This window comes from Desmodus rotundus, chromosome 2 (assembly GCF_022682495.2).
Source record: "Desmodus rotundus isolate HL8 chromosome 2, HLdesRot8A.1, whole genome shotgun sequence".
In the NCBI taxonomy this organism is placed as follows: Eukaryota; Metazoa; Chordata; class Mammalia; order Chiroptera; family Phyllostomidae; genus Desmodus; species Desmodus rotundus.
The window spans coordinates 135,470,298-135,542,386 of record NC_071388.1 but is presented as its reverse complement, the minus strand read 5'-3'; positions in this window follow the sequence as shown (position 1 = coordinate 135,542,386).

The window sequence follows — 72,089 nt, the reverse complement described above, 5'->3', positions numbered from 1 at the left end:
AAAATGTATATGGAATGAAAAATGACCCCAAATAACCTCAGCAGTCTTGAGAAAGAAGAATAAAGTTGGAGAGATCACACACCTGATAAAAAACTATACTACAAGGATACTGTAATCAAAACAGCCTTGTATTGGCATAAGAACAGACACATAGGTCAATGAAACAGAATAGAAAGCCCAGAAATAAACACAGGTCTCTATGGTCAATTATTCTAAAAATGGGACACAAGCATATAATGGAGTAAAAATTGTCTCTCCAATACTTGGTGTTGGGAGAACTGGATTGGTACATGCAACAAAATGAAACTAGACCACCAACCTACACTATACACCAAAATAAACTCAAAATGGTTACAAAACTTAAATATGTTGTGATACTATAAAAGTCCTAGTGGAAAAATAGGCAGTAAAATTTCAGATACCCCATGTAGCAATATTTTTGTTGATATATCTCTTAGGGGAAGGGAAATAAAGGAAAAAAATAAGCAAATGCACTACATCAAATTAAAAAGCTTCTGCATGACTAAAGAAACCATCAGCAAAATGGAATGGGAACCAACCATATGAGAGAACATATTTTCCAACGATACATTGGACAAGGGTTTGATCTCCAAAATATATAAAGAACTCATATGACTCAACACCAGGGTTTTTTAATCCAATTTAAAAAATGGTCAAAAGACCTGAATAGACAGTTCTCCAAGGAGGACATACAAATGGTCCATACACGTATGAAAGTTGCTCAACATTAGTAGCCATTAGAGATATGCAAATTAAAACCACAATGGGATATCACGTCACTCATGTCAGAATGGCTGTCATTAATAAATCAACAAACAACAAATGGTGGTGAGGTTATGGAGGAGAGGGAACCCTAGTGCACTGTTGATGGGAATGCAGACTGGTGTAGGCACTATGGAAAACAGTATGGAATCTCCTCAAAAATTTTAAAATGGATCTGCCTTTTGACCCAGCGATTCCACTGCTGGAATTCTTATTCTCAGAAACACCGGTTCAAAAAAGTATATGCACACCTATGCTATGGCAGAGCTATTTACAATAGCCAAGTGCTAGAAACAGCCTAATGCCCATCAGTAGATGAGTGGATCAAAAACTGTGCCATATTTACACAATGAAATACTACAAAGCCAAAAGAAAGAAGAAATTCCTACTTTTTGTGACAGATTGGGTAGAACTGAAGAATATTATTCTAAGTGAAATAAGCCATTCAGTGAAAGACAAACATCATATGATCTCACTTTTAAGAGGAACCCAATGAATAAAATTAACTAATGAGCAGAATAGATCCAGAGACATGAAAATACAGAACATACTGATAGCAGCCAGAGGAGAGGCTGGAGGGGGATTATGGTGGAAAGAAGGGGAAAGGACTAGTCAAAGAACATATAGAATGACCCATGGACAGAAACAATGGTAAGGGAATTGACTGTGGGGGCTGGGGGCAGATGGGGTGGAGGAAGGCAAAGGGGTAAAAATTGGAACAACTGTAATAGAATAACAATAAAAAAAGAAGTAAAAAAGAATAAGTTCATTTGTTTATTGTTTATTTGTTTGTTTATTTAGCCTCCATGCACTTAAACATTCTTCCATGGTGCTCTGACTCTTTGATCCTTCCAACAAATATCTTTCAATATAGTACGAAGATAAGATGTGGCTATTACTTTGTATTTATGAATAATGAAGAAATAATACTTTAGGAGATTTTTGGTCCTTAGGTTCTTAGCCCAGATGACTGGGAGAATTATATTGTCATTAAGGGATAACAGAGAAAAATATGTGACTTGAGTAAAATGACCAGCGTCTTTTTTTTCCTCTCATTTTATGTAGTCCCTCTGCTTCCTCAAAAGCTGACAGTCTCTCCTATAGTCTGCAGGCAAAAGAATAGAGGAGTTACCTCTCTGGAAAATATACCAGCCCAAGAAAAAAAGACACAAAGATTCCAATATCAAGTGTTCCCTAACGAAATGGCCCAGCCAGATAAATGTACAGAGGGAACCAAAGAGATAGAAGATATTACATTTGTGCATTAAAATGAACATTTAGAGATAAAGGTGCTCTTTAATATTAAAAACACAATATCAGAATTTAAAAGTCAAAGAAGTATAGAAGATAAGGTTAAGAATATTTGTCAAAAATACAGAAAAAAGACAGAAAGTAGGAAAATAAAGTAAGAAAAATAGAGAGTCAGTCCAGGTGATTCTTATCCAAATAATCCGAGTTCCAGAGAAAAATAGAAGAGGAAAAAATCATCCAAGAAATGTGGCAGAAAATATTCATAAATGATTAAAAGTATATACTAAATGCCTATCATAATGGATATTACTAAATACACAGCAAGGCAATTACCATGAAATACCAGGAAATACCAGGACAGGCAAAACAAAGGGAAACTCTCACAAACTTCCAGAAAGAAAACCAATTAAAATGACTTTGAATCTATAGCAACACTAGAAGTTAAAAGAAAGCAGAACGATACTGTCAAAATTCTAAGTGAAAATGGTGCGTTTACAAAATGGAATATTACGTGGCCAAAAAAAGAAGAAATTTTTGACTTTTGAGATAGCATGCATGGATTGACCTGAAGATTATTATGATAAAGTAAAACAAGCCAGTCAGTGAAAGACCAATATCATATTATCTTACTTATGTGAGGAATCTAATTAACAAAAATTGTAGAACAAAATAGAAACAGAGGCATGGACACATGAACAGACTGATGGCTGTACTTATTAGAAAAAAAAAGACAAAAGCCAAGAAGAAAGGAATATGTGTGTGTGTGTATAAATATATAATGCATAAAAATGTATATATAATATATTATGTATTTATATTTTACATTTTATAATAATATATATTTATATTTTATATATACACTATAAACAAATATATATACACAAACACACAGGAGGTCTGCCCAGAAAGCATCCAGCCATGTACTATGAAAAATACACACACACATATGTATGTATGTATACAATATATGTACATACAATACACACATAAATATAACACACATATACCTATGGCTCAGATGTGCATCCATTTACATAATCATAATAATATGAACATTATATAATGATCTGACTCAAAATACTATAAAATTTGAGAATAAGAGGATAGAAAGAATCAAAATTTTGGTGTGGAAGGCAAAGAATTATGAGAAAGTATGTTAAATCCTATTTTCCAGAGCTAATTGAAGATGTAGTCAAAAGAGCTGAACACTTTGAGAAACAAAAATATATACATATTATATAGAGTACAGAGATAATAGAGTTGAAATTTATTGGTCCTAGAAGAATGAAGTAGGAAACTTGAACTATTTGATGCTTTAAACTATATACACTAATAGAAATAAAAACTACAGAGAATAAGTCATAGAAATGGAAAGTCTCAGTAAGAATGATGATGACTTGGGTTTTCAAGGAGAGAAAAGATGATATCTGAGAAATGGAAGAAAGTAGGCCATGTTAGCAGAGAGGCACCAATCCAATTACCAAAACATGATTCTAAGTACTTTGCTGATATCCAGGCTCCTAGGCTTTGTTTTTTCAATAATCCTAATTCTCCTCAGTATTAGCCTTTTCACTGACAAAAATTTATTGCCATCTCTCCTTCCAATACACTTAACAGCATAACTTGACCATCAGAAGTCATCTTAATGTACCACCATGTACTATAATGGGAACCAAGAAAAAGTTCCAATGCACCCATTTAAAATCTTTATTATTAAACTGCCTGAAATTGCATGTAATGTGTAACTAACTGCTTGGTTAAACTAATAGCACAAATAAATGAACTATAAGACCAGTTTATTACCATTTCAACCTATGTAACTCTCAAACCAAAATCTTGAGGGGACAAAATAGCTCCAATATCTCAGAAACTGTAAGTGGTATAATATGTGTATTTAATCTTTACACACGTCCCCTATTTCCCCCCCATTTTCCCACCTCCACCCAGTCCCCTCTCCCCATCCTCTGTTTTAATCTATTATAAACCATTCTAGGAAATTGAGAGAAACAGCATTATTTCAACAGAGCAATTAAAAAAATAAAGGTAATGTATTTGAATAGAAAAGAACGTCATGTTCTTATTTTTCAAAATACTTTAAAATTTCTTGAAACATCCTGAAGACAATCCTCTAAGACTGAGGGTGCCAGACAAATAGTACTCTGCTCACTGACAGGTAGCCACCCTTGCCTGAGGCTGTAGGTTAGCAAAGGAGCCAGATAGATAGGGAATCTTTGGTCTGATTTCCAGCCCAGAGTAATTCCTCAGATAGCCCTTTCTACAAATCTCCAGCTAAAATGCTTTTTTATTCTCTAAAATATGCTATAAACTCAAAAAACAGGAATATAAAATACATGCATGCAGAGAGCACCTTTTTATTTTATGAAGAACAATTATGATGTAGAATAATATAAATATTTAATAAAAATCAACATAAAATAGAAATTAATAAATGTGTCACATCTAATTATTTCATCCTGAGTAACATAAAAGAAGCACAAAGAAGACAAAAAAAAAGATAGATTAAGTGGGTCCAATATTTCATGTATTTCATCAGTATATGAGAGTTTAAATACATCCAAAACCAAACATTCTCCAGTTTTATAACTATCAAGTCTCAGAATGACTTATTTCATTTCTGGATAATAAATCTTTATATTTAGAGCTGTATTACTTTGAAGAAACTTAGAATTATGTGTAAAGATAGAAAACCACCAAAAAAAACATGTAAGTCACTGATTTAAGCATATTTGTGTCTTTCAGGGAAACTATAATTTATTATAACCTTCTTTAACTCAAAATGGTTTAATATTCTTGGCCCTAGCATATGCTTTTTTAAAAAATTAACAAAATTAAGGAATAAGAAAGAGATTGATATGATCAAGTATTTCTAATGTAATAGCATTGATCTTTTCAGCAATTAATAGCCTACATTTCAACTTATATTATCATACTGTAGTTTCCAGAAACAACTCAAATGCTAAATTCATAGAATGTAAAGGACATTAAGGAATTAAACTATCACGTAAAACACACAATGTTTCAAGAGTATATTTAAAGCATATTTGAGGGGCATGAGAAATAATTAATGCTGTTAATTCCCCATATTTGGAATTGCTGTCATATACATACATGCTATGCATCTTTGATTTAACTTTACTATTATCATTACATAATAAAAATTGTGAAACACAGAACAGTAATATCAAGGAAATAAAAGTCATAGAAAATACAGATTACATTTGATGTGATTTGAAAACTGGCTTTGAGTAAGTATCTGCTTAGAGAAATGCTAGGAGAAAGAATGTCCTTGGGAACAATCATAAACAGAAAACTCTGTAGACTGGATTTACAAAGAAATAAATATACACATAGTCTATAAAGGCAATGTCTTGGGCTTTGTGCTGTCAATTTTCCAGGAGGCCTGGGAACATGTCTAATTTCCATCTAAATTTGCACACATCTTTATTACAAGCTCATACCCTGTGAAGATTTACTCACTCGCATGTCCTTTGGCAGAAGGGAAGAAATGAGATCTTTCTCTCTCTCTCTCTCTCTCTCTCTCTCTCTCTCTCTCTCTCTCAACAGTCAAATTAGTGATGTCCTTGCAAGACCATCAGGAGTCTAACTCACATTCCTTGAGACCTCTCCTTGGCATTACTGACGTTTGAAAATGTAAAATACACAATCACTGCTTTAGCTGTGGAATTCACTTCCGAATAAATTCCACCTTGGGAGCTGAATTGTGCAAATCAATCACTGAATGAGGCTGCACTGCATTGTAATCCTCTCCATAACTCGTCCCACCTGTGCATGAAAATCCCATATTATCAAATAAGTTTGTTATAAGGGTTACTAAATTATACCCCTTCCAAAGGTTCACTTCCTGCATGTCCATTTCAAAGCTCATTGCTCTCAGATATTCCTACCTTCTCCCTTTCTACTGCCTCCTTCTTCTCAGTAATAAACATAATCCTAGAAAAACCCTCCCTAGGCTAATCCCCACTCACTGCCTTCTACCCTCACATTTACTGCCAAGCTTTTTGAAAAATAGTTTAGTGTTTCTTTCTCTACTTCTTTGACTCCTCTTACACTCTTGTAATCTGTTCCTGTCCCACAAAGTATGAAATACGCTTACTGAAATGTCACTAAAAAGCTGAGTTATCAAATCCAAATGTGTTTCCACTTTTATTAATGATGATGGTGTTGATGGTGATGATGATGATAACAATGTTACTGACAGCTGACTTCGTGGAGCCCGAGCTAGATGCCCGGCAACGCATCAAGTATTTTGGATGTGATAGCACATTCATCCTCACAACAACCTTTTCTCTTTCTTTTTTTTTTTCGCATTTTTTATTGTTCAAGTACAGTTGTCTTCATTTTCCCCCAACCAGCATCTTGAAGAAATTGCAGCTTCAGGAAATAAACTAACTTTCCCAGTTGCCCAATTAGTAAGCACCTGGCTACTTTGTGGCCTTTGGTATATTTTCCATTTTCATGAATAACGCACCATTTCTTCTCTGATGTACATTAATCTCTTGCCTGGTCATACCTGTTTTTTTTTTTTTTTCTTGCCTCTAGGAGATGCTGCTTTGTCTCCTTCTCTTAATGCCTTTCCTCCACGCATCCTCCTCATGTAGCCTCATTCTCTCCATGGTATTACTCTTTCACACCAGTTCCACCACCTGCCCTTAAGGGTGAATTCTAGGTTTAGGTTTCTGGCCAAGATTTTCCTTCTGTTTGGGGGCAAAGGTGACAAGGTGCCCTCCTTCTTTTCCCTTCCTATCCACAGTTCTCTTGCTTTCTCTCATTCTTCCTATCTATCTAATTTTGCAAACCCACAGAATCTTCTTTTAAACTCTTTTTAAAAGCTTCCTCTCCCTTTTCATTTCCAGTTGTCCAAGGGAAGAACCTCATTACTTCTGCCTGATTAATTGCAGTCCCCTTATAGTAAGAGAAAATATTAAAACCAAGAAGTTTAGAATCAGAAAGTTCTAAATTTGAACCACACCTTAGGAACATACTATGTGTTCTTGAACAAATTACTTTACCTTTCTGTGTCTCAGCTTCCCCTTCAGAAAAATGGAAATAATACAGTGTTGTTTTGTGGAGTAAATGAAAAAAAGGCCTTTATCATAGTATTAATCTCAATTCTTCACCCCAGATACTTCCTCAACCTACTTATCACAAAGCAATTCAAAAACTTTGCATTCTTTTTAGACTCAGTTCCCTTGAGGTTCCATGATCTTATCCCAAGCCTTCTTTTCCAGATCTACTTTCCATTATATCATCCCCCATTTTTCTATCTGACCAACCGTACTCAAAACCCCTACTGCTCATTTGACATGACTTGATTTACTCTCACCTCCTAGGCTTTTTTAAATAGTTGTCTCCCTTCAATAGTTCTCTCGATGTATTTTGACCCTGACATTCACTAATCAAAATTCAATTGACCCTTTAGAATAGACATAGAATTTCAGACAAATTATCGTTTTCTGAAATCACTCAGGTAAGCTTGAAATCTGTCTTTTGTTGATACTATGTAGCTATGTGCCTGTCTCTGAACAGACAGGAGGACACAGGGGTTGCTCATCCTCTTTCAGCTCTCTCACTTTACCAGTCTAGGGCTTTACACGGAGGAGGTTGTCAATAAATATTACATACATTAATATTAATGATCTGTTACATAAATTAAAATTAAATATTTCCAGGCTTACTATCCTCTATAAGTAATGACAGAAAATTTCAATTTTCTTAACACCAGAATCTCCTCCAAAAAGACTTTGGTCTCTGTGGAAGGAATACTTGTATTTCTTGGAATGAGGCACTCATAAGAGAAGCATGAGGCCCACATGGAGCATATTTGGGGGGAAAAAGCAGATAATCTATCAACCGCTTCCTATAGGGGGTTGGTTCAGTTCATTGTAGGATTGGTGAGTGATTGGGGCATGTGAATGAATAAAGAGCCAAGTTTCTTATGAGGAGAGAGCAGATTTGAGTGAAATAAGGTTTGACTTTAAAGGAGATGAGGAAGCTGGCTCTCTGACAGGAATAGAGACATCAAATGGGCATTTTTTTTTCATTTGTTTTCTGGTGCTGTCAAATATGAAGAACCTTTCCAAACTCCCAATGAAACTGTCAGTAAAATTCCATATTGTCTCTGAAGCCTGTAGAATTCTGACTGGCTTGAGAGGGATTTGTCAATGGACCAAGGCCTCTTTCAAAATGGCACAAGACAAGAACTGAATGGGTCAACCATATCTGAATTGTATTTATATAATATTCTGTAACTATCCTTTGTTTACAGGAGATGAGATGTAATAATTTAGTGTATGGTGACCATTGCATGGTCTCTTTCTACTTTATGTCCCAAATCCTGTATTGCCTGAGTAAGCATCATCAACTTTCAACCAAACATTTATGGGGAGCTATCAAATATAGATTCTATTAAGTAGAAAACAATTATGACAATACCTATTTTTTTACCAATAACAGCTTCTACTGACAATACGTCAGACACTGTTCTAAAAGTTTATTAACTCATTTAATCCTACCTACAACTCAATATTACTGGTATTTCAATTCTACAGTCTTATGGGCTTAAAGAGGTTGAGTAACTTACCCAGAGTCCCACAGCAAGTAAGAAACAGAGTCAGAGGTTAAGTCTCTTTTTATTCACTTTAACGCAGATATTCTCAACCACTATATTTACTGCTATTAAAAAATCCAAAGGCATGTAGTATATAAACTCTACTATCAAAATGCTTATAAATTATTTAGGCAAATTAAGTAAATACTCCTTAAAATGTAACTCCAAATGGTTGGAATTTGAGATCCTGATTTCTTTTTCAAAAATAAGTAATAGAAAGACACTTGAGACAAACATTCTGGTTGCCTCAAAGTCCACATTAGCAAGTGTTATTAATTCAGCACAGTGGGCCTAACCTTCCTTAAACAAGAGAAATGCCAGATTGGCCACTGTGCTGAGTTTCACTCAATAAGCCAAATACATGGGTTGCTTCGGTGAACTGAGGCACGTGCAGTCCAGAAAGGTACTCATCAGTTTTTCTAAAGAACATACTTTGGGTCTTAAAAAATATCTACCTTGTTTCCTTGTCCTTCTTCTAATAGCCTTTTAATAAATATCTTACTAGGCTTAGAAGACATTTTCCCCAAATGCCCACAAGTAAATACCGTATAAAACATAATGTAATTTTTAATTTCCTCTGCTGTTCTGGCTTAAATGGCTATTATATTTTCCGAATTTCATTCTGAAGTAGTCCTAAATCGTAAGCCAGTAAATTGTTGTGCTTGTATATTATGAATATCCTAAGACAAACACCATAAGTGTGTTTCTTTTCCTACTAAGAAACATCAGAGTTTATTCTTGGGAATTATTTAAATGAGAGGAAATCCCTAGAAAATTCACAGAAGTGAAGTTAAAGTTGATGTTGCTCAAACAGCAGAAAACCAGAAATTTTGATTGGGAATTAGAATAAGAATTGCTCTCGGGACAGAGATGGGTAAATTATATAAATAAAAATTGATTTAAATAAAGATCAGAATTCTGTGACAATACAAGAAATTCAAAGTTAGTGTACACATCAAGTATTACTTCAGGAATAAAACAAAGGCCAAATGAGATGGAAGAGTATCAGCTTATACGGAATTTAAAAGACAGATAATGCCCTTATTTAGTCTGTACCAAACTTACTTTCAGGGGGACTTAAATTTATGTGACAAACAAAAAGGAATTTCTAGTTTTGTACTTTTCCACTTTATTCCATAGTAAATATGGTTTCCACCTAAAGGAACAAATGTACTAGAATATAATATTGGAAGATGAGATTCTTTATATGAAAAACTGTGGTGATTTATATTAGGTTCCCAATATGGTTAGTATGATATGTAAACACATTATTAGGTAGGTATTTTTTAAATCCTCTTTTATATACCCAACAGACCAGAACACCTTCTTCAGAGGTTAAGGTATAAATGATCTAATTATGTCTTATACTCTTTGTAATAAAATACCATATATGAAATTTATGCAGTACATAAATGGTTATACTAAATATTTCATTGCTTTTTTTTAGAAGTGACAATAAAATGACATTTTGACAGTTATTCTACCAAATTTCTCTTTTTACTCTTAATTTTAACCTAATTACTTTTAAAATATGCACTTTTATATCAAACACATGCACATTATATGTATATATGTATATTCATGTATTCAATATTATATACGAAAATGTTTTGAGAATATTTGTATGAGTATAAAGGATGTAATAAGAATGTTTATATGGGTAGGAAGAATTGGAAACAAATGATTTTTTTCATGTTAACATGAAAGCTTTCCTCATTTATTGGAAATATAGAATTATACATTTTATAAGGGTAAAAATTTTATTCCAGTCTGCTTCTGATAAAAAATTTAGTTCTTCCTCTCAGCCTCTCGCCCCACTTTTGTCATCGTACCTTCTTCTCTTTCTTCGACTCCACCTTTGTAGCAAACTTCAGTTAAAACTTTGGGCCAATCACATCAACTTATTGTTCTTCTTGGTGAGGTATTTTGTGCCCGCAACACTGTCATACACTAATCAATTTACCCAGAAACAATAATTGATTCAATTATCAATCCCACAAATAAACGCATAGCTCCTCTACATCAGACTCCGTTCTAGGTTCTGGAGATACAGCACTGTATACCAAACATAAACATCCTCGTCCTCCTGCGTTCTGATTCCTAACTGGCAGTTCTTTCCTTTGGGAGTTAGGAAAATAAGCCAGCCAAGCCTGAGCCATCACTGCCAGTAACCAGACCTGTCATATATCAACGTAAAGCAGATTTTAAACTTTTCAAAGTCATTTGAAGGGCTTCCCTTCAGGCTGAAAATAAAAGAGAAATGTTTAAGAAAACTTTTTTTTTTCCTTTGGGTTGTTAGAGACAGCAGTTTGTTGGTATGGTGGTAGAGCGATTAGCAGAAGCAGCTCATAAATCATCCACCTGGGAGAGCCTAATTCCAGTTCCTGGAGACTCATAGCTAGAGAAACTTGGCAGTGGAGAACAAGGTGGTTGGGACCAAAGCTTCCGGACAGCAGGTCATGCTAATAACCACCATGGAGATTCTCCAGGAAGAAAACAGAAGTTTGGGTTGGTGGCTCTAGCTCTATGAGAAGGCCTCAGGCATATGGGAAGAACTGGTTCTAATTAAGTGTGGAGAGCGGATTGAAAGTTCTTCATTTTCCGGCCCCTATAGTATGGCGTTCGGGCTTGGGAAAGAATGACTGAGGCTACGTATGCTTGTGAAGTGTGAGAACTGTAACTCTGAAACCGCAGTCTGCCGCACCGCTGTGAGCTGGGCAGGAGCTGGGACAAACGGGGACTCGCCAAATGGCAGGTAGACCTCACACTTTCCACCTTTCTCAGAATAAAACTTTGGGAAGCAGGACACCTAAACCATACCACTTTCATATGAGCCAGGCCCCCGAGGTTCTTGAGCAATTCGGGACATAGAAGGAGACCTCTCCCTACAGCAGACCTCCTGCTGATAAACAAATGCGGGCGGAGTGATAGACTGAAATAAAATTATTACCAGACTCACACTCGGAGAAATTGAAAAAGTACATTCAGGTTGAATTAAATTAATGTCTAATTAGTATTTGTCATTTGTTTGACATTCTTTATATTTGCCCTTTTATTCAGGATGATGAGGAAAGTAAAAACAACAAAAAAAGATGCTTAATCTCTGAATTTCAAGGGAACATCCAATTTTAAATGAAAGAAGGTTTGTAACAATTCTTCTTCCTGACCCTATAAATATAAGCCAAGACAGAAAAACAAAAAAAAAAAGTGCTGCTTCCAGGCCCAACTCAACTTTCTGCTGCATTTTACAACTACTCCCCACTGCGCTATCCTCAGAGGCAATAAAGGCGAACTGTTTATTATCAGACTTTTCCCAGCCTCCATCCTCTTATTCCCTTGGGTCCATATACTTGAAGACTGTGATAGTGTCTTAACTGAAATAAATCTTATATGGAATAACTAAGTTCTATAAGGAAGCTAAAACACAACCACACCACTTTCTGACACACTGAACAAAATAACTTTTGCCTCTGAGGGCCTCTAAATGTCAGACAGGTAAGAGCATCTAAGATAACAAACACATTAGCCCAGCCTTCATGCCTCTGTAAGATCAGGTCCCTCCTCACCTGAACCTCATCTCACTTCATTTTCCTGCACGGCCTTCACTTCAGATACTTTGGTCTTCTTTCAGGTCCTTATATGCATCATACTGCTTTATGCCAGAAAAATTTCTTCAGTCCGTCACCTCTGCAAGGAAATGTCTTCTTTCACATTTTCATTAGTTAACTCATCTTTCAGAACTCACACCAACTGTAATTTCTCAGAAATAAAAGCTCTTTTTACAGCCCTGGCTGGTGTGGCTCAGTGGATTGAGCGCTGGCTTGCTAACTAAAGGGTCACTGGTTTGATTCCCAGTCAGGGCACTTGCCTGGTCCCCAGTAGGGGGCGTGTGAGAGGCAACTACACATTGATGTTTGTCTCCCTCTATTTCTCCCTCCCTTCCCCTCTGTCTAAAAATAAATAAATAAAAACCTTAAAAAAAAAAAACCTCTTGTTACACATTTCAAGGTGGGACAACTTCTTGGTACATTTCTTATTTTGCATTGTGATTATATTTTAATGTCTGCCTCTCCCCAAAGTTGGTAAGTTCCAACAGAGCTGCTAGCATCTTTATTTCTTATTATTTGTTGTATATCTATGCCTAATTCAAGGTAGATATTGAATTAATATTTACTCAGTGACTGAATGAATGGAGGAGGTAGAGATCTCAATTACCTGTAATAATTCTGTCAATTATAACAAAACTAATATAAAATGAATAAATGTTAATTCCAACATTTACATCTATAAAACTAACTACAAAAGTACAGAATGGGAATATAAAATTAAGGGCAGCTCATATAAAAGTATATTTCAGTGTTTTTAATTATAATTCCCCAGTGAATCAATAGTATGACGTGACAGCCTCACAACAGAATCACTAGGAATATAATGTCCAAAATCATAGAAGAGATTTGCCCTTTATACTCCAAATTGATTAGACCACATTAAGAACACTGTGGAATACTACTTTTGTAGGAATGCCAATAAAAATGGAGCATATTCCGAGCAAAGAAGTTGTCACAAAAGAGTTTGGGAGTCATTACAACCACAGAAAAGAACTATCTTGTATATGTTTATTCATTCATTTACTCATTTAATTCATTCACTGAATGTAATTGATTGTATCGTACCAGTCATAAGTCTGGGCAATTGGATACATCAACAAGGAAAAATGACAATGATCCCTGCCTCATGTAGCTTGCAGACAATAACTATAAAAAACAAGTAAATTACCTAATATATTAAAAGGTAAAAAGCACCATGGGCCAAAAATTGAACAATGAAAAAGGATCTGGGGAGCTAGGCTGGGAAGGCGATGGGATGTCAGGTCGAAGCATTAATACAGTGATGATGGTTGGTTTTATCGAGAGGTGATACTCGGCCCTGGCTGGTATAACTCAGTGGTCTGAGCATTGACTGCAAACAAAAGGGTTGCTGGTTCAATTCCCAGTCAGGGCACATGCCTTGGTTGTGGGCCAGGTTCCCAGTGGGGGCCCCGTGAGAGTCAACCGTACATTGATGTTTCTTTCCTTCTCTTTCTCCCTCCTTTCCCCTCTCTCTAAAAATAAATAAATAAAATCTTTAAATTAAAAAAATAATGAGGCAATATTCAACCAAAGAATGGAGGGAAGTGAGGGAATCAGCCAGAGGAATACCTGGAAAAGGTTTTTTAGGCAGAGAAAACATGTGAGTGAATGCCCTACTTCAAGATGGAGATGACCTTGCATGTGGGAGGGACAATAAGGCCAGTGAAGCTGAGACAGATCAGGTCAGTGGGAAAGCTAGGGAGAGGCTAAGAAATAGCAGGTGGCCAGATCATGGAAGGCTTTGCAGGGAAGTTCACAGGTAGTGTTTATTCTAAGGTGAGTAAATAAATGAGACTGGATAAAAATGTACGTGTTAAAATAAACCAAAGTGTGGAGATTCTAAAATGGCAAAATTCAACTTTATTTTAATATTATTACTAAGAATTAACATTGTAAACAATAGAATGGGCTATCTTATTATGAACCTAATTATTTTTTAATTCATAACTTTAAGAAAAAGAAACTTAAATACACATTCATTAATGCATATCCATTTTATTTATGGAAAAACTGATGCAGAAGACAAAAGAGAAGTATAATGAAATTTCAAGAACACATAAATCCTATTTACTTTTTCATTTTGTCATATTTCAATGCCAATATTCCCTCGTGGTTCATCAGAAATAGGGGGAAGACCCCAAATAACAAAATTTTAGTACACTTAGCGTGTGTGTGTGTGTGTGTGTGTGTAAAACCAATGCAGGAAATGATTTATTTATTTTCTTTTAAATATATATATATATACATATTTTAAATATATTTTATTGATTATGCTATCATAGTTGTCCCAGTTTTTCCCTTTACGCCCCTCCACCTTGTACCCACCTTCCCTCCAGCAATCCCTGCCTTAGTTCATGTCCATGGTTTGTGCATATAAGTTCCTTGGCTTCTCCATTTCCTATACTATTTTTAACATCCCCCTATTTTGTACCTACCTATTATGCTTCTTAATCCCTGCACCTTTTCCCCCATTTTCCCACTTCCCCCTCCCAGCTGATAACCTTGTAAATGATTTCCATATCTATGATTCTGTTCCTGTTCTGGTTGCTTCCTTAGTTTTATTTTTAATTCAGTTGTTGATTATGAATTTTTTGCCCTTTTAATGTTTATAGTTTGATCTTCTTTTTCTTAAATAGTTAAGTTCCTTTAACATTTCGTGTAATTACAGCTTGGTTATGATGAACTTCTTTAGCTTTACCTTGTCTGGGAAGCACTTTATCTGCCCTTCCATTTTAAATGATAGCTTTGCTGGATAGAGTAATCTAGGTTGTGGTCCTTGCTTTTCATTACCTTGAATACTTCTTGCCAGTCTCTTCTTGCCTGCAAAGTTTCTTTTGAAATATCAGCTGACAGTCTTATGGGAACTCTTTTTAGCTAACCCTCTGCTTTTCTCTTACTGCTTTTAAGATTCTCTATCTTTAAACCTTGGCATTTTAATTATGGTGTGTTTTGGTGTGGTCCTCTTTGGGTCCAACTTGTTTGGGATTCTCTGTGCTTCCTGGACTTCTATGTCTATTTCCTTCAATAAATTAGAGAAGTTCTCTTTTATTATTTTTTTCAAATAAGTTTTCAATATTTTGCTCTTCCTCTTCACCTTCTGGCATCCCTATGGTGTGGATGTTGGTACATTTGGAGATGTTCTGGAGGTACCTTACACTATCCTCATTTATTGAATTCTTGTTTCTTCTTGCTGTTCTGGTTGAATGCTTATTTCTTCCTTATGTTCCAAATCATTATTTGAATCCCAGCTTCCTTCCCTTCACTGTTGGTTCCCTGTAGATTTCTCTTTATTTAATTTAGTACAGCTCCATTTCTTCCTTTATGTTGTTGCTGCACTCAGTGAGTTCTTTGAGCATCCTGATCACCAGTTTTGAACTCTGCATCTGATAGGTTGTTTATCTCCATTTCACTTAGTTCTTTTCCTGGGGTTTTGTTCTGTTCTTCCATTTGGGCCATTTTTCTTTGTTTCCTCAATTTGGAAGCCTTCCTGTGTTTGTTTCTATGTTTTAAGTAGAGCTATTTTGACTCCCTGTCTTAATAGTGTGGCCTATTGTAGAAAAGGCACCTGTAAATTGTGTGGGGCAGAGCCTCACATATTCACCAGGGCAAGGGAACCTGCTTCACCACTTGGTGGCTCTGTGTGGTGGGAGGGCTCAGAGGGGTGACAGTGCTGCTGCCCAGCTTCTGGAGGTCTGCTTGGCAGTCCTCCCATTTCCAGTCACTTTACCCACTCTTTGTATGCGACTGGCACCCTTCCAACTGTTGCGCTGCTGCTGAATGCCAGAGCCGGTGGGTTTGCATATGTTCTAAGACCACTTGGGCCCATTAAGCTTAGTCTCCTGAAAATCCAGCAGGTTCTTCCCTTGCCCCAAACCCCACTGATTTTACAGTCAGCTGTTATGGGAATTTATTTTCCTAGCACTGGAACCCTGGGCTGTGCAGTCTGGCCTGGGGCTGAGATCACTTGCTCCCAGGGTACCCCTCCCAATTTTTACCAACCCCATGTGAATGTGATACCACCCATTCTACCACCACCACCTCTCCACATTACACCATGTGTCCCCGCTTCTCCATCCATCTCCTCGACCCTGCCCCTCCTACACGTCTAAATGAAAGTATCTTCTTTAAACCCTTGGCTGTAGGACTTCCATACAGTTCGATTTTCTGAGAGTCCTGGGTGTTTTTTGTTTTGATATTTAGTTGCAATTCTCTCTGTGGTTGCACATTGAGGCGAAGTGCATCTAACTATGCCTCCATCTTGACCTGAAGTCTCAGCATGTTTTAAATAATTGTAATATGTATTTGTAATAGTCTGTTAAAATTTATAATTAGCATATGCTTACAACAAATAAACATATATAAATTGTATGTGTACATATGAAATATAAGTAGAGTAATAAATATTCAATATCAAATAATATTAACACATAATATTTAAAATATAATTACTGTGAACGTATGTCATTCAAAACAGTATGATTTGCTTCTTATCATTTTTATCCTCCTGTAGTATTTCCTGTTACATAATGAAAGCAGTAAGATTTTCAGGATATATATTCTTCATTGAGGAGATTTTACAAAGTAAGATTTTCTTAAATTTGTGAAAAACTTTTAAATCATTTTAAGTGCTGCAGAGTTTTTATTTGTTTTCACAGTTGAAAATAATTAGAACAACTGAAGTTGACAAAAATTCACCTCACTTCACTATTCGACTCTTTTAAAAATAAAGCTACTCTATATTTAAGCAGTGCATCCATCCTGCAAATTCTTTGTGAGAGAAAAATGTACAAAGAAACGCACACACAGAGACACACATACACTTTCCTAAAAATGTTTTCATTGCTCCTCAGAAGTCGCCAAGCAGCAAACCTAAATTAGACAACTCACCCTGTGCATTAGTCAATTTGGAAAAAGAAGGAGGTCTTCAGAGTGAAGTAAGTAGACAGATTGAAGAACGAGGAGGGGGGTAATGTTTTCTGGAAGTAGCTCTTAGAGATCCTGTTCACAGCCTGGAACTGCATAAATTTTCTCTGCATATGTTATTGCTACCTTGGGGGCCATGATAGCATATGCATTTGGGGTTTTTCAAAAAATAGATATATGTACCTGAATATTTTTGTTTAATGCATAAATATTATGATGACTTTTTCTTCATGGGGCTCTGTAGTCCCTTCAGACTGTACTCATAGTCGATGCAGAAAATAAACAGTAATCTACTGAGAATGCATATATTTTATGAGAAAACACAGAATAAGGTTGAAAGGGGGCTGAATATTATTGTCCAATTTAGAATATCTCAGAAGTGAAAAATCATGAAGCAAAATAAACTCAGCAAGACAATACAGACATTTGGTGGCAACACTGGCTCCAGCAGAAAAATCAATGTGAATTTACAAACTGAAACACAGAATCTCGGAGAAGCAAGAAAATCACACTTAGGCACCAGTGGAAGAGCCAGAAAAGTTAAACAAGCAAACTAACACACTGTTAAAATGCGTTATGTAAGATGATTAGAAGGAAATGGAACCTCTGATCAGGTGACTTTAATAAAACCAGTAAGTGTAGTTTCTTGAACACCTGTAGGTTATTATTGTAAAAAGAACGTTATTATTTGAATATAAATTCAGTCCTTGATGTATTTTGTTTTTCAGAAAAGATAGATGTTCAATGTACTTAGTCTTTCTCTTCTTTTGTATACATGATAGAACAGGATGATAAAAGCCAATGATTGTAATCTATCTGGTTTCCCAGTAAGTTCCCTCAAACACAAACTGACAAATCTAATACGAATCCCCAGAAATTCAGTTACTTCCAAGCTTCAGTACTCTGGAATACATAAAATAAATATATGATCAATGAAATGAAATATGACAAAACGTTTCATATTGATGTTTTCTTCTTTCAAAAAAATGCCTTTTTGGTTAATGCCCCAAGTCACTTTTTCCATACGTTTTCTTTTTCACAATGTATAGATTTCCTAGTTCTGATCTCGAATTCAGGGAGCCTGGGGAGAAGTGGGAGATTTCTTCAAACCAGGGCTGTTCCTCAGCCTTTCACATGAGAAAATTGTTAGGAGCATTAAAGTATTTCTGACTATGCTGCATTCCTTTGTTCAGAGTGAGTTTTGGGAACACATCCTTTTCTCATTATATTTCCATAAAATATATTTGATCTATTCTATTCTTAGAATACCTCTGATGTGGTCTGTGAGTGGAGCGCAGTATAAAAATATTTCTTTTTTATATGAGACAAAATGTTTCCATTTCTTAGACACATAAAAAAATCACTATATAGCACTCTAAGAAAGTAAAACTTGTCGGATTCATAGCGCTCAAAACAGACCACAAAGGCCCCCTCTTCCTCTATTGTAGTTCCGAACCTCACCCAAGGCACGGAGCCCTCTGCAGAACAAAAGGAAATCAGGAAGAAAAAGGAGAGTCAGGAGGACTGGGAAATATCCTGGATAATCCAACTAAGAAAGCAAGTTTATATTTAGAAGAAACAAACAAAATTAACCCTCTCCTTCTAAAACAAAATGAGTTCTACTAAATTTGTATTGGGCACTAAAACATTGTCAAAGATTTTCAAAGTTAATGTGAATAGTTAACGTTTCCTACTGGTGGTGAATAGTTGAAATATTTGCTTGGTTAATTCAATTTAGAAACCACTGGAAGCCAAACTAGTCTTTTCTTGAAGTTTTCTACCACAGGCCCAGGGAACACAGCACCAGGCCACACATCTACAAGCTGGCCTAGTTAGGGCTGTTGATCATTCCCGAGCAAGCAATTCTTTTGAAAACACTTTTTTCAGAAGACTTGTCTTGGCTTTCTCTTCTAAAAGAACAACTACCTAAATCTAGTTTGTCAGGGTCCAGTTAAAACTAAAAGTTAATCGTGAAGGATTGCCACCACAAATTCATTACAAAATCAAGGACATAAAAGAAATCTACTACCAATTCTCCTTTAATTACTCAAGTGACTGTGTATATATCATTTTTATGGTAAATATAACTTCTATGAGGGCAAGAATTTGGTTTCTCTTACCACAATATCCAGCATGTTTAGAACAATGCATAATATACAGTAATTAATATATGTTTGCCAAAAGTAAAAATAAGTGAATGAGTTGAGACTCTGGGCCTTCTTCTTTATTCTTTTTATTACTGAAAGTGAAATATACAAAGTGACAATAATTGGCCCAGTTAAACTGAGATCTTAAACTAAGAGATTAACCAAGAAGCCCTTATCCTTCCCAGATGAGACGATTGACTATATATTTAGGAAACAATTTCTTCTTGAAAAAGTTATCATCATAGTTACAGACATGTCTGAATTCTTTTTGTAAGAGATAAATTCAATGTTCTAAACAGTCTAAAGACTTCTCTAAAGTAAAATAATGGATAGTGGTATCCTTTTAAGCTTCCATACAGTCTCCATGGTATCATGGATTTAGCACCATCAGCATTACTGATTTTGATACTGGATCGAAATAAGCATACGTATGCGCAGTCACTTCATCTAGAATGGGATTTGTGCAAAATCATTTAATAAAAACCATAGGGTTTATGGGAAAAATATTGTTGAGCACAACATTCAAAAACTTTGTCAGTTAACTCATTAAAAGAGAGAGAAATTTAAGAAAATCGTAGCATAATTTTACACATGATAAACAGTTAAGAAATACATAAACACTACAGGAAATATCACATTCACCTTGAAAAAGACCTGAAGTTTGCTTATAGAAGTGAGTCTCAGAGGATTTAGCTAATGTGTTGTTATGAAGGGGTAAAAGGAGGGCTGTGTGAAATTGGACAGGAAGTTGTAAACTGGATGTGGAAGTTGTGGGTCACACCACATGTGGCGAACAAGGTAGCAGGTAGATGTCAGAGGTATGTGCATAGAGGCATTTTATGACCCTCTAAGTGGCTCTATTCTACTGCATCCAGTTTTCTATGTTTACCTTTTGTTTCTCACAGACAAAATTGTGCATAAGCAAGTGCGATTTTTCATTATGCAATTTTTTCCTAATATTTTAATCATATGGGAACAAATACATGTTTTCAAAACAAGTGCGATAACAGAACTGTATCACCTTCCAACAGAATGAAAAAGCAACGGGGACGCAAATCTCAACCCCATCAAAACAGAATCATCCTAGCGCAATTTGCATTGGACTCTTCTACCCTAAATAAAATCTGCTTTGTCTACATTTTAAACTTCTTAAAAGCAACAGATATTCAATAGCATATCCAGGAGTCCTTTCTCCAACTATTTTTAATATAATAATATTCAGTAAATATTGCCTGTTTAACAGGCCAGGAGAGTGATTACAATACACCACTCCAATTATGTAGTCTTTAACTGCTCAGGTAGCAGGGAGGAAGTGTAGAAATTACAGTATAAAGCAAAGGCATTGTAAGGTCATTGTGGTTTTAAATGGAGTTTGGCTCCTGAGGTCTCAAAACTGATATGCATACGTACGCCTCTAATAAATTACACCACAGCTACACGTCTAATAAAAAAAAAGGTGATGTTAAATTCCCAAGACTGTACATAATATTGAAATTTACTAAATCTTAATTTTGAGGTTCTCTTGAAAGTTGATTAATGAAGACCAGTATTTTTGCTTCTCTGCTTGCTCTAAGTTAAATGGCTGCATGTACAGTTCCACGTTTGGTTATTTAGAAACAGACCTGCAGCAGAGGACTGCATGAAAATTAACCATTTAGTGCATACCTCCTGTATGCAAATCACTGTCCAAAGTCATAGTCAATGTACTGTTTCAAAACTCGGGCCTCCTTTTATATTACCTATTTTAGTTAATTACTTAGTTAGGTGCATTGGTATTTGTTGTCTCTATTTGTAGTCAATGCTTAAACAATAATTCTTCTTCCAGGAGTTCTGTGCAGGTCAGCTGGAGTCACTTCCCCCCTCTGCCATCATCCTCACTCAAAGGCTAAGATGACAGAACTACTGTATCTGAAATAGGGCTGGTCACACTGACAAAGGAAAATCACACACAGTCGCTTAAAGTGTTTACCTGGGAATAACACTCATTACTCTGTTCATGTTTTATTGGCAAAGTGTGTCACGTGACTACACTGAGCTCCAAGTTGGTAGGGAATTTGCCCTTCTGCCATGTGCTGAGAAACTGGGAGTGCCAAAATATTTGTGAACTGTGATATTAATGTCCAGCACTTAATCTCCTCTGAAGTCCTAAGTATTTATTAAATTTTATGGGTATAAGAAAAGGGTACTTTGCATTTAATGTATGAAATTTTTTTGAAGTTTGTCAGATAATTTTTGGACATTTTTCTCATATGAGATAGATATTATAGAAATGAACCATATCTTCTTCTTCAACAATCCATTATTAATCACAGTAAAAATCTCAGGAGATTCAAATTTGAAATAAACTATCCAACCAGGATTTTAATGGTTAAAAGTGAAGAAGGATTTCTTGTTTTGTTTTGAATGTTATTGAGAGAACACAAAAACATATGACCTAAACCTTTTCAATGGTAGTAGAAATTGTGTGAAATAAAAGAAAATAAATTTGTTTAGGAATTTGTACATGTTAGGAAAGTTTTATAATCATGAAATAGCTAAGCTCTGATGTTATCGGAAAAACAAGATATGATCTCCATTAATGTGCCCTTGTTCTAAATGTACAGACTCACGTGTCAGCCGTGGACTTGCCAAGCCTGGTTAGATTTGTCTTCTTCAGTTACCACTCAGTTACTAACATCCCAAACTCAGCACCTCCTCCCCAGCAAGGCTGGGTTGTTACATGTAAAATTGATCTGTTTTGCTTCAACAGAACATTTTCTTACTGTTCTCTGTGTTATTATATATCATAGCAGAGAGCTTTGAGTTAATAATGCAGCATTTAACCACTGCCCACATGTCAAAATAGGTCATAGAACCTTCAAAGTAACATCAAATCAAAAGTTCGGTAACACCACCAGAGCTTGTGCCATACGTTTTGGAATGTGACCACTCTGCCTTTTGGTCCATTGCCAATATACCCTGTCTTCTGTTAGTCTCTTAATTTTCAGTATTGAGCTTCTCTCTCCAACCTGATTAAAAACTTCTTTAGCACAGAAATCAAGCCGTGCCCTTCTTTGGGGTCAACCACAATACTTAATGCAGTGTTGAGCATATTGTAAGCCCCTAGAACATTATCATTCAAAAAATAATAATTTTGAGCAATTACCACAGAGCCAGGACTGTATAAAATTTGGGTAAATGACAGAAATCTAGCTCCAATCCACAGAGCAGTAGTTCTCAGTCAGGGTCAGTTTTCTCTCATGGGGCATTTGACAATGTCTAGACATAGTGTGAGTTGTCACAATTGATGCGGGGGTCCTGCTGGCATCTAGCGGTGGAGGCAAAATGTCTTTAAACATGACGCACAAACAGCCTTCCAGCAAAGAATTATCCAGCCCCAAATATCAATATTACCCAAGTTGAGAGACTCTGCCCTGCAATGTGTGTGGGGGGAGGGTCAGAAATTAAAAAACAATTTTAATACAAACTTAATAACGGTAGTGTCTTCTTTTCCTACTGTTCTTAAATGCCTTGATGTCAATATTTATATTTCATTAAACAATGTAACACTGATTGTGACAATTTTAGATGCAGAGATGGGACAAAAACCACCTAAAGGAGTTAGTGAGAAGACTTGTTACTGAGGAGATTTTTGTGCGTGGAGATACAAACAGTTGTTTCCATTATTTCCTTAGAATAGAATGGGCTTCATCCTCATTAACAGAAATAAAGAAGATAATAGTAGGTGAGGTTGAGTTTACAAAAGGTATATTTATACTACAATTGTATATTTGAAATCCCAATAACTACTAGGACTACTTCACAGCTTGAGATTTAGTTAAGGTTGGCTAAGACTCAAATTCTTTTTTTGCTCAAGGTCTTGAATAGAAAATTAATGTCCAATAATTTCATCTGTAAAAATAACTACATAATACAGTAGTAATATTTCAAAGGATGACTGCTATGGGAGGATGTTAGGGGGTGGAGGGACTGAGCAAAAAGGAAAAAGGACTCACGGACAGGACACCAGTGTGGTGCTTGTGGGGGCTGGGGGGATAAGGGGACTAAATGGTAATGAAAAAAATAAAAAATAATATTTCAAATGAATAAACAATAATCTCACTCATGTACAGAAAAATTTTAAACAGATAAAGGTAAATTATAATAGGTCAGAAATGTTAGAATTTTGTAGCCTAACCTTCCCGCCAGTACTACAAAGTTCCGTTTCAATTGCTGTGCTCAGTAATTTACCACAAACTCATATCTGTTTGACAGTAAAATCTCCACCATTCCAAGGCATTCCTAGAGTTGGGGAACCTCCTGGGCAGGACCTAACTATATCTAACCCATGGGAAAAGTGTCAAAAAGCAATACCTTATCTATATCTCCTATCACAAAACATCAATAAAATGTTAATTCCTTACATATATCAGAGCTTCAAAAAATTATAGTAATAAAAAGTTGCAATGCTATCCATCACACCTTCTTTGCTGTTAAGTTTAAGAAACCTACCTATCTTTGTGATTGGGTCTCTCTCTCTCATTTTTTTCCCACGCTTGGAGATATAGACACAGGGTCCATACTTCTCTCATTTTCTTTCCATCCTTACCAAGAATAGAATTAGCAAACTCCTAATTTCTCTGTCTCTATTTGTTAATCTTTATCACATTTTACCCTGAGTCCTTTTTTTAGTTAATATATCTCTTTCACTCCACTATTCTTAAGAACTAAACAGATGTTTTCCTCATTTTAGTAATTAATTATTTTACATTTCATTTCAAATTTTTGTGAATTCATTCACAAAATTATTTAACATGTAATTGTGGAAAACCTATTTATTGTATTTCTTGTTTATGTTAGGAACTATGAATACGACAATTAACAAAATATATGTTGTCTGTGCCCTCACTATGTCTTACAGTTTTTAGAGAAGTTAGCCAATTAACCTGGCAATGATATCACAGTATGAAAACCTCTTTGATAGCAGAGGTGCAGCTCTGTAAGAACACAAGGAGGAAGCAACTAAGTTAGTCCTAAAGGAGTTAAGTCTTGAGGGAAAATTGCCAGAGGTTTTGACATCTCAACTTCAATGTGGGGGATTGGGTGAAATTATCCTACTGGGCAATGGAGAATGGTTATTCCAAGTGGCAAAAATAACATCCAAATAGTGACATGATCAGGAGTACATTTTCTTTTTAAAAAAAAATTATTATATTTCTTCCATTACCACTTAGCCCTCTTTTACCCCCCACCCCCCATAATCACCACACTGTTGTCCATACCCATGAGTCCTTTTTCTTTTTTGCTTGATCCCTCTATCCCCTAGCCTTCTCCCCCAATAGCTGTCTGCCTGTTCTCTTATCTATGAGGTTGTCTCTATTTTGCTTGTTAACTAAGTTTGTTCATTAGATTCCACATATAAATGAAAGCATATGGTATTTGTCTTTCACTGACTGTCTTATTTCACTTAGCATAATATTCTCCAGGTCCATCTATGCTGGCACAAAGAGTAAAATGTTCTTTTTTTTATGGCCGAGTAGTATTCCATTGTGTAAATGCCCCATAGTTGTTTTGTCTACTCATCTACTGATGGGTACTGGGGTTGCTTCCATATCTTAGTGATTATAAATAATACTGCAATGATCATGGGGCTGCTTATGTTCTTTCAGGTTAGTGTTTTGGGATTCTTCAGATATATTCCCAGGAGTGGGATCGCTGGGTCAAAAGACAGATCCATTTTTAATTTTTGAGGTATCTCTATACTGCTTTCCACAGTGGTTAAACCAGTCTGCATTCCCACCACCAGTGCAAAAGGATTCCCTTTTCTCCGCATCCTCAGAAGTGTATTTTCAAAATACCACTCTCTTTTCTATATAGTACTACAGTGGGTAAGGATTGGAAGCAAGGAGACCAGCCACAAGACTGTTGCATTTGTCCCTTCAAAAGGTGATGTTGGCTTGCAAAAGACAGGCAGAGGAAATTTGGAAGAGATGAATATAATTATTGTTAGTTGGGGATTGAGAGTGGAGGAGCTAAGGCTGATGAAAGGTCCCTGACTGGGTCAATTAGTAGATAGTGGTACAGTTTCTTGAACTGTAAAACAAAGAAGAATCTGGAGCACAGAAGTTTGAGGGGCAGGAACTAGAGAAAGAATAGGATGAGTTCAGTTTTAACCATATTCTCTTTGAGTGTAGGAGGTATCCTCAAGGAGGAGTCTAGAGAACAGTTGAATATATAAGTCTGAACCTCAGGAGGAAGCAAGTACAGTAGATAAACTTTGGAGATAAGTTTTTTCTATTAATGGATTGAACACATTGCTTATATATTAAGCTAATTTTTTCCCCAATATAGATCCAAAGTTAAAGGATCTGTGGTCCAGTCCTTGATATATGTCATCAAAGGCCTTGGACATTTTCCATTTATCATCATGTACATGCATTTCTTATTAGTGTATTTGTCAGAAAGTTTGAATCAAGATCATTTCATTAATCTCTTTCATTTGCGTAGTGCTTCACAGTTTACTCAAGTTCTTTCCCATACAGCTCTGGACAACGTTTCAAGTCTGTGAGCTGGCATTCGAGAAACAGCCTAGGGCCAGGAAATCAGGATAGAACAACAGACCAGGAGTTCTAATGAGGTTGCTGTAAGTATTTATTCTGGGGTCACAGCCAGTGTTCAGAACCAGAAGTCACAGAGTTAACCAAGCCAAGGCCCAAGCTCCAAGCCAAGAGTCCGAGCCAAAGCCATGGGCAAAGCCAAGAAGCAGTCACAGGATTAGCACATCAGAACAAGCCCCAGCACTGCTGTTGAACCCATTGTCCACCCTCAGGCCCTGTGTCCTTTGGAGGCATTCTCTCTCCAGGGACTGGCACTCCCAGAGGAATGCCATCCCTGAGGCAGGAATGAGGCATCTGAGGACTTCCCCGCCTTTATGGGAACTTAGCTTTGAGGGACACACCCAGAATCTCACCTAAACATCTTAACTACTTTCTGTACTTTTTAAAAAACAGGTGATATGGTTTAACGAAAATAATTTTGAGCACTATTTGTAAATGTATTAAAATTCTTTACTGTAAATAACACATTATTTTACATTGAATCAAAATTAACAGAAAAAAAATAATGATTCCCAAATCAATTCTACTTTTTTCAAAGAATCTTAAAAATAGAACATCTCATATTCCATTTTGAACACTTTCCTCTGACATGTTATGAGAGGTCTTCCTACATTCACCCTCTTCTGAGGAACTTCAGTCATAATCTCTCAATTCATTTTTCTTCCTGAGCTTCTAAGTAGCCAGAAGACTCTAAGATCCACTCAGGTTTGAAACTTAATCTTTTACTGTATGCTCAGAAATATATTTAGCAAAATAAATTTGTCTGTTAAAATATAATTTTGAAAAACATTCACAAGTCTCCACCATTTTAGAAGTACATTTAATAAGCATACAGTGAAACTTTAATTTCCAGTTCATCCTCTCTGTTTAGTGGCACACCGCCATCCACAAAGGTGAACATTGCCGTTAACTTCCAGTTATCCATTCCGAGATTGGTTATGCACATATGAGCCTAACATGAGAACTGTGTTCTCATCTCTTTCCTTCTTCTGAGCAAACTGCAGCATGCTAAGCACATTGCTCTGAACCTTGCTTTTCCCACATTTGTAATTGCAGATATTTCTCAGTTATTTTTAGAGTTGTGTAGTATTCTATTGCACAGGTGCACTATAATTTATTCAGTCATCTAATCTAAACAATTAACACAGACACTTAATTTCCAGACTTTTACTGTTATAATGTAGAAATGAATAATCTTTTCATATATCATTTTGCTTATACGCAAGTACACATCTAGAAAACATTGCCAGTAGTGAAGTAAATGAATTAGGAGATATTTGCCTTTATAATTTTAATAGATATAGCTATGAACCTACCATAGTGTCATACTAAATTCCACTTCCTCACATTAAGTGAAAAACTTTGGTCCTTGTAATTTTTCTCTTATTGTAGATGTTATTGAACATCTTTTCATATATTTAAGAGACAAAGGTGAGTTTTCATTTCACAATTTTTTCTGATATTTTCATCCTTGATTTCTAGAATACCATATCTCTAATTGAGACATAATTGACATATAATATTATATTAATTTTGGGTGTATAACATAATAATTACATATATATATGTATTTAAATGATTACTACACTAAGCCTAGTTTCACTCATTACTATACACAAACACATATTTTTTCTTGTGATGAGAGCTTTTAAGATCTAGAATATACTTATTAGCCCTTTTCCTACAATGAGTTGTGAGTTGTTTTCCCAGAGTTGGGCTTATCTTCGGATCTATATATATACTGATTTTGGCCAGACATAAATTTTAAAAATATTTTATGTGTTAAATTCATTAATGAATTTTTAGTTTCTATAAATCAAAATACTTGGATACCTTAACATAATAATAATATCTGTTTTTCTCCCAATCTAGCATTATAGTTATTCAGAACACAATAAATGTAGTAACAAAACAAGAATGTCCAATATTACTGCTATGATTAATATTGTGTGAAAGGCAATACAATAAAATAAAAAAGAGAGCCCTGTCTGGTGTGTCTCAGTGGATTGAGCACTGGCCTGCAAACCAAAGGGTCACCTGTTCGATTCCCAGTCAGGGCACATGCCTGGGGTATGAAAGAGGCAACCACACATTGATGTTTCTCTCCCTCTCTTTCTCCCTCCCTTCCCCTCTGTCTAAAAATAAATAAATGAAATCTTTAAAAAAAAGAAAATATCAAGGTGTTTGATATTTAAAAAATAAATAAGAGTAAAATGGAGGTTAATGAAAGGCGTAACTAAAAAAAGCTTCATGACTCACGTGACGATATTTTGTAAAGGCTACTGGATCGCAAAAACGAATGCTTGCACTAACAGAAAGGCATAGTGTTTCCATGGACTAGAAGACCCTCCATCGTAAAGATGCCCATTGCCAATAATAACTCGTTTTCTGTTAGTTTTGTCTTATGTTGTTTTTTATTGTTTTGTTTTAAGTCTAGACAAGATAATTATAAAATCTGTGTAGAAAAATAAATACATAAAAATAGCCAAGAAAACCCTGATATAAAAGAACAATAAAAGTAAATTAACTGTACAATATATTAAAATATATTTTAAATCTCAGTAATTAAAATAGTATGAAGTATCACACAAGTGCTAGTGTACTAGAAAATATTATAATAAATCCAAAAATGGATCCAATATATATAGAAATTTAGTTTATAATAATAAAGATGTCATGTAAATTCAGTGGATAATGGTGAACTATTACATAAATGCTGCTGGGACAATTTAATATCATCTAAAATAAAACAATGGATCCATACTTTATACACTCCAACGGCCAGATACATTCAAAATTAATCAAAATTTCCAAAAACAAATTAAAGGAAGAAAGAAACGAAAGAAGGAAAGAGAGAGGAAAGAGGGAAAGAGGAAAGGAAGGAGGACTAAACCACTAAAAGTGCATTAGGTGAGTTCTTTTATAACCTTGCCATGGGGAAGACTTCTAATATGGAGCAAATATGCATTTGGCATTTTAAAAAATAATATGAACAGTTTTAAAACTTTAAGAATTATTATTTTAGATAATGAAATATTGGCCAGTGTCAAACCATAAGCAGATATTTTTTTGAGAAAATAAATAAATAACATTTTTTCTTTTAAGCAGAAAAATATATACCAGAATATCAGAGGACTATAAACATTGAGAAGGAATGACATTTGTTAAGTTTTCTGATTGATACATGAAACAAACAAAAAGATTCTGATTCATCTTTCAAGTTAAGTACTTAGTCCCTGTTCATTTCCAGAAGAACACGGGCTACAGGGATTTATAGTCAGAAGGTAAAGATTCAAGTTCCTTTCCCTTCAAACCATGTGACCTTATGAAAATTGCTTCACCTTTCTGAAATTTAATTTTCTAATTAACAAATGAGATTAATGAGATAATTCCTGTCAAAATCACCAAGTTATTATTTAGATCAAATAATCTAATATGAAAACACTTCGTAGTCTATAAAAACTATACAAATGTTCATTTTATTCCTATTGTTATATATTTAAGCACAATAGATATATATCCATGTTAATATAAGAAATTTAGATTAATCAAGCATGTGGAGATACTTGGAATTTATAGAGTAGGAGATAGAACAAGTTTATTACTGCCTCTAGAACTCCATTTTATTGATTTGAATCTTATTATTTAAAACTCAACTGGATGAATATGTAGAAAAATCATTATTCCAAATGGCAAATTGCTATCTGCTGGAGGTCAATGGATATAAGTGGCAGCAATCCTATGAGGAGTTGAGGAAGAGGCAAACCCGTGGTGCCCATCACTGAACTCAGTCTATGTGGCCAAGCAAACAGAGCACTGGCAGCTGAGTTACAGAAGCACAGAAGGCAGCGGTCTCTCCTCTCGGTCTGAACCACCTCCCCTGTGTATGAGCCTGTAATACCTTAGAAAGGTCCTGCAAATGAACAAATGGGAGATGATGGTCTCTTCTCCCCTCTGGCTTTTAGTAACACAACAAGTGAAATTTTCAGAAGCAATGTGTAACATATCCTGACAAAAAAAAAATTTCAAATCGGGATGCTGGGAAGGGAGACTTGCTCTGGTTTTGTTTTGGAACCTTCCACCTAATAGGCAGGCAGGGCCAATTCAATCCAGGAAGTCCTATGTAGCAATACCTTGATGAATTTTAGTTTCAGGAAAAATGATTCACTGAGAATGAGTAGTTCCACTATCTGAGGAAGACAAAGGTATATAGTTTAGTATACATATTTACATACTTTAAAAGACAGAAAGTGTATTCCAATGGAACAAAACATATGAAAAGCAAATGCTTTCATATAGAGAGAGGATAATCTTTGTACTCAAGAAGTATTTTTGACCAAATTAGTCTAAATCCTTTCACTACGATACTCAGTTTTCACACTACAATTTGCTCCTTTCTTTAAGATCCACATTATTAATTTTAGAAGATTCTTCTCTTGTGTTTACTTATTTTTCCAAAAGATGGCTTTTATTGATTGCATCATTGTGTAGTCATCAGCAAAATTCTATATGGAACTAACTTATCTGAATGTGCTCTCTAGCTTATTCACGTCTGTGCTTCCATGTAAAATAATTTGGTATCATTTTAACCTGAGGTTTCTGCCTCTTAGTTTCAAACTGCTGATAATGGTGTGCTGGAGCTAGCTTATACCACTTGCCTGAATTTACTATGTACATAATTTCCCCACCCTGAAATCAGGGGCATTATGATGGTAGCTTGAAATTTGCTGTGGCAGGAATATTTATACCGTGGAAACTAGTAAAAGTTAAAATTCACCCTCCCAAGAAAGTCAGTCAGTCATTTTTCAACACACCCAACTATAGTAATGTTTTCTCCTGGGAACTACTGTTCTCCGACCAGTGTGATGAAAGTGGTGCCTTAAACACATTTTGGTAGGAAGATTTGCATCTAACTTGCAATATAAACTGAAAATGAGTGCCTACTCATACCAAAATATAAAATCCATGTTACAACAGGTATAATACCATTTGACATTCCCCAAAAGCCGTTAACTATATTATCACTTTATGGTACTACTGGGAACCTAATCTTGAAAAGCAATCGTATTTCTTGCTGGCACAAATTGACTCTGTCTTTTTTGTAGTGAGTGATTTAGTTTTTGTTAACCTCCCCCAGTGCACTAAGATCACCAGTGGTATTTTGCTGAGGCTGAAGTTGCTTGCCTGATTGAGTACTGACTGATATGAGAAGGTATCATAGTGTGACTATTTCCCATGCCCTATTATTTGCAGCCAACCAAAAATTCAAATGGTAAGTTGCAAAATTTAGACAGTGAAGGGTGAGGAGATGGAGGGTCAGGACAGCTGCTACTCAGTGATCAACTCATAAATTAAGAAAGATTGCTCTGGGCCAACAGTATACAGCAAATGTTGGTGCAAAGAGGAAATTTTTTTCCATACCTTAGCTCTTTTTCCTGCCTTGTCTTCAACAAATACCATGGTGGGAAGACACAAAACACCTTCCCTCCCAGATGCCAGACAATGTGAAATCAGCTTTCAACAGATTTCAACAAATATCCCATAGCATTTTTTGTGGGCTGAATTGCATCATCCCCCCCAAAAAATCATGAGTTGAGGTCCTAACCCCCAGTACTTCCGAATGTGACTAGTTGAAAAAAAGGGACCTTTAAAGAGGTGTTTCAGTAATAACAGGGTCATTAGAATATGCCCTCATCCAACACGACCAAAGACCTTATAAGAATAGGAGATTAGGATGTAGGCAACAACACACAAAGGCAGCACGTGAAGACAGCAGAAGAAGACAGCCATCTACAAGCCAAGGAGAGATGCCTCCGAACAAACAACCTCACCGACACTTGGATCTTGGACTTCTAGTCTTTACAACTATGAGGAAATAAATTTCTGTTGTTTAAGCCATCCATTCTATGGTACCTTTTTATGGAAGCCTTAACAAATTTATACAGCATCCTCTTTGTTATCAACTGAATTTTGTGTCTTCCCCCTATTTGTATATTTAAGCCTTAATCCCTATTTTGACTATAGTTAGAGGTAGGGCCTTTTGGGAGATTATTGTGTTTAAATGACATCATCAGAAGGGAGCCCTAATCTGGTAGACATGGTGCCATAAGAAGAGGAAGAGACGCCAGCTATTTCTCTTTCTCTATGCATGCCCAGAGTAAAAGCCATGTGAGGATACCACAAGAAGGTGCTGTCTACAAGCCAGGAAGAAATAGGCCTCATCAGCATTTTGCCAGCACCTTGATCTTGGACTTCCAGCTTCCAGAACTGTGAGAAAATATTTTTTTGTGGTTTAAGCTACCCAGTGCGTAGTATGTTGTTGCAGCAGCCTGAAAACACTAATACACTCTTCCTTTGTGTATTTACCGCTGCTGATATCAGAAAATTATTAATTGAATGCAGTGCCTTGTGAGGCAAAATCCAAAATCAAATCTGAGAAGAAAATAATGCCAATTTGTTTTTCCCAAAACTTCAAGTGTATTTCAAATGAGAAATGAATAAGAAAAATTTGCATATAACACTTTACTAGCCTGTGGTTTTGGCTTCCAAAGGCTTCATTCCAAAAATTGGGAAGACAGTTCGTTACTAGTAGACAGTGGCCCTAAAAGAGGCTATCTTTTCTGCTCATGAAGAATAATTGTTCACATAAGTCACCCAGCAACATAGTTACTCAGGAGGAAACATGAAAACTTCCTGACCACTAGGTTGTCATGTGGTTTACCAATGTCAGAGTCATTCAACTATCTGATGAGTTCCTGTGACATCCCCCTCAGACTCTGTGCTCTGGAAGACCCCGACTGAATCAGCACCTGGCGGTCAGAGCTGTACTGGATATTTCTTCTTAGACCTTCCATATCTACCCTCCATCTTTTCCTAGTGCTGCTCTGAGCATCAGGAAGTGACTGGTGGGGATGGCATCAACAGACCAGAGTACCTTCACACTCCAGCTTCTGGCTGGGATTACCAGCAGAGTATCCCTGAGGATGACAGAAGAGTGGGGCTACTATATTTATCTCCCGGCTTCCTCCTCCCTTCCAGATCACTGAAGAGTGACTGTGTTTCTCCACTGCAGATCACAGCTCCAGTCAACAGTTCTCTCCACTAAAACAACTTGTAAGCCAAGTTAGTTTAAATAACTCCTGTGAACGCCCTTTCTTCTTGCCCCTTTAGGCTTAGGGGGTAAAACCTCTCTCTTCTTCCTGGTTACTAACTACATTATCCTCATTTGTTTTCCTAAATGCTTATAGCTTTGTAAACAATCCCTTTATGATATTCTCCTGAATTGATGAGTTTGAGTGAGCCCTATTTTTGTTAGGACTCTGACGATACTAGAGCCAATGAGGATCAAAAATAAACCGAACTACCCCAACTCGTCTACCCAACCCCACCCCTAAGTCACCATGCTCTAATACATTTCTGCCTCAGGGTCTCTGTGCTTAATGTTTTCTCTTCTAAAAAGCTTCTTGCCTATTTTTTCACATGATTGTTTCCATCATATCATCTCAGAGAGTCCCTTTTCAAAGAGTCTTTTTCTGTATAGAGCTCCTCTCTTTCCTTGCCATTATTCCATTTCATTTTCTTCTAATATTTATCAGAATCTGAATGTATCTTTATTCAGTTTACTATCTGTCACCCATTTCTATTCTACAGTTTCTAAGAGATTAGGAATCATGGCTGTCTTACCATAACTCTAGTGCCCCACCAGGCCTGGGATACGGTAGGCTCTCAAGAATTATATACAAGGTCTGTCCAGAAGGTATCCAGCCATGACTATGAAAAATAGAGACACTTATCGAAGAAGATACAAGATTCAAGAAATACTGTACACAGGACAATGACGCCTCAGTCCCCTTCAAAGTAGGCACCCTGGGACCTCACACAGGTCTTCCTGTTGCCATCAGTGGCCCTGCCATATTTTTCTGACATCCACAGTATGAAATCTCTTCCCTTTCAAAGGTGATTTTAGTTTGGGGAAAAACCAGAAGTTGCAGGGCACAAAATCTGGGCTGTAGGGGGAACTCAGTCACCTGGGTGATTTGATGTTTTCTAAAAAAAACTCTGCACGAGACATGATGAATGAACAGGTACATTGTCGTGATGAAGCTGCCAATCACCAGTTGTCCATAGCTGCAGTTGTCTGAATCACCCAAATAGTTTCCACTGAGAAATGGTCAAGCTTAGCACAAAATTACTGTAGTTGCTCAGTCATTTTGAATGTGACAGCCACACAGTACACATGCTCACTCAATGGTATCTACAGCCCTCTGACGAGTACAGTGAAGTCATCATCATTCATGCATGCTCATTCCAGCCCATTCTCCTTGGCTTCCAGGTTACATTGATGTCACATAAACCATCCCACTCCTTCCTGCTCTTCATGCACACAAGTACACATATCCACACATTCTCTCTCCACTATGCATATGCATACACCTTTAAGATTATTCATAACCCATATTTAACAGCTAATTTCTACAGGCTTCTTTGCTTGCTATTTTAAGTGGATTACATATTAGAATTGTTGAGAAATAGGGAGAGTAGCCATACTATCTGATTACCCTAACCCTAGGTCATTCAGGTTCCCTTAAAAAATCTTTTGCTTAAGGTAATGAGGAAATAAATTATTACTAACTTGGAATGCTTCGGTCCCAGAGAGAGATTTGAGCACCAGGGAGAAATAGTCTCAATCATTGATTCATCCAGCCAATTTCTATCTCTTCGAATAAAAAGTTATACATCAATACAAGTGTAAGGACAATGATAGAACACTTAATGTTTAATAAAAGAAAAACCCTCCATTGGGATCGAGTAGAAGGAAAAAGGACTCATGGACATGGACAGCAGTGTGGTAATTGTGGGGGTCAGGGACTGTAAGGGAGATAAATGGTAATGGAGAAAATACATTTTAAAAATAAAGGAAAGAAAACTGAGGAGATGTGAAAGAGATTTGAAAGACTTTAAAGTCTACATGAGGAGAGATTTGGTCTTTGCCTTCCACTGAGAATACATAATTAAGAGGACTTTGGCTCCAATGGGACACATTGGGAGTGTAGAAGGACTGAACATTTTAAGGATTTAGAACATGTCTACAGTTGTCTCTGCCTTAATTACATAAGGGGAAAGCTTTTATTTTAACTCTGGCCAAGGAAAGCCTAGTCATGAAACTGTTTTTATTTGATGAAATGTTTACTCTCACAGGAAAGAGGCAGGGGTGTGCACAGTTGATGAGCCAACACTGAAGTGGTTATACATGAGCAGAGGGAGAGATCCAAGGAATGGGCATGGAAAGTTGCCAAAGTTATCATGACATCAGGGTCATAGATCAAATCCATGACCTTCGTGCAAATCTGGGGAAACTTATGTTTACAAAATACATGGCACAATCATGAAACTTCTAAAGATACTCTCCAAACAGTCATATATTCCAAACTGCTAAATTGTATATCACCATGAATAAAATGTTAATGTTTCAAATACTTTGAAAGCAAACATGCTTATATATGCAGATTTCAGTTATAGAGAAACCTTTGTCCTAAATCAACTGTGCATACCTTTTCTTTACACAAATGTAGCCAAACTGCCAGGCAGCTGAAAGATAAAGACAAACACTGAGAACAAAGCACAGCATTAGAGCTAAAAGAGATTTGATTCATGTTCTGGAGGTCCGTGCTATGGGATGTTTACTGTTCACGAAGAACAGGGAGTGCACATTGATTGTGAGCTCACTCAAAAGTCTCTCACACCCAATAAACTGTGTTGCACTTCGGAGGCCTGGTTGGGAATGGCTGAGACCATCCTATCTGTATGACTCCTCTGGAAGTTCTGAGATAATTTTCATGGCAATAAATATTATAGCTTGATCAATAAAAACCTCATTTTGCAACACTAAATTGATGAAGATAAATAATAAATGCACAATTAATGACTATGGGAAAGGTCTGAAATTCAACAGCATTGAAGTCTAGTCTCCGTGCATTGTGAGCTCTGAAATTCAGTACACTTGAGCTCCTTTTCTCAGTTCCCTCATTCAGTTTCATGCACTACCATGTACAAGTCATTTTGCTAGAAGATGGGAGATACCAAGATGAATAATAAATTCTAAGGGGGATAAATGGTAATGGAAAAATACAATAAAAAAGAAACTATCAAAGATAAAAAGAAATTCACTATGCAATATAATTCTAGCTCAGTCACAGTAGCATAAATTAATACCTATGTTATAGGAAACATTAGGATTAACTATGTAAGGAGTCAACAACTTTTAAAGCTGATTGAAAACAAAGGCTCTGTACATCCAAAACCCCTGTATTTAGTTCATGAATGACAGTAGAATCCAAAATACTTTTGTTCTTGATTTGTATTTATTGATTGTTCACATACACGACCCTTTAGGGAGGGCACAGTTTTTATCCTTTTATGAATATAATTATTGGATTTTCATATTTCTGGAGAAAATAAAATATCATTGCAATTGTACAGCAAACAGCACACCTCTGTAACAGAGGGTCTGGCTAGATCACTGGAGGGAGTGAGGAGAGGATCATCTGAGTTTTAGGAGGCAACTGTGCAAGGGCCACTATTTGGTCCTCCAGCCCCACATGCAGGTCCCCAGGAAGGCCAAGCTACTAGCATTCAGTGAGGTTCACTGGAGTTTTCAGGGGCCATGGGTTGGGGGCCACGATTTACAGCACCAGTTGGCAGAAGATGAGACATCAAAACCTACTTGTGAGATGGAGTTATGGTTGCAAGTTTTGTTTATATGTTCTCAGTTTGCCTGGGGTCTTGTCATGCTCATAATTATGGGTCTGTATGTCTGGGCTATCAGGGGCTGTTCTGTGTTAACTTCTGGAGTAAGCCCACTTTGCAGAATTTCAACAGACTGGACTATGTACAGCTATTATCCAATGTGTAAGGAGGAATTGGATTTCTGTTGCAACACTGTTTGGTCTATGTACATTTTGGACTATGGAGAAAAATGGCCCACAACTGGTTCCTTAAATTGCTGTACCATCATGAAGTTGGAGCATCACTGCCAACATTTGGGAAAGTGGGATGAAATCCTGTATGTCCAGGCATTCAAGATATTGCATAATTGGATTTTTGCAGAACCTGAATTTCAACAAGGAATAAGATGTGCTTGCAGACCCCACCTAAGGACTTTTAGCTGCCTGATACAGAGTTAGAATATGGCCCTGTCCATCATTAAAAAGGACAAGGATTGACAGTGAGTTAGGTTGAAAAGATTATTTCTGTGTGAGTATAAAAGGTATATAGAATGGTGTGAAAATTTTAAATTTGAAAAGAAAGAATCCTCAGTTCTTGGCTTGAGCTATTCTATGCTTGCTTTCTTATCTTGTGGGGACTTGATTTGATCTTTGCTGTTTTGGCTATACCGGGAATTCTCTGCTGTTTGGAGCTTCATAACATGGTGCCAGTTGCCATACCAGCTGGGGTGAGAGATCACACCTCTGCTGTGACACTGGTTGGCATATTGGTAGGTGAGAGAATGTCTCTGCTGCTTGGGGCTTCAGGCCATTTGAACGTAGTAGAGGTCATCTGGAATACTGGTTGGTGTACCCTTTTAGAAACACTGTCTTTGCTTTAGAATTTGTTTTGTTTCTATTTGTAAGAAAATTGAACTTTCTGAGAATAAAAACTTCACATTAAGTTGGAAAATAAGTAACGAAAGGTAAATATAAGGCATGGAGCTGAAATTCTGGTAGATATTGGAAGGATCAGGATTTTCCTTTTTGCTTTGTATTTTTCTCTCTACCTGATCCTTCTAGAATTTGGCAGTCTTAATGAGTGAGCAATGGCTTAAAATTTCTTTGCATCAAACCAATAAAACCAGCTTTCAATTGGTGGTTTTATTAACCAAGAATTTGACTGGAATGTCATGCCTGAAGGAGGCATGCTTACCCTTTGGTTGTTGCCAGAAGCCTTGAGAAACTGAAATTGACTGTTGAAGCTAACAAAAGCCCACTGGAGAAATGGCCTTGTACCTTGTTTGGTCAAGTTGTTTATGGCAGTCTTTTCAGGGAAGGAACAACAGTTGCTTTCCTGAAAGATGGAGAGGAGCAACCCTAAGAGACTTTGGGAACCTCAAAGACTTGAGGAAAATAGGTATTGCAGGCAAAGCTTTATGGTAGGTGTGTGGCTTGGCTTCTAATGGTGCTAAATGGACAACTAAAACCCAACCCAAATGTTCCTTGTGTGAGTTCCAATAAAGATTTAAAGAGCCTATGTGATTAATTGATATTCTTGTTGTGCTTATGCAAATAATCAGGCAAAATTAAAAACTGGCATTCTCTTTGATGACAATGAGGGTGATCTTAAGGAGAAAAATCATGTTTCAAGGAAAATCATAATGCTTAATTGTAGATATTGGACTCTAGTGCAGCTAACTGTCCTCAGAGTTTTGTTTTCACTTGGAAGCTGAACTGGTTTATGCATACAGATGTTACCTCAGCCCTTGATGACATCACCAGAGATGTTCAATTTCAGGGCAAGAAGAATTTGTCAAATGGTCACTGCTTAATAGCACTCCAGATAAACCCTTGCAGCAGGGTGTCTTCTCACAGACAGTCTTGAGACTCAGAGACTGGTTTATGATTTGCTATATGAATTACACTGTGTTCTTGCCTGTGTTTTCATAGGGTGGATGCTTATGAGCTCATTTATCTGGTGATTATTTACACAGTATAGACCTCACTTGGGAAACCTATCTGCATCCCAGCCTCCTGAGACTCAGCTGTTTGGCTGGACTGTATAGTTGAGTTGGTAAAATATGGGGTCATCTGTCAGCTTCACTTAAAACTGCTTTCCTTTTCTGTACTAACAGAAAAGGTCCAAAAGTGTTAAAGGGGTGAACCTTAGAATACTCCCCTTAGCCTAAGTTAAGAATAGTGGATAAGAGAGTTTCAGACAGGTGTGATATGCCTTGCACACCTTCCACCAACGGAGCCATTCTTTTCCCAATGTAGGACATAGTAGTGTAGTCCTTATTGTCATGCTTCTGACTATGCCTTCTAACCCTCTTGCCAAACTTGTCACCTTCAGATTATGACAAGGATGCCAACTTGTCCAACAATGCCATCCTTTGGACACCATGCATACAACAATTCCCAAGGACAGCCAACTGACCTGGACTTTGCAAAATCCTTCTCCCTCACATAAAGGCTTCCTTCTACTCTAGACCCCCTTTCTCTTAGGGATTCTCTAGACCCAGGGTTAGGTAGGACTACATTCTTGGTCAGCAGAAAGTAGTTGTCAAAGAACAAGACCTTCACCCATTTGTCTTTGTAAGATTGCAAATGTTCAGTCGTGTTAAAGGGCGGATTATGACAGAGGGGTCTAGCTAGATCACTGAGGGGTAGGGAGAGACCCCCGAGGTGATATGAAAGGCTGCCCTCCCCAGAGTGGGGGTGGGAACCTTAATGAGGTGTGAAAGAGCTTGCCTTCCCCAGGAGAAGAAGGCGAGCCATAAGAAGAAGCTGCCCAAGGCAACAGTAAAGAAGCTAGCATGATACATGAACTAGCCCAGTGTACCAGCATGCATTGCCCTGGCAACTGAGAGGCTTGGCATGACACAGCAGAAGAAAGCTTACAGAGACACATGAACCCAGCTAGTGGAATGTTTGGACAGAGGAAAAGACCCTATTGTTGGCTTCTGCTGCACATAGGATTTTGGGTCAGTACTTTAAAACAGAGGGGATGTGGAAACTCTCTCTCTCTTTGCCTTTTCTTGCCTAGTCAGGGGCTGGGCCACATGCCTCAGAGGTAGTGGCCCACAGGACACTGGAGCTCCATGCTGCATACATCCGGGACTATCTCCTCTCACTCTGACAGCAGAGCACAGACTCACAGGCCAGAATGTTCATCAGCCCTGGGAATGCAAAATGCTTTGGGCAATGAGGCCCCAATGGCAGAGATACCTGCACAACCTGCTGTGCTGATCTGGCAGTGGTCTCAGGTCCCAGATGAAGGAAGCTGCAGCGAGTCAATGGCAAAGTTAATCACACACATGCACACTCTGAGAAGAAAGCCTGAAGCCAAAAAGCAGTACCCACCCATGTAGCAGTGTTGGGCTCCAGAAGGAAAGGTAAGAATGGAATGGGATGCCTGGACAGGTTCTGGGGGTGGCTGGTTTCTTTCTACATTTTGTGGAAGAGATTGGCCTGGAGCTCCCACCAAACTGAGCAACCTGTTAACAAAGACTTTTTTCTTCCCCAGCAATTTTTGCGTTATGCTTGTGTTCAGCAGCAGGTAGCCGAATCCCACTTTATTCAGTAACACCTCAGTGAACTTGTCCACTGCTATTGTGGCATGGCATTTAGAATTTTATTCTTTTTGGACTTTATATCCCCAACTATATTACAAGTTCTTAAGAGACAGAATTCTGAGATTTATACTAATGGGTTAAGAGTACCTATCTCTGGAAATTAAGAATACTGGATGCCCTAAAATCTTTTCTACAGTCTTGGTTTCTCATGTGAGCCTACATCCATCAGTGCAATCTCTGGGTAAGGTGAAACCAAGGAAAAGTGTTAAAGTAAGTCAAAGGAGTTTAATGAGTATGGACAGACAAATTGATTAGAAATTAAAAATCAAAAGGGTAAATAAAAATCCTGAACAATGTCTATATATGTATCACTGAGTCCTGAGCACCTAGGAGTGTGATATCCTTTAAATATGTCTTAAATGAATTAATGAATCGATCATTAGTCTCCCTATATGACAAAGTGGTGAGCACAAAGGTCCTCAGATATCAAGTAGCTTGGCCATGTACCATGAGAGAAATCACTCGATCTGTTTGGCTGAAATGATAAAGTCATCCAGACATCATTCATATGTATAGAACAGAGGCTTAGTGATGAGAGGGAACAAATGAGAGAAAACAATAAATTTCATGGAGGACTTATTACATGTTAAGCATTGTGCTGGGTCCTTTATATGAAGGCCTCATTTGATTCTTAAACATCTCTGTAAATTAGATACTATTATTCATTCTACAGGTTAAAAAATGAGAGTAATAAGTATAATAAGCAGACTCATTCAAATGAAATAGGAAAAAGTGAAATAGTGTTGTTCAGCTTAGAGATATAAAACATCAGAAAATAAATTATCCTTCAAAATGTTGACATATAATTTAACACTATTACTAAAAATAATAGTAAGCAAAATGCTTACTAAGAAATGTATGTATATATTTGCACACATATGCACATTTCCATTGGATGATAAAATTAAGGTACCCCTTGGAAAAAATAATGAACAAATCCAAAATTACCAAACCCCCCTATAACTGATCCCAATTTTGTTTTGGAAGAAACTGCTCTCTAAGGAGAAATGAACTAAGTTTTAGTTTCAAGAGTCACTGGGGGGTTTTTTTGTGTGCCATTTATGAATAAATTGGGCCAATTGTTGAATATGATGTGACAGTTTTGTGATATATATGACTGCCTCCACAATATTGATTGCTAAATTTGTCATCTTTAGCTAACAAGTTAGGCTGAATCTTAGATGAAAGAGATGGTTCTCAATGTGGAATCCCCTAAACTCTGTAATCCCCATGTGTATCTTCAACAGGTAACCCCGGTTATCAATTACACAAATTTGAACACTGAAGGAGGTTTAGATATCACATAAAATTTCAATATTTAATAGGTACTTTAAGCATATCAATTTCTGCATATAAAGAGTGACTAGCACATCATGCATTACAATGTCATACTAGCTCTGAGGAACAACGGCTTTCAATTTAAAGAATAAAACACCCTCCAGCTGAAGAAAATTCTCACATTACAATATGTTTAAAAGAATCTATTCCAGTTGTGGTTGGTTGTCTATGAGAAATCTTTTTCATAGAGGGAAAAAACTGAACATTCCCATGTGAAAGTCTTTCTTGCAAGAGAAAAAAACTGTATGTTGCATTTTATACAAACTAGGTGAATTCAAAATGATGGATCATTTCAAAAATATTCATTATACTATTTACTTACATAAATGTGGTTGTATAAAAAGTAAAAGAGGAATGCATTCACAATTGGTTTAAGTAATTTTCTCTTGGCAAACCACCATATAAAACAGGGGCGTCATGGCGCCACAGAATTCTGAATTGTGGTGGAGCATCATCAGTACACATGGCATTAATCTTTGTCTCGTTGCAGGAGACACCCTTGCTTGCATTAGCAGGCTGCCTCTTAAATGTAAGATGGTGTAATGTAACTCAGGTTTAAATAACACAATAAATACGATCATTTTTCTTTAGTCTTTCTCACCAATCCCTTCCAAGCCCTGTTTGTTAAAGTGCTTCAATGTTTACACATTGTAATGTAAATAACAACTTCTTGGGGTGGGGGAGGGAATTTTTCCAAAAGAGCATAGTAAAGGAAGAAGCTAAAGAGGTTATTATCAAATATTTTTATTTAATATGTTCACAAATTAAAATACTGTTAAAAAATCAGCACATGTCTATGGACATAGCATAACTACTTACCCCACTTTCTTATTTGTCTTTTAGCAAACTGACAGTGCAAATATTTTGGAAATCTCACTGTTTTATATCATTTCAGGCTCCTTATGACAAGGGGAACACTTAGCTGTCTTTAGTGTCTTCTAATTAAATACTCAAAGCATTCTTAAAGGTTTTTTTTCCAAATATAGATATATCTTAAAATAACAGACTTTTCCAAATGTATTTTTCTATTAAACTGCGAGGCTTTCAGAATCTGTCCCCACTGAATATAATGACTATTTAAGGAAACAAGCTATTTATGTGGAAATATTAAGAGGGATGATTTTGATAACCCACACTCAAGGCCAAAATAAGGATCATTGGGACTTTTACTAAAGAAGTTAATGGAGGCCAGGCCATTGGCAAATGACCTTGAAATCCCTAGATGTAGCCTCAAATTGGCTTCAGCACAAGCTTATTATTAATGCAGACAGCTAGTTTATACCATGAAAAGCACATGGTATCTCTCTCTGAAACCATAACTGTCACTCAGGCACCCCCATATACAAATATAACCACCAATGTGACAGCACTTTCACATATGAAAAATTCATTAATCAGTATTTTATGTTGCCCAAGAACATCAGTATCTGCTAATGGCAACTTTACATATATAGCAAAGAACTATCATATAAAGGTATTTAAATAAAGGATATTATCTTACAATATTTGAATTAGATTTTCAATTCTATTTTCCTCTCTGATTTGTAATGCCCCAGAGACACATATCAAAACCTCTTATTTTAGATATCTCAACATGTTATAACTATTTCCCCTAATGTTTCTCAAAATTGATATGATATATTTTAGAACTTCACTCACACACACACACACACACACACTCACACACACTTACTCTACCCAGTCAGAAAGGAATTGTTTGCTCAGTTTGCAGATATGAAATCATTAGGGACTGGGTTTTACTTTGGGAAATCTGAGTACCATGCATTGTTAATGTAAAATAAAGAAATAAAGGCTGGGAAGTTAGAAGATTATTTTTTTTGGAAATGCTTGTTTAGAGTTTTAAAAAAAAAAGGAAAAATCTCCTAATGGTAAAGCATTAACAAATACTTTTTCATATGAATAAAATCTGTAATCAGTTAGATAAGAGCAATGTGCCTTTTTTTGGCATTTAATCAAACAATGAAATCATATACACATTTCCTGACACAAAAGACAAATGATGTAATAATCTGAAGGAGTTTCTCTATCTCCTTGGAACTTTGCATACTTGACTTGTTTTCCATATTTTGTGACTTTAAATGGTGGGAAAATTATATTAAAATGCTTGTAGCAGTTCCTCTAAACTAGCATCCTTTTTGTTTTATTGTATTTAATATAAAAGCAGCAATTATTTGATTTCAAAGTTATGAAAATATGTACCTTATGAGAAAACAAGCAATTTAAGCTTTAATTGGTGTCATTTTTCACAGAACTGGCAAGATTCTTGCATCCCTGGCACATTGTTTTTCTATAAAACTGCAGAGCTGCCTTCAATGAATGTTTTACGAACACAAAAGTTGTTATATGAAGGTATATGCATAGATGTCTGGAAATATAAGATTTCTGGTGGGAGTTATTTACAAAAGATGTATTTCATTTGTTACTGTGCGTGGAACAACTCCTATTATTCTAAATGTTTCTCTCTTCTCAATAAGACTGTTCTTAGCTCATGTCTGTGAAACATTGCGGGCTATATCTAAAGTAGAAGAAAAGCGGATGCTTTGATGAGGGAAAACACAGTGCTTGTGAGAAAAGTAAAAAGAAATAATAATTTTAATTGAAAAGAGACCATATTATAACATTGAAAGGCTAATTCTGGCTTTAATCAGGAGAAAGACAATATACAATACACATTAGAAGGCTTAATATATATGAACCACAAAACTTCCTATTTTTCTGAAATGTTGGCTTACTGTGGATACTTTTACTTACTCTGTTGAGATTATATATTTTCCACATTTTTTAAAGATTACATATCATTCTGAAGGACTTCAGTTTTATCTAATTATTGACAGATTTCACAACCTTAGCATTTCTAAGGACTTGAGAGATTTTTACACCTGAGAAGGTGTTTGTTTTTGTTGCTTGAATGCAAAATACCAGTGCTATAGCCAAGGCTTCATATCCAACAGATCAAAATAAAGATAAAGGATACCTTTTTAAAAAATATCTAGATGATGCCCTGGCTGGTGTGGCTCAGTGGACTGAGTGCCGGCCTGTGAGCCAAAGGGTCACTGGTTTGATTCCCAATCAGGGCACATGCCTGGGTTGCAGGCCAGGTCCCCAGTAGGGGGTGCTCAAGAGGCAACCACACATTGATGTTTCTCTCCCTCTTTTTCTCCTTACCTTCCCTTATATCTAAAAATAAATAAATTAATTAAATATCTAGATAATTTCTCTGATCAGTCAGTTTTGAGAAACACTGAAAATACATGGACTTAATGCAGAGAATCCCATTGGGTAACAAGATTAAAGTAGTATTCTTATATCTTATTTACACCTTTGACTTTTGTTTTATGTTGGCAATATTTATTGATAACAAAGGCTAACATATACTGAGTGTTAATATATGCCAGACACTATGTTAACCACCTTATATGCCTGCGCCCCAACAGTACTATGAATAGAGGTAATTCTGTCCTCTTTAGAAACAAAGGAATTCTTTGTCAGGGACTAATCTACAATGGTCATGCAGCAGGTAGTGGACAAGTAAGAACTAGACTCCATGTCTGTGTGCCCTAAAAGTCACTTTTCCAACCACCGTTCTAGACTAGGAGGTTCAAACATACACAGGACAAGTGCTTTGAAAGCCTTTTCCTGTTGGCTGCCCAAATGAAACATTAATGCCACTAGGGCTGATGGCACCCAAAATACTGATATCTCTGTCATTGTTATTGTCATTAGTTTGATACCATTCTAATTCAAAATGAACCAACCAAAACTGAGAATAAGCTTCCCATTGTTACCACTTTCTATGAATATCAATATTAACTGGTTTAATATTAATACTCATATCAATGAGCTCAGAGGAAACAGTAGTATATTCAATCCATGTGTAAACTGCCACCTATTAACTCACTAGTCCACAACTGCATGAAAACACCACAAAAACATGACAAAGTTGCTGTCAAGGAAGTTAAAAAGATTTTTTTTTTCTGGGAAACCAAGAAATTCATTTCCAAATGAAAATCAATGCATTTTGCATCTTTGAAAGATGCCCTTTGATCTTGGCAGTTTCCCCTGATGCTTCCAGTGGGGGTTACAGATCTACCCTTGGTCCCTCTCAGCACTCTGGGCTCATCCTTGTCAGAGTACTTAGCCCAGGGGTGTCAAACTCTTTCTAACTCATTTTCACCGGGGGCCACGTCAGCCTTGTGGTTGCCTTCAAAAGGCTGAATGTAGAGCCCCCTGCCCCGAGTTAAGGAGTAGTTACATTTATACAGTCCTAAAATTACATTCAGCCCTTTGAAGGCAACCGCGAGACTGATGTGGCCCCCAATGAAAAATGAGTTTGACACCCCTGACTTAGCCTGTGAACCGCTGAGGTATAAGGTTTCTGATGTCCGTCTCTCTACCCTCACATCTGCAGGCATATTGTTCTGGGCATACTTCCATCCATGGTCAACGATTTTTTTTTCTATAAAGGGCCAGAAAATAATTATTTTAGGCTATACAATATCTGTGGCTATACAATATCTGTGGCTACTGTATCTCTGCTACAAACAGTGACGCAAAAACAGTGACTGACAACAATAAGCAAATGTGTGAGTCTGTGTTCCAATAAAGTTTTATTCATGGACACTGAAATTTGAATTTCAGACAATTTTTATATGACACAAAATAGTATTCATCTTTTGACTTTTCTCAGTCATTTGAAAGTGTAAAATCTGTATTTGTCTCATGGAACGTACAAAACAGTCAGAGGACCAGACTTGTCCCGAAGGCCATAGTTTGCTGACTACTACTCTAGGCAATCAATGAACATTTGTTGACTGGCTGAATGGCTAGATGATTGTGAAAAATCAGTCTCTCTTTGTACTGCATGAAATGAGGCTATACATAAAATAAATGAAAGTGTACATCCTCGTATTCAATTTTGGATTTAGAAATAATTGTAAAAGATAGAAAAAGAGCTTATGAGGTAATAATTAGTAGGCAAAGCCAAAATGATTCAGGTCCACATAATATCAAACTAAAGATTTCTGGAAAAATCCAGATTCTGTATTGACTGACATAACGTAACACCATTTCAGTCCTTCCTCACCGACAAGCAAGGAATTTGGTATCTGTTTTAGCTGCATCTGTGACATCTTGCTCAGCATCCTATTTGATCTGCTTTGCAGAATCAAGAAACATCTATGCCCATGTCTGGCTCTCACTCTGTGCCCCTCATCCAGGCTCATAGTAATTATTTAATTATATGAGCACTCTAACTGCTTCACTCTCAAAATTCTCATAGGTGATTCTTCCAGCAGCTCTGATATCCTTCACACATAATTGCATTGTTGTGCTCTGGCATTTTGCACAGTACTGCTTTAGGATTTAGAGTGATTTTTAACTTGTGAGAAGGAAATATCTTCCAAGACAGAGTCCATCCAGGTGTATCTGTGATGGTAATTGCAGAGCTGTGCTAGTGCCCAGGTGAAGGTCAGGCTAAGGCAGTGGTAGAAGTGGGCACACTTTGTCCTTCCCTGCCTCTCGGAATCTCTAACCTCAGAAGAACAAATTCATGCCTCAGACCCATTAACTCCTACAGAGAATGTTAAGCAATAAGACTTTACGGTAATGCATCCCATCACTTTCGAATAGGGATTTCTTAAAATGGCCAGTCCTGACCAATATACTACCCTTCTCCTCTTCTCATGTTGCTGAGATGCCCTAACTTCTAGGAGACAGTTAAGTCCCTGGTCCTCTCCTTATTTGTCAGGCCAGGTCAATCCCCTGTGCTCACATGTCATCACTTCTCTCCAACCCAAATCAGTTAAAAGCAAGAGAATACACGAATAGTTACTTGGTTTACAAATCAGGAAAAGTGTCATGCCTTGTTTTAGAGTTTGTTTTTTGAACTTTATAAACTGGTATCTGACTCTGTTTACAAAATATAGTATTTAACCTCTTCTCTGGCCTGAAAATACTTGACTCCAAGAGGAAATGGAGGATGGCATTGTGATATCGGGGGATTCAAGATAAAGGCTCAGAGCCATCATTATAATATGTGATCATAGATTTATTTGTTGAAGTACTTTTCCACTCTCACCCTCTATGACTGTGAGCTCTGAAAGAGTGAGGACTCTGTCTGCTTCTACAATTGTGTAAACAGGGCCCAAGATACAAATACTCAATCAAAATGTATTGAACAAATAAGTGATCCGAAGTTAGCTGACAAATGAACATAGGTGTTTACTTACAACAGGAAAGAAAAAGCCACTTCCAACCCTACGCATACCACAGTGCCAGGAAGAACACTCAGTGAATGTCTCTGCTTCAGTCTACGATTTGCTCTTCTCTTGCTCATACACGTCTTTCAGCTTCTACTCAACTAATCCCTCATGTGCTTTTGACCTTCTGCTCCATTTACTTCATATTCCTTTTCCTTTACTGACTTCATCTTACCTCACTGGCTCCTTTTTTTCTACCTCCATATTTAGGTAATTCCATAGCTCTTGTTGGCTTAAATAATATCTCGTACTCCCTGAAGTCACAATTCCCTGGTGTTTGCCAGCAGTGAGGATATCACTAGTTGTCCTAACTGTCAAGTTTCTTAGAGACCTCGTAATACATTTCACTTAGATCCATCGGTTTCCGAACATTGGTCACAAAATCTAAGTCTCTGGTGATACCACAGTAGATCGGAATACCAAAAAGTGGTGACGAGATTATTCAGGAGTTTATGAGTGTCTACACTAAGAAAACAATCAAAGAAGTATAAGGATATGAACACAGGATGATAAAAGAAAAATACTATCATTTGCCAACCAATTGATTATGTGATATGAAGGGAAATTAATTAGGGCACTTATGGTCAATTGTCAGAAACCCAAATTTAGCTACGCTGTACAAATTAGATAGATAGATGGTGATTGATTGATAATTGGATAGATAGGTAGATAGATAGATAGATAGATAGATAGATAGATAGATAGATAGATAATGGATAATTAGACTGCTTTGTGAAACCCAAGGCTTAGAATTTGGTTCAGTCTCAGGGAAAAGATGCAATCAAGCACTCACAAGTATTAGCTAAGTCTCTTTCTCTTTCTCTCTCATCTTTGTTCTCTGCACGTGTGTTCAATTCTTCTCTTTTTCTGCTTTTCTCAGTTTCTTAGATCATATAGCCATTTTAAATGGCAGTACAGAATGGTCCAGACACTTGAGGTTCAAAATCTAAATCTTTGGAAAGAGGTTAGTTCAAGTACTTATCCTTGGACAAGTTCACTATTAAGTTGCAACCACACGTGTGCTACCTGGCAGAAGATCTTATGAAGAGTGTACTACAAAAGGCTAAGAATGAGTTAAATATCCCTCCAAAATCAAAACCTCAGACTTCAAAGACATAATAGAACTCTCCCTGTGAATAGAGAGGAAGAGGAAGCAAGAAAGGTCACCGGGAAATCAGTCATTCTCTCTGACCCGTGAGGAAATTGGAGTTCAGACATCGTCAGTTTAAGGTGTCAAAGACTGTTATTTTATGTATCGTTATACGTTTAGGTTCTAGATCCTTATCTCTTATTTTATTCTAAGTGAAGCCCAGAAATGATGGAGAAATGAAGGTTAGCTAGAACTAAATGAAAAACCTATGGTAAATATAGGGAAATTCTCATGGAAAAGTAACTCACACTGGACAATTGACAGATATCATTTTTTGGTTCCACCTTTCCACACCATGGTCAGGCACTCCGCTCATGACTATGGGTACCAAATTGAATACTACAAGGTCCTTTCCTAAATAACCTCACTTCCAAGTAATTCTCTATGAGCCAATATTAATACTGTAAGAGAATGACATATACGGAGGCATGGGTTCATGATGGAAGGTGATTTAATTCAGCTAGACCACCAAGGAAGACTTCATAAGGGAAGCGGCATTTCACTTGCGCCTTTGCAGATGAGTAGGAGTTGATCGAGTAAAGAAAGCGTAGGGAAGATATTCTATGCAAGTGGTTTGGCACAAACAGTCTTTGACAATATCGTGTTTTCTAGTTTTGTTCACTCTGGGGACCAGAAAGTTGACAAGGAATAATTAAATCTGTCTCATTTAAGGGCAAATATCAACCCACCCAAGCTATGGGCAACTTATGAGCACAACAAAGTAGTTGATAAAAATGTTTGAAACAACTCCATGGAGCCAGAAAAATATATACAACTCTCTGAATCTTAATTCTACACAGCGATCTTTAAGAGACAGTCAGAACTTCTCTGTGTCTGCCTATTCAGCTGCGGCTGATCCTTCTGTGTGAGTCTCCCACTAATGTCAGCCTGAGCCACCTTCAGAAGGCAGACTTGAAGCTTTCCAGGCTGCATTTTGTCCCTTCGTGCTCTGTGTGGCAGTGAGTCCCCAACAGGAAAAAACTCCCATAAGGCAGAAATGGGACTGCCACCATATTTCCAGTAAAATGTTACTAAAAATTGTACGTGGATGCTATGTTTAAGCAGTGTATTTTACCATTTCACTATCATAGCCACGTCCTACTTAAAGGTATAAAAAGTATCTATCTATCTATCTATCTATATATATATGTATCTATTTTTTGCAGGAAAGTAAATAATTATAATTGTATCTGAGTGGTTGTTAGTAACAGAGGAAGGGAGATGATCCAGAAAGAGCAAGAGAGTAAAGGATATAAATAGTAATTTCTCAACTATAGAAAAAAGCAATGTTGAGATGAAACTTCAGACCACCTTCAATGCACTCAACAAAGACACAACCAGAGTTGACTAGAGCTAAAATTATTTAAGACAAAAATGTAGAGACAGGCTTTTCTGTGTGAGTTCACAAAGAAAAGTTTTTAAATTTTAGGGAATTTTTTAAATAATGTGCCTTTTGGAAGGGAAATTCTTACTTCTTATTAGGTTATCAATAGAATAAGAGAATGTTTTAATTTTTACATTAACACTCTAAAAGAATTCAATGATTAAGAAACTGACTGAAAAGTAGCGCACTGAGGTTTGAAACAGTATGAAAAGATTTGAGCTGAGCTCTGTTTTGTTTTATTTTTTTACAGTCATTCCTTTTCTATAATCACTGCCACGAATCTGCTTGCATCTAGAAGTGAAATGCTGTATATTTTCAAAGCAGTAAAAATTCCTTAAAATAGTTCCAGTGGTTCAAAATATGCATGATGATCAAAATAGCCATCTATAAATACTGTCGATCTATCATGTGATATATAAACATTATCAAATATTTTTATATTCACATATGTATATATATGGAGTGGAAAGGAGAGAAGGCAGAGAGAGAATATTTCTGTTAATGCTTGCAACTATTTGGCAAAATATATACCCCACAATATGACTGCGCTGCATGGGACTTATGGGAATATGTCTTTCTGCATTGTATACCCACACATAAACATCGAAGTTGGAATGTTCACATGTACACATGCATACATATTTTAACTAACACTTTAAATGCAGTTTGGAAATACATATGTATATACACACTCGCACATATTCTGAAATGCTATCATTCAACATAATTCATGATGTGTACTGAAATGTATCAAAGCAGAAACACATTCCAGAAAGAAATACTCACTGGTGCAATTAAATCATAAAGGAGTTTAATTTGTTCGCTTAGTAGCTAAATGTTTATTTCAACATTTTGGCCAGCAGTTCCTTGAATGAGAATGTACCTGGAATGAATTAAATCTGGTTATTATTTAAGCTCATGAGTTAAAGTGTTTCTTCGGGGACTGCACTTATGCTTTGATGCATTTCAGTGGATACTGTTCTTGAAAAGGCCTGTTGCAACTATTTGAAGCTGGAAGCCTGAAAGTCCCCATGACAGTCCGGTTTCTGAAACCGGTCATGAACACCTCTGGGAAACACAGGCTAGAGGAGCAGCTTACTCTTTTTTATATAACAGCCTCATTGGGATATAATTCACGTATCCAATTTACCTGTTAAAAGTGTACAATTTAATGTGTTTTAGACTATTAACAGGCTTGAGTGACCAGGACAACAATGACATTTTGAGTATTTTCATCACACCAAAAAAGTAGCCCAGTAGGCATCAGATGTCCTTTACCATTTCCTCCCACCTCACCCCGCGTCCAGCCGCAGGCAACCCCTAGTTTACTTTCTGCCTCGGTTCTGGACATTTCATATAAAAAGGACAATACAACATGTGTTCTTTTCTTACTGGCCTCTTTCATCTGGAACACTGTGCTGAAGCTTCATCTGTGGGGGGGCATCTATCTGCATCTCATTTTCATTGCTGAATGATATTCCCCTCTATGGATTTATCACATTGAATTTGTCCATTTATCTGTTGATGGGCTTTGGTGGTGTTGCTATGTTTTGGCTATCATCAATAACGGCGCTATGAATATTTGGGTGTAAGTGTTTCCATGGACATGTTTTATTTCTCTTGGGTACACAGCAAGGAGTGGTGCATACCCAACTGTTGGGCCACATAATAACCCTAGGTTTAACCTTTTATAGAAACTACTAGACTGTTTTCCCAAAGTGGCCACACAATTTTACATTTCTACCAGCAATGTATGAGGATTTCAATTTTTCCATGGACAACTCACTTTGATGTCTAAAGACTTTCTTCCTAATTTATCAAATCAATGTGTTTCCTAAATGCTGGACTCTGCCCTCTACTGTGATATAGCCACACAGGTAAGACGTGACCTCCCTGATTTTCTACAATTCTATGCTTAGCAAAAGCATTCTGCAGGCCCAGAAATGTCAGCCCTTCTCCAAGCACACCACGAATGTTTTCTCAAGAACACCATATACACTGAGTGTTATCGACTGAAATATGAGCGATTGGTCCAGAGTGAACTCTGCCACTTGAAACCTATTTGACACACCCCACTCAGTGAGCAAACCAAGTATGGAAGGAGATACAGATGCTATTTGAGATCAACTTAATGTGTTTTAAAAATACAAATCTTAAATCTGTTTAAACAATAGCAACTTGAGAAATATATCAATTCACTGAGGGAAGATAACCCTATGGGTTTCTTAGATTCTTTTGATTAAGTACTCTAATGTTCTCAGAAGGACTTCAGTCTTTCACTGCTAGAGCAATTTTAGATGCACTGTTGTCCTTTCCTAACACTATCATTTGCCACATGTTTTAAAATTTCAAATAAATTATAAATTGCTGGACTATGTAAATGTTCCAAATTGTTTTGCTATATCCAAAATAACCTTGAATAATCAGGCAAATACTAATGAAGACCAATAAATTTAAGTGACTGAACTGTTCTCTTTTTCATGCTTTTAGCACACTATAGACATAATCTCACCAAATAATTATACATATGTACATACATACATACATATAATTATTCAGTATATACATATACATAAATATCCATTATATATATCAGGCCATATCATAGTGGAATACTCTATTTCATAGTGAAGCTAATGCACAACAACAATTATAACGGTGATGATAAAAATAACACCCCTAACCTGGCTGGTGTGGCTCAATGAATTGAGTAGCTCATTGAGTGGAGTAAACCGGAACCAAAGGGTTGCCGGTTCAATTCCCAGTCAGGGCACATGCCTGGGTTGCAGGCCAGGTCCCCAGTAGGGGGTGTGCAAGAGGTGACCACATATTGATGTTTCTCTTCCTCTCTTTCTCCCTCCTTTCTCCTCTCTCTAAAAATAAATAAAATCTTTTTAAAAAGTAATACCCCTAAACCATACTGTGTACTAAGATATTCACTAATTATTTTACATATATAATGTTACTTAATCTTCACAGGAACCCATTAAATTAGGTGTCATCAATCTCTCCAATTTAAAGATGAGAAAACTGAGACTGGGAACTTAAATTACTCCTTATTTGTTATGCAGTGAGTGATGCTGGGCCATGATCAGAAGCCAGGTTTGACTGAGCCCAGTGCAAACTCCAGCCCATGCTCTCTCTAGCCAAAAGGGCATTCACTGTTCCTTCAAAGAAGGAAGATGGTTCTGAAATGTATTTTCTTTTTTTTTTAATTACACTTGCTTGCAAAATGTATTTTTCTACAGCTGCAATGTAAAGCCCATTATTTTAGTGGGTCATTGGGGACAAAATACCATCTATAGTTTCATGAATATTATATCTCTTTACATATTAACTATTTTCCAAAAGTAAGTAGAATATTTCATGTTTGATAGAATATAAACTCACAAATAATAATTTCTACTAGCTTTATGACTACAGCATAATATTTCAATCAACATATAATGAAAATATAACTACCAACAAGTTAAATCTGAAAAATAGTATCACACTGAAAATGGGCTTTGTACCTGAAAATGCTTAATACCTATACACATAAAGGATTTTCATAACCTTAATGAATGAAATGTGTTTCCAAGCATAGAGAAAGTAGTTGTATATTCCAATATAGTAAAGTGCTATGAAATAACTATATATATCTGCTTAAATATCTCTTCATTATCTATATTTTGTAAATATGAAATCTAAAATACTGAAAGAATAGTTTTCTTGTTAACACAAATAAGGAATCATTGTCATAACAAATAACCATATTTTGTCTCTTCACTCAGAGTACCGTTCCTGAAACATACTAGAATTTTAACCAATGTTTTAAAATAAATGTTTAATTTGTGACCTGTATTCTGCACTACTCTCCAGGCACTTATTGTTTATTTTGCTAAAACTAAAATGTCTTTCATGTTTGCTAATTTCACAGCAGCAGCCTTAACATTGTCCTTAATTAATATTGAATAAAACCCCTGAATTTAAAAGTTATTGTGGTCAAAACTGTAAATGAGCCACAGAATCCATAGATAAAGGCAGTTAAACAGATTTAACCACCTGTGAGGCATAATAACCATGCGGAAATGTGTGGCCTGGAGTGTTTTCATTGCTATTATAAAAGGAAATATACACATAAAAGCAAGGGAATCATTCAGGTATGACCATTAATAAATAATTATCACATAAAAAGCAGTAAATAAGGAATCACTTACTAATCTAGTGTTATACAACATTCAAAAACAAATTTAAAATGATCTCTTAGAAAACCCATGCATTTATTAATCATACACATATAAGAATATTACTCATCATCTCAATAACACATTCTCAATACTAGAAGTGAACAGATCTAGGGAGATCACTGGGTCCAGAGAAGGCCTGTATCTGAATCATTTAAAAGTATGTCATACAGAACATAACATTGGTATAGAGATAAAATTTTAAGTAATTCTACATTTTTTTAAGAAACATAGTCTACATAATTATTACCTAAATTTGATAGTCACTCATTAAACATGATTTTATGCCAAATATACTTGTATTCTGTAAGCCTATGCTTAACCTTAAATAATATTCCTTGATTAACAAATATATACTTAATATACTTTATATACTAATAAAGTATATACAGTGTACTAACATGAAGTGAATGGTGTGTTGGAAGCCACTGGCCTAAAATCCAAAGTTATATCTCTATACCTAGTTAGTTCTGGATATTCAAGACTTGGTTTTCTCATGTGTAAAATAAATTAATTCCACCCACCTCATAGGGTTATTTCAAATACTATATGAACTGAGAAATGTAAGTAAAAATATTTTCTAAACTGTGAAATAAATCACAAAATTGGTCAAATCTGTTAATTATCATTTATTTACATGAAATAAGCATTGCCTAATTTTCAAAACCTTTTTTAAACATTCATTTGGTAAGCATAAACTCAAATATCTTTTCAATAGATGAAATTATTTCTCCTCATAAAAATTATTAACAAATCTATAGTCTAAATTCATATAAGTAGAGGAGGGGCTTGGAATCAGCTAATTTGTAGCAAATTTGTCAGTCCAAATGTTTTTTGATATCTTTCAGTATTAATATCTTGTATGTCTACAATGATATGTATATTTTCTTAAGTTTTTCAATTTTATTTTGTCTATACAATATCAAAATGATCAATTGTTACTCTTATTACATACAACTAGAAGTAATAAATTAATTTCCTCTCTTGCAATTGATGGCATATTTTTTATGAGGTTCTACAATCCTGGATTACTAGACAGAGTTGTAAATCTTCCCCAAGGTTCTCTTCAGTTTCTTATTTTCTATGAAAAAAAAAAAACTTTCCTGTAGAATTATTAATATTAAGATACAACTAAGCTGACAAGCTGACTCAATCTTGGGAATAATTAAAACATAAGATTGCCAGCTCACTTTCTGGATATGGCCTTTTGAAAATGAGGTAGAGATGACCAAAAACTTTGGGCAGATAATAGTATTTACAAAGCAAGAATAAGCAACTAGAATCATCTGGAGACTTTCTGTGATTGTATTGAAGGTACACAAGTGTTAAACTTTTAAACATATTTATTAATTCACTCAACAGACATCTGAGGGTTTTTATGCATCAAGCTATGTGTTAGGAGCAGCAGGAATATAAAGGTAAATATTACCCAGACCATGCACATAAGGATTATGCCTGACTAACGGAGCTGAGAAAGACAAATTAAATATAGATGCAGACAAAAATACATATTCCAATACAGCTGTGCACGAAAACTATATTATAAGGTAGAAATTGGTGTGCCACTAAATACGTACAAATATAAAAATGTCAGAGGTGATGACCTAAATTGAAGAAATGGGAGAAACTTCTTGGAATATATAGGGTCTTGGACATAACAATGTGGAAGACAGGCTTGTTAGGCGTAGGACCAGGGAGCACGGTCCAGAGTGGGAAACTCTGAATTGAGTTAGGACGATAATGAGGCCATTTGACTAGAGCAAAGGAGCCTAAATTAGGTAGAGCCATATAATGGGGGGATATTGAATATCAAGTTAAAAATATTTGGCTACTATCTGGTAAACTTTTTGAAACTTTTGAGGAGGAGCATGAGCCATTATACATTATAGAAGAGGTTTCATGGGAATGTTAAGTAGGCAAATGTTCATAAAAGAGATTAAAATGAGGCTAAGGAAGGGCAGGAATAACAAGGACTATTGTAGCGGCAGAATGCAATGCAAATGCAAGTGGTAGGTTAAAGAGGCCTCTACCTAGCTACAAGAATGAAAGAGAAAGAAAAAAAAATGCTGTAAAGACATTTTAGAGAGACGATTGGCAAGGAGTAGTAACCATTTGGATTTAGAGATTATATATTTTTTTCCCTTTGGCAAGTATTATCTGGCATTTATCCTGTGAATTTCCATGTCTGCTGGAGCTATTGGGGTAACAATAAAAGGAGGAAGGAAGAAAGGAAGGATGATTTACCTATTCTCCACCTTTCTGAGCAGTATTTGAGAGGGTGAACAGTCCCAGTGTATCTTGTGCTTACCCTTTATTTAATTTTTCATTTATAAACTGACTACGTTCTATAATCTCCCTTGCTTCTTGGATTTAAAAACATCTCTGCTGACGAGCTGGGGTTCTAGAATCCCTAAGCAATGAGTAGAGGTGGGGTTCCCACAAGTTGAGGTTAAAACACACCAGTCTGCAATAGCACCAATGAGGATTTAAATGACAAATTTTTAAAGTATGTTATATCAAGACATGTTCACATCCTAAAACTGAATAATAAGTTGAAGATAATAAAAGGCTAAACAAACAAAAGTCATCAAACCAATGAGAGGAAAAGAAAAAGTAATACGAGACCCCACAAGAGTGAAAGCACTGGGATAAGTTTCAAATTAACTTCATTAGTGCAGTGAGCCCGCACATCTGCAGCCTAAACGGGCACTGCCCTGCTCTCTCCAGTCCACATTCTAAACCCTTTGTTCCCTTGCTTCTCTTCATGCTCGGTCTAATGCTTCTGTGTGCTCTAATTTTCTATGACTTACTTCTTACTCTGCACTTATTAATTCCTTAGACTGAGATTGAGCCATCATTTCCACATTTGTGCTTATTCCCTTTTCCCCCGTTATATTCCTTCTTGAATGACATTCCAGCTAGGGCTAGGAATACCTGAGCATAAACAGCGGCCTCGGCTAAAGCCAGTGATGTAAGTGGTCAAGGTGCCAAATGAATGGTCAGTGTCTCCTTAGGTCTAACAGTCTTGATGTCTTCCAGTCTCCTGTGTTCTTCCAGTTCCTTATGGCAGAGGATTTTCTTTACTTTTTCTTGGGAAACATTTCAAGTTCGTGATATTTAGGGCTATCCATGGGTTCAGAACAGCCGGAGTAAAGTCTGAAAGACATACTGGCACTCCGGCATGATAGGGAAAATTAGTCATCCAAATTGAAAGATGAAAAATATAACCAACAATTAAAGGGGGACAGTGTGGAGGGCAAGAAAAGGGTAGCGGTGGGTGTGGAGGACAGGAGACAGGGGGGTTCCATCAAGGCTTTCCTGACAGTGCATCTTGTTGGGATCATGCAATGTGAGCAGGATTTGGGGGTCAGTTTTTGCTTTACTCTCTCCCATTTTTAGAATCAGTTTGCCCAATATTATGACACACATGTTCCCAGTTAGCATAATAGACTACATATGTAACGTTAACTACATCATTTCAGAGTTCCATTTGCAGATTCTACATTTTATTCGACTCATACGCCCCCCACCCCGGAGGAGACAGGCTGTTAATCCCCATCCTCTGTGGAAAGCTTATGCTATGGCTGGCAAAATGTGAGAAAAAAGGCTTTGTATTTCAGTTACCATGTTAGCTGTGATACACACACATATACATTTCATCTCCAGTGTTGTTCTTCATTAATTCATTTTGGAAATTATAATGCAGCATTTCACCATCGTCTTAGGGAAGCTCAGAGCAGATTTTTCTAGATGTGCAAGGCACTCTCTTTACAGTGGGGTTGGCAGCTATCGTGAATAAGGGCACCTAAATTCGCACTTTTGAGGTTGAACCTTAAACTTTTGATAAGCCCTGGGTGGGAATCCAGGCTCAGAACTTGTGGAAGAGAATCTGAATCTCTTAAGCACTGAGGGGAACAATTAAAAGAGACTGGCTCCTTCTTCCTATGCATGTGATGTGAAATCTAAGTGTAACAAGGAAAAGGGGAAATTCTGAATTGCTTGAATGACTAGAGGAAGGGATTCAGTCACAGAAAACGTTTTAATTCTCTATCAGTACTTTTTAGCTATGTTAAACTTAGGTATATATTTATTGGTGAGAATGGACAGTTAGTGAAAATGATGGCTGTTTCTTGTACAAATTGGTAACATTTTTGGTTAAAAAGACACGGATCAGGAAAAGGGAATATAAAAGCAAAATGATTACTGCAGACTTTTATTCTCACATTAAAATATAGGCATTTTTGTACTTTGGCACTTCAGAGATCTAATTCATGAAATGAGCTTTATTTAGCTAGTTCTAGGAGGTTTGTTCCAGGAAAAACTGTGTCATTTATGACTTCTAAGAAATTTTGTATAAAGATGGGAAGAGTGCTAAAATAACTATTTAAAATAGATATATTTTTCTAACTATAGGAGACATATACATTTATATTCCTGAATGCTTCAATAGGATTAATGCATGGGACAAAATTTTTTTTCAAAAATAATAAGTGCAGTTTTCTAAAAAAATATTTTTCATAGGACAATATCTGTGTTTATTCTTTATAAACTTATACAAGAATAATCAATTATTTTCACACTCCTTTAATCTTTTTCTCCAAGTTAATTTTAGAAATTCTTTCAGTGGCAAAATTAATAGTGTTCAAATAAAACCTTTGTACTTTATAAGTTAAAAATATTCAATTATTATGCAATCTGAATTTGAAATAACATACTAAAATTTTTCTACCCTTTCTCCACATACCTTTCGTTGGTTCTTAAAGTATTCAACATGAAATCATTATATTAAACAGTATGATTTCTAAGACCTTGACAAACAAATAACTTGTTGTTTTAGAATTGCAAACATCACAACAAATACATAAAGAACACTTTCCATTTAAATGTGACAATAAGCAATATATAAAATTACTGAGGACCACCTTTAAAAATCTTAAACATGAGCAAAACTAAATAGTAACTTTCCAAAGGAAAATGAAAACTAGAAAACTTAATTGTAAAATGTCAAATTAAAAATGCTAGCAAGAATAGTGAAGATTATTTGAAATTTTATTGAATCATTTTTGCTCTCAGAAATTGATTTTCATACAAACAAGAGAAGTGAGAGACACATACACGCACAAAAGTCACAGGTCCATTTTCCTCTCTAAACGTGTGTATCCCCCTGATTTATAGTATCTGATTGATTTAATTGGCATCAAGAAACTCCTGTATTAAAGATCATATTATATTTTTTTGAAATGCTGCTCAGAGATTGACAGAATTCCAAACTGTACTGTACATACCTTAGATCTATCATTCTTATCTATCACTCTGCATTTTATATCAAATCGATTTTGACACATCACATTTGAATAAAACAGTGATAGAACATGCATACTCATTTACACTTTAATATTAATTGTTACACTTTTATGCACTAAATAAATGTACATAATTGGTAAAATGCATGGGAATTAAGTCAAATTAACCAAGTATGCATTTAAAAAAGACATTCCCCCATCTTATTCATTACTATATATCAAGGTATATAATGAGATATATGCTGTAAGTCATTATAAAAACTGATTTACATCTCTGTAAAATAATTTAAACAAATATTCTCCCTAACCTAGAAGCAGAATAAACTTTCACTGAGTTTAGATTGGAATTTAGAAAATAGGAATTGTCCCTCATCTAAAAATGAAAGAAATTACTTTCTACGTCAAGACCATTAAGTGAGCAGATCAGAACTCATGTGCTTTGCAGAGTGGAGGCAGCCCCAAGCCTTATGTAGAAAGGTCCGCTGTGGGGTCAGTGCCCTTTAACTGCATACTAAAAACTTATGAGAAGTAGTAAAGAAGATCAAGATCACAGTTAAACAATTGACCTTCAATAGAATTCCCTTAAAAATAGCTGTGTCACTACAGACATTTTACCCTTTGGTTGGTCAAAATCATGTTTCTCCAAAGAATGTGATTTTTACAAGTAGGGGAAGAGGCTCAGTTGGACACCAATTTTTCTAATGCTATCAAATTACAGCAGAAAACCGTGTTTTATGCTTTATATAATCAGGGTGCTATTGGCATATAAGAGGTTGTAAATAGAAATTTGAAAATCCCTTAGAAATATCTTATATACTATGGTATTTATATCTTACTGATTCTTAAAATGTAGCTATAGCATTTAAGCCAAATAACTATGAAAAAACCTGCAAGCTAATCTTCATTAAAGGAAAGTAGTTTGTACACACAGGTGTCAAAGATTTTACGTTAAGAACTGAGACTAATACCTCTTTCAGCTGGAGGTCAAAGGATCTCAGTCCATGAGAATATTGCTGTTCTTAAAAAGTAAATGAAACTGGGCTCTAACCTTACCGACGACCATGAACCAGTACACACTGCTTTTTTTAACCTGAGACAGAGCTTCTGGATACTCCCTTAGAAGAGCCTATTCACTTCCCCACAATTCTAAAACAGTGTCTGCAAACCCGGCCACTCCACATTTTGACCCAAGTAATTCTTTGTTGTGAAGGTCTGTCCCATACACTGTTAGAGGTTTATTGACGTGACCTCTACCCACTCGATGCCAGTTGCAACCCCTTTCTAAGTTATAACAATTAAAAATGTCACCATATGTTAACAAATGTGCCCCGAGGAGAGGAAAGTCCCCCAATAGACCTGCTGTTCTTGAGGGAGAGGAATAACCTTGGTTAAAGCCCGGCTCACTGAGGAGAGCAAGAACTATTAGCTGACAGCTTTACAGTAAGGGGAAAAGATTGAGAAATAAGACAGAACAATTACAATTGTTTGAATAACAATAGGATAGGGACTTCAATCACTACACTAAGTATGAACATCGCTACAGTAACTATGAATAGCAATTATTTTATTCTGCATTAACATAGAGATGCTCTACAATGAGAGCATCCCTAAGCCATTGCTAAATAAGATAATTTATGTTCACTCTGGTGATCCCGAGTCATTAAGAAATCATTAGTTTCTTCAGTGTACCCCAACAAAGGAAAAAGAAGAGATATAAAACATTTGAGTAAGATTACCATCAAAAGATTGAATATTTCTAAATTCAGGCCAGTTGATCTTTATCAGAAAAAAATGCTTCTTTGCTGGTATGTATTTTAGATTTTCCAAGGCAATATAGATTTAGAATACTTTCTTTCATTTTTTCATTGGTAGCTGTTCAGAAAATAGACATCACCCATCAAAGGGACAGCTTATCCTTTGTTAAAATCCTACCATATTGTGGTTTGTACCTGGTTTGGCCCACAAATATTACCAAATATGAATGCTATCACCTCCTGCCTGGTTAGAGCTGCCCACAAAGATGCCAGGGAGAGATGTGTGTTTGGGTAAGATCTGGACAGTTTTTAAAGTCCAGGTAAAGAAATCTGCGCTCTCCAGAGAAATAGAACTAATAGGATCGATGATGGATGATAGATAGATAGATAAAGGTAGATAAATAGATAGATAGGAGGGGGACCCCCCCAAACCAGAATTTACTTATACAAAAATTGTGTATTTATTCTTACAAGTTTAAACATCAGTCACCTTCAAAGTACTCTCTGTTGGATACACCTATTGAGATGTGCTTTCAACTGCTCAAAACAGTATTTGAACTCATTGATTTTGATGCCTTTTTGTGCTCTTGCCGTTTTTGTTTCACCTCTTCCACATCAGCAAAACATTATCCTTTGAGGACTTTTCTCATCGGGGAAACAAACAAACAAAAAAGTCGTTCAAGTGAGATTGGGTGAATAGGGAGGGTGGGGCACAGGAGTCATGCCATTTTGGGTCAAAAACTGCTGAACACTCAGCGTGGTGTGGTTAGGTGTGCTTAGAAATTATCCATCATGAAATGGGCAAACATTTTTAAAGAGTTCAAAAAAAAAATAACTTCACTAAAGCTAAACACAGCCTCTCACAGCTGGTACACTGACACAGATGGGTTCCTAAAACTCTCACCTAGCAGGGCAAGCCTGTACTACAAGGGGCCTGCCCTCAAGAACATAATTCTGGCTTTTTGGGGGGATCCTCCTTCATAGATAGATAATAGATAGAGAGGTAGGTAGATAGATACTTAGATAAGTCCACAGATTAGATAGATGATAAATAGATAGATAAAAAGATTTATTACAAGGAATTGGCCCACATGATTGTGGAGAAATACCAATGTCTACAATCAGAGACCCTGAAGACCCAGGAAAGCTCATGGTGTGGCTTCCAGGCTCAGTCCAAGTCCTAAAGGAGGAAGAAACAGATGTTCCGATTGGAAGACAGTCACACAGAGAGAGGACAAATTGTTTTTCACTCAGCCTTTTTTTCAATTCGGGCCTTCGACACATTGGATGAGGCTCACCCACGTTGGGCAGAACAGTCTGCTTTACTCATTCTACAAATTCAAATGCTAATCTTGTCCAGAAACACTCTCACAGACACACCCAGAATAATGTTTCACCATATCTGGGCACCCCACGGCCCAGTACCGTTTACACATAAAATTAATTCTCTCAAAGTTCTGTGTGGAGAGAGCTTGCAAAGCAAGATCAGGGTGCAGAGGAAGAAAGGGAAACACAGAGGAGGGTAAAGGAACCAAGCACCCAAAACAAAACAATGAGAAAAGTACTGCGGCATTAATCGAGACAGGGTAGGTCAGAGACCAGATGGGTATGCATAGGCCAAAATCTTATTTTGCAAGAAGTTTTAGAAATCTGACATGCCCATTAGAGTAAACAATTAAATCAGTGTGCTAGCCCAATTCCGCAGTTGGAATAGCAGTCTGAAACAGGATTATGGGAGTAGGAGAAGAGCTAGGACAACGTCATCTTTTTAATGATGAAGCCATGAAGAGGGCGTGGGGTAAGGGAATTCCAGAGACAGCAGCAAAAGGGATGGAAAGGAAGTCAATAATTATATTCTCTGTCCACTTGTGTTTGATATAAAATCAACCAGCAAACACTCAGAGAGACAGGTTTAAGTTTGGAGCCCATCTCAATCATCTATTAGCTATGTAATTTTTGGCAATTAGTTGACTTTTGGGGTTCTTAGTTCTCATATATAATATAAACACAAAGACTAAGTAAAAGCCTAATGAAATAAACACATCTGATCACACTATTGCTAACTGGCTCCCAGTCGGCATCAAATGCCTGTTCTCAGATGAACATGGCAGCATAGGATTGGGATTTTTTTTTTATAATTTTAATTTTTTATTGTTATTCAATTACAGTTGTGTGCCTTTTCTCCCCATCCCTCCACCCCAACCCAGCTGAACCCTCCTCCCTCCCCCACCTCCACCCTCCCCCTTGATTTTGTCCATGTGTCCTTTATAGTGGTTCCTGGATTGGGGATTTTATAAGTCATTGTTTGTGGTCATTTCAGACCCTCTTGGGTCAGTGTTTTGTCAGTTGTTCACAGTATATAACTTAGTACTTTTCTTACTGTGCTTTTTTGTGTGTGACAGAACAGACCCACTGAAAAGTATCATTTTTCATTAGCTTTGCAATAATACAACACTGTAATTTCTTTGGTTAAATTTCCTGGACACACTCTTGGTGTTATCTCAGTGTTTACAGTCCCTACTTCACAGGGTTAAGCAAGGCAGAGCTGGGTTCCGTGGGTCCTGAGGCTTGTAGAATTTGATCGGCCTTTTTAAAGAAAAAAATACACAAAAGTATGAGTATAAAATTAGGTATGAAGAGAATGGCGATTTAGAATGTAAAAAAGGATTATACACTCTTAATTGATAAACTTTAAAACAGGGCTTTGGAAGGAGTCCTTGTAAGTAAATAGCCTGGAAATCTTAAACTTCATTAGCTTCCTAGTACATCTACTTCTTGGGGTGGATGAGGATTAGAAAAGATCATGCATGGAAATGCTTAATGCCTGGTATTAAGAACTTACCTTCAAGCCCTGGCCAGGTAGCTCAGTTGGTTAAAGCATCTCCCTGATACGCCAAGGTATGGGTTTGATCCTCAGTCAGGGCACGGACAAGAATCAACCCATAAATGCATACATAAGTGGAACGACAAATCCATGTCTATCTGTCTCTCTCTCTCCCTCTCTTCTTTCCTCCCTCCCTCTAAAATTAATAAATTAAAAAATGTAAAAAAGAAAACTTACCTTCTCTTCTTTGTCCTCTTGCTGGGAAAGCTGCCCTCTCACAGCCCAGCACACAGTAGGAAGAGATGGCATATGCATCAGTCTTAAGTGAGGAAAGGGACCCCAGCCCTACTGGCATGATTAGCAGAGCCAGCTGAGGGAAGTTAGATGTCAAAGCTGTCAAAAATTGCCTTCTGGGGTTACAAAAACAAGAAACTGAAGATAGAATCTTTTTGTAGAAGTAATAACTACAAATGTAACCACAATATAATGTAATCAGCAAAAATGCATACATAAATGAGTAGTTATGAAAATGCCAACAAAAATGTAGGCAATTAACTTTGTCCAGGACTATTAGAGAAAGCTCATTGAGGAATAGACATTGTAGTAAAATCCTACATGGAGAAATGACATGCAAAGGGAGTTAGACATGTATGAATAGGTGTGGACCAGGTGAGACAAGCAGTACCCTGGACTAAGGAAGGGTGACAGGAGATAAAAGTGCAGGGTAATTTGGGCTGGGGTTCTCTGGTATAAGATATTTGGCCTGACGGAAGTGGGAAGCTCATTATGCATTGGCTTTTATGAGCTTTGTAATAACATTTGCGGAAGTTGTGCAAGGGTCACTCCTGGAAGGGTAAAGGCTACAGTCGAAGAGATTACCGCTGTGTAAGGCTGTACCGGCTGGGCACTGCACAACTTCATGGGCATGCTAGGCACATAGCCTGCATTAGGAACAATACTCTTGGAGTTTTACGCCACTTGTAAGAACAGTAACCCAGATCGAGGATAAGGAGGACATGAACTAAGCAGATGCAAAGAGGATGAAGAGTAGTTACCAAAACAAAAAAAATATTTCTGAGAAGCAATTAGCAAGTATGGGAGACCATATTTCTCTTCAGTTCCTCAGACAGTCGTTGACGTTTCAATGAAACACATTTGAGGTTGGAGTAAATTGAAAATGCAAGCTTTTGACACAGTGATCCCACTTCTAGGAATACATCCTAAGGATCCCGAAACAGAAATCAGAAGAACATATGCACCCCTGTGTTCATAGCAGCACTATTTACCAAAGCCAAGATGTGGAAACAGCCCGATAGCCTCATCAGTAGATGAGTGGGTAAAAAGGCTGTGGTGCACTTACACAATGGAATACTACCCAATCATAAAAAAGAAGGAAATCTTACCTTTTGCAACAGCATGGATGGACCTAGAAATTATTATGCTCAGTGAAATAAGCCAGTCAGAGAAAGACAAATACCACACAATCTCACTCATGTGTGGAATCTAATGAACAAAATTAACTGACAAACAAAATAGAAACAGAGGCATGGATACATGGAACAGACTGACAGCTGTCAGAGGAAAGAGGGGTGGGGGGACTGAATGGAAGAAGGTGAAGGGATTCAGCAAAGAACATACAGGTATAACCTATGGACAAAAACAACAGTGTAGTGGTGGCCAAAGGGAAGGCACAGTGGGGACGGGAGGAAAGGGGAAAAGGGGGGGAAATGGGGACATTTGCAACAGTGTCCACAATAATAATTTTAAAGAAAAAAAGAAAATACATGTTCCACCCCAGACCTACTGAATCCAAATCTATATTTTCCTAAGACCCCAGATGCTCCTTGCACAAAGTAGACTTTGAGAAGCACTGTTTTAATCTGCTTCATGGGAAATAAAGCTACCCAGGTACCAGGCTGGTGAGCTGCTTTAGCAAAACCACCTTAAACTCACACACACACACATACAGAAGGAATTTGGCTACAGGAAGATTCAAACAAAAGGATGAGAAGATGAGACACTCGGCAAAGGAAAAGACCACCAAGAACATGGGAAAATGCAGCCTCCAATTAGAAGGATTTAAGTTTCCAAGTTTTGAGGCTGATTCCAATAATTCAGCTCTTAAAGACTGCCCACAAAATACAGAGAATTTTGTTCTTTCTGCTTGTTTGCAAGAGTAAATACTTTCCAATGAGGGCAATATTCATTTCATATCATATTTTAGGATGATTATAGCCATCTCAGGTGGTTGAAGTCATTTAGCCTTCAGCCTTGTACCTTATACCCCACCTGAGGCACGCTGAACTACGTGGAAATGGGCTGCCTGTTGTGCCTTACTGCTTAATTATTGTATTAACATATTGAAACTTCCTTTGAATTAGCTCTTCTCTGTGAGTGTGTTTATTCTGTAGAAAAGCCCTTCAGTGATTTGCAATGAAGGTAATTTTTCTTGTCAGCTTACTTCAGAAATCCAATAAGTATAAATCCAATGCAATTTTAATTTGCCAACATTTTGTTTCCATTTCATTGTGTTTTGTTTCTTTTACATCTTTTTTTTTTTAAATCCAAATGCAAAGCTTCATTTGCTGAATACGAAGCAGGATGCACCTTTCCCAGAATACACAGTGCAATGTTGTTGCTCTGGCTCCTGTGATGCTGGGCACCTTTGCCCACCGTGGGCAGACGCTGGCCTGCCAAAGACTACATCGGAGCACACTGGAACCTTGGATCCCTTGGCAGAGAGTTGCACGTTGACCAGTTGAAAACTTTGACAGATGTTCATATCTGTAAGCATAAGTGAAGTGAATAAAAGTTTGGGGGGAGCACTGCATGTATAAAACCGCCATCTAGAAATTCACAGTCGTCTTTATAGCTGCACGGTGCTGGCAAGGTTATATTAGACCAAAAAAAAAAAAAAAAACATGGTATGGTCTGTGACATTCCAAGTCAACATTCGCTTCTTCTCTGGTGAAAGCCCCTGCAAGTATTAAATCCTGTTTCTAATTATTTTAGCCACACCCCCACAGTGTGTTTTCCTGTTTAAAATTTTAGCATGTGGTAAGAACTAAAAACTAAATGTTGATTTTTTTTATTAGCTACATGCATGCTATCACAATTTTTGTTGCTTAAGATTTAGGCAAAGCTAAAAAAAATTTAGGGAGAGCTGTGAGAGGGGAGGTGGTTGGGGGCACTGAATGAAAAAGGTAAAGGGATTAAGCAAAAAAAAAAAAAAAGCACCTCATAGACACAGACAACAGTATCATGATTAACAGAGGAAAAAGGGGTAGGGGTGGTTGGAGAGGGTATAAAGGGGGGATAAATAGTGAGTGACAGAGCAGTTGACATTGGTTGATGAACACACAATCCAATAGACACATGAGGTATTATAGAGTTGTACACCTGAAACCTATATAATTTTATTAACCAATGTCACCCCAATAAATTCAATAAAAATAAAAAACAAAAATAAAAAAGTCAAGGGCAAAACTGCACCCCCCCACCGGCTATAAGTTTAGCCAGAGGAGGAATCAAATTTTATTCACCTTTGTAGACCCTCCCACTGGCATTTCAAAAATAGTCTGGTTAAGTAGTTGATAAGCAAATATGTTAAATTGTGAGCTTACTCTCAAATTTGCATCCAGGTGCTCAAATTTTCTTTTAGCTTTATCTGACATGAGAACAGGAAGAAACTAGAGGCAAAGCCCTCTGCTACACTACCAAATTTAAGTTACTGACTAAGCTAGGTATTTAAGTTTATGAATCTAAACCAATCACTCAAAGAAAAGGCCTTCCTAGTTATTTTTTCCTGATACACTAAAACTTTCCCCAGAAATTCCTCTCTGCAAAATGTCTTTTAAATAGACTATAACCTTTTTAAGCAGATTTATTTGTAGATTTTTTTTCAGTACTTTATTTCGTTTTCCTTTTGTCAGTGCTACAAACCCAGCCCAGTGACTCACCTATGTGGGACAGCGCTTTAGATACACAATGTCATTTTTATGACTAAGGGCTACTGTCAAGTTAAACACAATGACTTTGGTAATGCAAGGTCTCAAAAGAGAAAGTAGAAGGCAAATTAGCAGTGGCTAGAGAACCACAGCGTAACCTCATTTTTAATCACAAGTGTTCACCCCTCAATGTGCATAGCTGATAGGTTGGTGAGCAGACTCAAAATAGGTCAGTTCCAACCAAGTTTAAATCAAGTGGTGGCAGCTAGGGATATGGTGGTGGAGTTTGGTGGTTACATACACTGGCTTTGAACTCAGACAAGCCTGTGGTCCCTGGATTATCTTGTGTGCTACTTAAGAACAAAACGCAGAGAGATATTAAGAACAGAACTCTCAGGAAGCATTATGTCAAAGAAAGGCAATGAAAGAGTAAGCAAGAATAAAAAATATCAGCAATAGAATTCATCGTCAAACTTAATCTTCAACCTTCAGGTTTCAAGGCTCAGTTAACTATTTTTATTCCTAGTTCATTGCATTTGAAAAATAATTAAGCATCTACTTTGTGCTAGGCATTAAGACCCTGAGCTCTGCATAGTCTGGCTGGGAAGACATATAAACTTTAATAAAATAAGTATTGCAAAGTGATGCAAAACTTGACAGAGAAGACAAAGTGTAAAACATATGAAAATGCAATAAATCTGACTCTGAAGGAAGGTTATATTGGAGGTGGGCCTTCAAACAGAGGAGGAGTTTGCCAAGCAGACAAGGATGGAGAAGGATTCTTAGTGGAAGAAATAAAAGCAGAGCCTGCGAGAGGCTGGCAAGTTCCAGAAATTGTAAAACATCCTGCTAGATTCAGAGCAGAGAGAGAGTGGGGACAAGGCCAAAAACACAGGGAAGGAGTGGAAGCGGTTTAAAGAAATGCAAAGGAATTTTGACTCTTTTTAAGGTGACGACAACTGTTGGAGTAAAAAAATTTATAAGCCCATATCTGTGTTTCGACCATTAAATTTAACCACGATGTCAGGCCATACTTTTCCTCTGCAATGTCCTAAATACGAAATCTTTATTTTTTGGCGTTGTTAATACTGACATCAGTTCAGTCCCTCAACATCTCTGAATACTTAGCGAAGCCTTCTAACAGGTTACCTGACCGCTCACCTCTCTTCCTTGAATCCAGTCTTTGCACAGGTTCTGGCAACTTCAATGACTGATTCCCAAGTCTTTAAATTGCAAGTTTTTCATAGTCATGAGAGCTTTACTAAGGCATTGGGTTGGCCAAAAAGTTCATTTAGGTTCTGGTAGTGCTTAGTTGTCTTTAACTTCATTCAAAATAATTTTGTTAGGCTGAATTGTGACAGCTGTTATGTCATCATGCATTTAAAAGAAACATCAAAATTGGTGAATTTTTGTGCAGCCATTTTAATATTGAAGATGGAAGAACATACGCAACATTTTTTGATGTATTGTGCTTAATTATTTCAAGAAAGGTAAAAACACAACTGAAACACACACAAAAAATTGTTCAGTGTAGGGAGAAGGTGCTGTGACTGACCGAACCTGTCAAAAGTAATTTGAGAAGTTTCTCAGTACTATTGACATTTTGGTCAAATAATTCTTTGATGTGGGGCTGTCTTATGCATTGGAAGATGTTTGGCAGCACCCCTGGCTTCTACCCACTAGAAGCCAATAGCAGGAGATAGCCAACATACTCAAAATATCAAAATCAATAAAGTTATTGATGAAAATGAAAAATGTATCTTTTATTTTATGGAAAAAACTAAACAGACTTTTGGCCAACCCAATACTTATTCAAATAAATAAACACACACATGCACACACAGCGTGAGGCTCCAATCATGCGGTGCCCATGGAAGGAGCCTGCCTACTGCTGGGCCAGAAGCCCAAAAGAATACAGAAGAATATGGGATTCCTAATGATCTAAGTCCTTTTCAAAACCACCTCAACCATCTTCTTTGGGCCCTTTTCCTTTTCTTTCCTACATTTGAACTATATGTTGTAACCAAAACACCCATAATTTCTCAGCCTTGAACCTTTTTATACATTATGTCCAATATGAGGAATGCTTACATTCTTGTACTATTACTACACCTGTAAAAACCCTACCCTTCCTTCAAGGCATATTAGGTACCACCCACCTAAGGCTGGCTTTCCTTATCCATCCATCTGGATGTAGTCCCCTCCCCACACCCACACTGGAAATCTCAGAGAACTTTGTCCTTCACTTACTTTACTTACTTTATTATACTTGTATTATAGTTATTGGTGAGTAATTTGATGGCAGGAGTCATTGTTTTCTTCATTACTATATCCTCTGAAAATATATCAATTTATTTAACAAATAATTACAATTTATTAAATTCTATTATAAGTCTTATTGAGCACTGTGATAGATGTCGATTTATGTGTAACTAATCACTCCAAAACTCAGAGGCTTAAAACCACAAAGATTTATCATCTCACACAATTTTTGAGTATCTGGATTATGGGACCAACTTAACTGGTGGCTATGACTCGGGGCCTCCCATGCGGATCACTGGCAGGACTAGGGTCATCTGAGGACAGGATGAGGTCAGGAGGGTCTGCTTCAAAGTTGACTCACGTGGCCACTGGCCGAGCCCTGAGTTTCTTCCTGGCTGTTGGCTGGAGGCCTCAATTACTTCCCACATGGGCTACTCCATAAGGCTGACCGTGTTATAGAAAATTACACCCCCAAGAGTGAGTAATCCAAGACAGAAAAGAGAATGAGAAAAAGACCGAGCAGAAATTGCAATGTATTTTATTACTTACTCTCAAAGCAAATACCACCATTTCTGTGGTATTTTATTGGCCACACAGACTGACTATAAGATTTTTCTTATAATGACTTTTCAAAACCAATTTTAACATGAAGTAATTAGTGACTTGGATCATTTCATTATTTAACAAACAAAACTTTCAATGTATGTGAGAGATAAGGTGTTCAACAATCAATCTTACTAGTGAGTAAGAGACTATTTCTTACATCTCATCAAAGAAAACATGTATACAATTCTGGTAAGACAGAAGCATAGGTAAACACAGCTCACCTCCTCTCAACTAAAACTACAACTAACGTATAGAACAACTATCACTCAGAACTGTCAGAAATCAAGTTGAATGGAAGCCTAATAACTATGGAATTAAAGAAAACACACCCATCCAGACAGGCAGGACAGACAGAGATGTGATGCAGAACGGGCTGGTTCCATATCTGCCTATGGTGGATAAGTATTCAGGAAGTGTATATTAGGAGCAAGGAGTCCCAGTCCCACAACAGGCCGCCTAGACCAAGGTTCCAGTGCCAGAAGATAAGCCACCATAACTTCTGGCTACAAAAACTAGCAGAGATTGAGTCAGTGGAAGAAACTTCTGGAGTCCCAAGCAGGTCCTTTGAAAGAACCCACAAATGGATTTAATCAGACTCACTCCCTCTGAGCTCCAGCACTAGGGTAACAGTTTAAAAGGTACCATGGAATACAGGAAGAAAGTGAAGTGTCTGGCATCAAGGTGGGAGTGGGGGACAG